Source organism: Myotis nattereri, assembly GCF_964212035.1.
Source record: "Myotis nattereri genome assembly, chromosome: 5".
NCBI classification, from domain to species: domain Eukaryota; kingdom Metazoa; phylum Chordata; class Mammalia; order Chiroptera; family Vespertilionidae; genus Myotis; species Myotis nattereri.
In genome coordinates this window covers 92,276,740-92,348,384 of record NC_138080.1, presented here as the reverse complement: position 1 = coordinate 92,348,384, position 71,645 = coordinate 92,276,740, and the positions used below count along the sequence as shown (strand labels likewise).

The 71,645-nt window shown below is 41.8% G+C and overlaps 3 protein-coding genes across 5 annotated transcripts in view; 2 read left to right on the top strand and 1 right to left on the bottom strand.

Moving 5' to 3' along the window:
- MFAP3 (microfibril associated protein 3) overlaps positions 1–5,842 on the bottom strand; it is a gene marked incomplete at its 5' end in the record, with an annotated part of 9,769 nt that extends 3,927 nt beyond the window's left edge. Inside the window, 2 exons of the mRNA XM_081091891.1 lie at positions 1–2,488; positions 5,545–5,842. The exon at positions 1–2,488 is cut by the window's left edge and continues 3,927 nt beyond it. Coding sequence (XP_080948017.1) covers positions 1,698–2,488; positions 5,545–5,842 — 1,089 coding nt within the window. The 3' untranslated portion in view covers positions 1–1,697. The remainder of the gene's footprint in view (positions 2,489–5,544) is intronic.
- Positions 5,843–12,521: 6,679 nt separating this feature from the next.
- Positions 12,522–13,898, top strand: LOC308519142 (protein SET-like; the record flags this gene model as incomplete). The annotated part of the gene is made up of 1 exon (XM_081091108.1): positions 12,522–13,898. One exon carries the CDS (start codon positions 12,522–12,524, stop codon positions 13,389–13,391), a length of 870 nt encoding a protein of 289 aa, XP_080947234.1. The 3' UTR covers positions 13,392–13,898.
- A 5,014-nt stretch (positions 13,899–18,912) lies between these two features.
- Positions 18,913–48,732, top strand: FAM114A2 (family with sequence similarity 114 member A2). 3 transcript variants are annotated; one of them, XM_081091779.1, is made up of 16 exons: positions 18,913–18,989; positions 22,769–22,994; positions 23,418–23,908; positions 29,641–29,885; positions 30,219–30,318; positions 30,714–30,806; positions 31,899–31,990; positions 33,344–33,478; positions 33,988–34,146; positions 34,714–34,837; positions 38,179–38,258; positions 40,629–40,748; positions 41,487–41,626; positions 43,740–43,812; positions 44,398–44,451; positions 47,061–48,732. In XM_081091779.1, the coding sequence occupies exons 3-16, from the start codon at positions 23,428–23,430 to the stop codon at positions 47,160–47,162; spliced, it is 1,998 nt and encodes a 665-aa protein (XP_080947905.1). In that variant the 5' UTR covers positions 18,913–18,989; positions 22,769–22,994; positions 23,418–23,427; the 3' UTR covers positions 47,163–48,732. The 3 variants fall into 3 exon arrangements, with proteins under 3 accessions (XP_080947905.1, XP_080947907.1, XP_080947906.1); XM_081091781.1 differs by lacking the exons at positions 22,769–22,994; positions 23,418–23,908 and having other exon boundaries at positions 18,917–18,968; XM_081091780.1 differs by lacking the exons at positions 22,769–22,994; positions 23,418–23,908 and having other exon boundaries at positions 18,942–18,989.
- The last annotated feature ends 22,913 nt before the right edge of the window (positions 48,733–71,645 follow it).

Below are 71,645 nucleotides of genomic sequence, written 5' to 3'. Positions count from 1 at the left end.
CATATTCATCCCTAAAGCCATCTGATACAACTGTGCATGGATTCATTCGTGCCCTCCAGAGCAGAGGTATTATTTCCGATAAGCCCAGACAAAGGGAGGCATGAATTCTATCTGGTCACACTTGGGATTTCCTACCTTTCTCCATTTGATACCTTAAGTTAAAATTCAGATAAAACCTCCTCTGAACATTTCCCTCAGGACCCACTAGTTCAATAATGCTTCAATAATCAGAAGCCAAATGAAGAAACGTGAAGTACCAAATGGAGCTCCACTGCCAAGTTCTTAAAATTATGTGACACGAAGCTTCCTATAGCAAGTAAATTATTCTAAAGAGTATTTACAATCCATTATATCAGATCTCAGCCAGACAAGAAATAGTGTCTTAAGTGTTTATTACACACAGTTGAATCAGGTGGCATCACCCGTAATTTTTATTCTTCTGTATGTCTTGATTACTTGTATGTATGTGTATATACATCTATCAATATATGCATATGTATTTAATATATTTAATATAGTAACGTACATCACACACCATTATCTAATCTCATTTCAGGTTAGTACATCCCAGAGAGGCCACAAAAGCAGCCCTAGCTCAATTCTTTATCTGAAGTATACAAAAATAAAAACCTCAACAACAATAAAATATAAACAAAACCAACAAGATAAGGAGGCAGGCATGCGACTGTTAGCACCATATTTAAGACCACAGAGGGCAGGAAGGTTGACAGAGATTTGAAGAGGAATCCAGCTCTGGGTTTCCCCTGGGAATGGGATCCCAAACACAGAACCCTCTTGTTGAGTCCAGTACTTTTAAAAAGGGAAAGCCTGAGAAATTCTCTTAACAGAAGTGTCAAAATCCATGATTTACCAGAGACAGATGATTTGACACTGTTTCTTATTCTAAAAGCACTGAAGACGGTATTCCTTAGAAACAAATCGCTCACTTTGGAGAAATCACTGCCAGCTCAATGACACCTCAGTAAGTTAAAAAGACGTGACATATCCCCCCAAGGGACCACTTTACGCATGGAAAGTAGTTTACTAAGGAGCAGTTAGCTCCCTGATATCTGTGTAACAATACAGGCCTGAGCTACACTGAAAAGATTCAACCTAGCACATGCAATTGCATACTCCACAAGGCAAAACGTCCAAAAAACACCCATACCTTTATGCACTATGGCACTGGTGTAGAAATCTAAACTACAGAATAAAGTCTCAACTTGGTCCTTTCCACAAAAAGGGACTAAAAGTCCAGAGACGGGCTTATTTAGAGATGTGCTAAAGATTTCAGTGGACTAAAGTGATAATGCTAGAAACACATTATTTAATGCAAATCCCTCATCTTACTGGTAGGAAAACCGAGGTCTCAAGATACACGTCAGCCCGAACCACCGGAAGAACGGTGACCAGAAGGGAAGCCATGGAACTCGTAGGGTGGCGCTTTCCCCATCACTTTTCCCTCTCAGGTTCCTTTAAATCGGAATGCCTATCAGCTACTCAAGATTGAGGAACATGACTGAGAAATATCAGATAGGAAAAATGCTGCATTTTTACAAAGATTTTGGCAATACTGTATGTTCTGATGTGCTTAATTTGAACAAGGGGAAAACCCCAGTCGTCTCTTGGTAAAAATGTTATGTCCTGCGTGAAACAGGCTCCCTATTCCAAGAGCAGTTTTTGTAGGTACTGGGAGCTCACAGCTGGTTTTCGTATGGCCCATCTTTGTAGTTAGAGTTGGCCTCTGCAGATCCCATATCGTCAGGTGGGCTGAAATGACTGCTGTCTTGAGAATCTGTACCAATACTTTTGGTTTCTGACTGAAGGTGAACAGAAACCTGAACTGCTATTTCCTGGCCTGGTTCATTCAGAGAACCATCATCTGAATCTCCTCCTGGTGAATTACTCCGTCCCATCTCTGGGTTAATGACATAGATGGCACCTTGAGCGTTCAAGGCAGGTCTCTCTTTAATTCTTTCTCCCAAGTCATCAGGGTCATCCATTCGCACAGCCTCAAACATCTCTTCAACAAATGCCCTGCAGTTTAGAATAAGGGGTGGAAGAGGGACGCTTCGTGCCAGTTCTTCTATGTAACGAGCAAACTCCATGGTCTTAAATTGTGTGACTTTGGCGAGCTCCAGAGTTTTAGCCGAGGTGATGATGGGGATGCGTTTTGCAATCTCAAAGGCCTTCTGAAGTTTCTCGGCCCCTTCGGTTCTGAAGAATTCATTGATAGCCTTTTCGGTCTTACGCAGATGGCTGCTCATCATGCAGAGCCGTGTGACATTCAAGATGAGAGTGATCGTAAAGGCAATCAGACAAACAATCATGTAGTAGACACTCATGTCTCCCGAGGTGAAGATAACACGCAGGGTGACAGAGTAGGAGGCACGAATTGGAGACGTGACGAAACATGTATAGAGCCCACGGTCATCAAAGGCTACGTTGGTGATATTCAGGAAGTTATCAGAAACCAACCATTTTCCACCTAATAACCCAAAAGAAATAAAAACATTACAGCATAAAGAATATTACCACTAAATATGCCAACTGGATTATCAATATTCCTTTTCTTCATGAGAATATTTTAACTCATCTATTAGGTTCTGCTATTTGTTCAAATCAATAAGAAAGGGCAGACTGTTACATCCAGGGTCAGAATTTAAATAGCTTAGAACTTAAAAGGGAATCAAGGTCTTCCTTCCAGACAGTAAAGATTATCATAGCTACCTTTTCACTACTAAACGTCATAAGCCTTTCAGGGAGACAGGTCTATATAATACTTAATGATTAATCTTAAAAAAATGTTTCTATGTATGCAGGTATACCTTGGAGATATTGCAGGTTCCGTTCCAGACCACCTAAATAAAGCGAGTATTAGAATAAAAAAAATCTAATTATTTTGCTGGTGGTCTTACCTTTAATTTGTAAAAAAAAAAAAAGAAAAAGAAAAAAAAAGCAACATATGTGAAGCACAATAAAGCAAAGTACAATGAAATGAAGTGTGCCTGTATGTATATCTACACAATTTCTACCTATACATTTTCATACACTATAAGAATATGCCTCAGAAATATAAAACAATGGTCATTTCTGGGTGATGGGCTATGAATAATTTTGATTTTCTTCTTTTTATTTAACTGCTTATTTTCGATAATGAGCTTATATAAGAGACAATTTAATGAATTTGTTCAATTACTAACTGGCTAATGTGGCATGCCTTCCACATGTGAATTTGTTTTTGTTAGAAAAGATGTGTTAATTATATCTTGACTTTCTGGCAAGAGTAACGGAAGCACAAGCCAAAAGATATGTCTCAGAAGTCAGGGTAAATGAGCAGTTTGCAAAGAATAAAGTTGCCTTTAAGATGCCTGAGCTTCTGTTTTTCACCTAAAACATGTCACTTCTCTTCCATATATGAAGGTGTCTTCATTTAGCAAACACATATACAGAAAAGCAAAGCACACTGACCACCCACCTTGATGCAATGTCCTTTAATAACTTGGCTCTGCCTGCACAATTCTTACATTTGCAGTAAATTCTCAGTGTACTCTGTGTACTTTAATTGTGACAGTCATTCAAAGATGAGATCAAGGGCCTAACCTGGAATGTAGGTGTGAGTCTCAATGACTACAGATGGTGTCCCAGAGGAGGCTGGATGACTGCTTAAGCCTCAACCGAATCCTAATCGTCACGATCTCTTTAATCCCTGAGATTCTATGGTTCTGGATTATTTTAGAGGCACATCAATTAATAAGCACTTTGGATTGTGCCCATGTTTTTTACCATCAAAATTTATCTAAATTCTACAGTTATATTTAGGAGTCATCATTTCACCAATGTAAAAAGAGGAGGAAAGTATGTAGCTATAAATATAGTCATTATTCCTCAAGCTTTTGTCTTATAAACTTGGGCTATGAAAAGGCTAATCCAGGAATCCAAGGTCTGATGAACTACATAGACTCCAATAATCAACTACTGTGCTTTGACCACAATCTAAACTCTCCAGCTCATTTGCTGATAATAGCTCAAGATTTATGAACCTTATACTAGACTGGCATGCTCTTTAAACTCCTCTCACTTGAGAGTCATAAAATTTAATACAATTTCCTAGAGCTGTTGTTGAAAGTATCAATGATAGATGTTAGTTTAATGGTTTTTAAAGTAAAGGCAAAATAGGAAAATAAAACTGCATTTCAATTGGCTGGTCTCAACTTAACCTAAGCTTTGTTTATGCCGTCAGTCAGTACTAATTACATTAATTGAATAATGCAAATCTCAGATGCATTTGGTCAGGATCCAAGAGACCAAAAGAAGTGAGTCTAGGCCAGTGAGTACAAATGTGGAACCCCGAGTCATGTTCAATATATACATTCTGGGCACCACCCTAGAGATTCTGATTAACAGGCCTATATTCTTAAGAAGCTAGTTAAAAATACACTCTTCTTCCTAATAATTCAAACACTTCAATTCTTAGTGGCCAGTTACTCAGTTTGTAGATGGTTAAAATGTTTAGCATATACTTTAGAAGGAAACATCACTGTCTACTTCTGTTTTCTACTCTAATGTGAATAACCAAATATCCTTTATAGTCCAAGGGATTAGACCATCTTTCTAGCAAGAAAGATAAGGGGGCTTTTCCAAAAGTGTACCTTCTGAGGATCCTGGATTTAACCTTTATCCCAATGATTTTTCATGGTGATTTCTTTTTGAGGTGCTTTAACCCATGTGGTCCTCAAAAACATCTTCCTAACAGAACACTAGTTCAGAAAACAGTATTCTGATTAAGATGTGTTTACAGGTCTACAGACAGCAAAATCAAATAAAAACCTGTCAAAAGGTAGAGTTTGGTCACATTTTTGTGTGATTTTTAAGATGGAGATACAAAAATTATAAGAGAAATTTTCCTGTTTTCAAGTAAATTAAGTGTATAGAATAGAAAAAAATGAACTAGGAGGGTGTACAGAGCTCCTCCTCAATGCCCTTGTAATTATCAGAGGCTCTTAAAGTTTTATGCACATATGTATCATCATTCAAAACCAACAACCTTGAATTTCCGCTAACATTTTTAGTAACTCATTTCTGAGCAAATTTTAAAAAAAACTTATGACAAATTTACTTAAGTCCAGTCAAAATTCTTCTTGCTAAATTCACACAGGGCCACCAAACTGTACTATCACACTACAGTCTAGAATGGTCTCCCTGGACCTGTGCAGTGCATAGCCTGAACAGCTGTATGCAGCAGCCCTGATGAAGCTGACCTTCAACAAAAAAAGGAATCAACTCACCAAGAGGCAAGAAATGAGCTCACAGTCATTATATGAACACCTTTTAAATTTATAACTATTCCTTATTTTTTTCTTCTTCTGGTTAGGTAATTATAATTAATTTATTTTTTCTGATAGGTATAATATTCCAGGCCTTTCAAAAGTTTTAACTATTCACCTTACCTTTGAGATTTCTTGTTGAACATGCTATAAAACCAAGAAGAAAGAAGTAACAGGAAATGAGTAACCTTGATTAATTATACCCTGGCATAGTTACCTCTGCCTCTGTCATCCAGATGCTGTCCTTTTGAGTTGTACCAATGGATATCTTCATAGTGGTTGACTGTGAGAAGACACTCGATTGAAACACTAGCTCCCTCTTTGGCTATGATAACATTATCACCTGAGTGGGAGCCTGCTGAGAGTTCCAAGCTTGGGGGAAATGACACATTGAAAGAACTATGATTTGCTCCATTATGTGGGTCCATTTGGTTGAAGTCTCCATCTTCCAAAACAAAAGCAGCCGGTACAGTAACACTCACTACTAAAGTGAATAAACAACAATGTGGCTTCATGGGAAAAGGGGAGACAATCTTATTTAGATTTGGAGAACTGAAAAGTTTCTATACTATAACGAGAGTACAGTGGGTAATTTATTGCTTGGTATTGGAGTTTTCCAGAAAAGTAGTAGATCCAAATGTATTTTGAAGTCTTCAAGGTTAAACATGTGAGTGAAGACCAACCTGAAAGAAAACCAGATATAAAGTTTAAACAACAAAGATGCATAGTGGGGTGAAACTCTATATTTTATAAATGAATAGATGAAAAATGGATTAGAATAACTGGTGCCAACATCAGGGAATGCAATAGAGACACCACCACCTAAAAATCTCACATAGGGATGGTAGAAAGAGCACCAAATTGGGAAATGGCAGACCTACATTCTGGTCCTAGTTTTGCTACCAACTAGCTGTCCGACCTTGGTAAGTAGCTGGGCTTGTTTTCTTATCCGCAAATAAGGGATAAAATATGACAATTTTTAAGAACCCTCCTAGTTGTAAAATGCTATGGTTCTATTTCACTCTGACAAATTCTATGCAACAGTGAGCCACTGAAGGCTAAAATATTTAGCTTAATAGTCTTTCTTTCCAAACTGTACCATTACCATCTATTGTTCTATCAATAATGTAAATCAACTGGTATATCATAATCATAACCATGGTGCTCAAAATTTGAGTAGTTCAAGTACATAGATATATATAAATAATGCAGAGACAGTTGAGATAGTTCTTTTAATATTAGAAAGAAAATTGTACTACTGTATATACATAAATATACATATACTGACTTAGGAGGCTATAGCACCCTTGGGCAAGAATGTTAGACAAAATAATTTCCTTTAATAGTTTCTTCAATATCAAGAGACAAAATATAGTACACATTTAACAGTTTGTAAGCATACCAAATTTCTAGCTCAAAGTCTGTAAAATTAGCGAAGGGAGAAATTGACATTTTAAATGACTAGTTGGTAGAAATGCAAATATAAGCTACAGGGAAAGCTTACCAAACAAATTTGAAAGGAAAGTATAATATCACAACTAATAAGCAAAATGGTATCCCAGTCTAAGAGTGTGTGTGATTATGATCATTGTCCTGGTAACGTGATTCCTCTTTTAAATCATTGACTCCCAAAGAAAAATTTCAACTCTTACTTCTATAAAATATGAGATGAAACCCCTAGCTTTATTTTTTACAAAAGCCCCAAATAATTAGTTTTGGAAATGACATTTCCTCCCACTTTACACTTTCATGATGGCTTCTTGATCATCTATACTAATAAAAGGGCAATATGCTAATTAGACTGGACATCTTCCGGACGTCCTTCTGGATGTCCTTCCTGACAAAGCCGGGGGTGTGGCCGGCCTGCAAACCGCCCACGGCCCCTAGCCCAGGCCAGCCCCGCCCCCCCAGCGGGGATCCCCACCCCGATCAGGGGCGTGGCCAGCCTGCAAACCCCATGGCCCCTTGCCCCAGCCGACCCTGCCCTCCAATGGGGATCCCCCAGCCCGATCCAGGGTCCCATTCAGGGCAGGCTAGCTGGCCCCCCATCTGTGCACCAGGCCTCTAGCCTATATAATAAAAGGAAATATGCAAATTGACTCTAACGGCAGAATGACCAGAATGACCGCTGGACCAGTCACTATTAGGCGCACTGACTACCTCTTGGTCCCTTTCCCCAGCTGGCAGGCTCCGATTGCCTGATGGCCACCCACGGCAGGGGCCGGGCCAGCAAGCGGGCGGGAACAGCCGATCTCTCGTTCCTTTCCCCCGGCTGTCAGGCACTGATCACCCAATGGTGAATGGGGAACTGGAGGTGGGCGGCGGCAGGGGGCGGGTCTGGCTGCAGGCAGCTGGGGAAGATGGCCCTGATCACAGGCCAGGCCTAAGGACTGTACCCACGCACGAATTTTGTGGGCCGGGCCTCTAGTCTATAATAATAAAGGCATAATATGCTAATTAGACCAGATCTCCTTCCGGGCCACCTTTTGGACAAAGTCAGGGACGCAAGGGAACCCCGGGTGGGTCCCAGGTGCCTGCCGGCAGTCAGAGGGAGGCCCGGGTTCCAGGTGTCTGCCAGCTGCCAGAGGGAAGCCTGGGTTCCAGGTGCCAGAGAGAAGCTGGTGCTGGCAGCCGGGGGAAGGAAAGCCTGCTTTTGCACAAATTTCATGCATCGGGCTTCTAGTATAACATAAAAAGAAATGGATCATTGTATTTTGCCATTAAACTCCTCAAAGTCTGAATTATGACACACTGTAAATGTCATTTAATTTTCATTAGCCCTTGAAAGAATGGTTGAATAATGAAAATAATTTTCTGTATCTTTCAAATTTAAGAACACACTATTTAGAATAAAACAAAAAAATTCAGACTTTGTTATAACAGATGGAACACACGTGCTTATTTTCATTTCCTCCCCAAACCCAACTAAAATGACACTAGAGGAAACAGAGCACTTGGGTGCAGGTGTCCCCCACGACTTTGATGAGGTGTTCCTGCGGCTTCATCCAAGCCGGCATTTTCCAAATTTCATGCATGCCTTCTACTGCCATAATTTTTATGCTATATCCGTGTACCAAGTTATTATTTATGTTTTTTCTTTAAATCAATTCATTATTTTACTTCCACACATTTATTTTAGAAGAAAAGTCTGTATCACATCTGTGGATAAAAGTAACTGTACACATAAACACAATAAAAACAAGGCAATGTTATTAACTTTCGGAGATACTGCCATCTGCTGAAGTCTCTGAGCTAGAGGCCTGCTTTCTTTGTAGGGAAAACAAACACAAAAACAAACAAAACAAATAACCCCCATAACTCCACTTTATTCTAATACCACCGCATTTCTTATTGCTGCCATTTCCTTCCTCCCCACCCTGCCCACCACTGAGTTTAGAACCTATTTAGACTAGAGGTATACATTTTTCATGTATTTCAGAAGTACCTACTGTACTATAGACACGGTCTCTGCCTTCATGGAGCTCAGTCTGCTAGAGGGCACAGACACTGACTAAACACACACAAAATATACAAAATGCTGCCCAAGGGAAAGTATAGGGTGCTACAGGAGCAGGCAACACGGGACACTAACCTCATTGCAGAAAGCTTCGCTGAGAAAGTGAGATGTGCAACAGGTCCTGAGGGATAAACAGAATTCGAGAATGGAAGAGAAGTGTTCTAGGTAAAGGGGCAGGGACAGGAAAAAAGCAGACGGAACACTGGTTAGGCGGTGTTCAAGAATTAGAGTGCTGGGTTGGATTCCTGATTCTAGAGGGGAGCAGTCTGGGCCAACAGCAAAGTTGGAGGTGGACTTCGGGAACTGGAGTGTGAGGCTGAAGTGAGTGAAGAAGATAACTTGTTCAAGACGAAAAGGCCACAGAACTGAGAGTCTCAAGAGTAAGGTAGATCATCTGCAGGGATGGTATGTACTCCCCAAATCAAGGCAGCTAGGGTGGAAGACACTGGGAGTGGAAGAAATGGGCTCTCTCCTAGCTCTTGAGATGCAGGAGCTTCTGGGTGATGAACATTCCCCCCAGGAGAGGGGTGGGGCAGGCAGTGTCCTGGCCGTTACTGCTGTGGAGTCCCTTCTTCATGCAGCCTCCCTGAGCCTACTCTCAAAGCCTGGCTCTTCCTCCCACATGGATCCAGTGTATACCCGGATACAGGATGGCTCTTCCTGGACCCCTGTCACCCTCACCACTATACTGCTCCCCTGGCTCTAGCACATGCTGCTCCGTACTGCTAGGCAGTCTACCCCATCTCACCTATGAACACTGTAAGCAGAGAGTCTATATTTTTTATTGCCATACTTCATAACTAGTACATGCTCAATAACTATTTAGTGATGGAGATTAGTTTAAATTTGATGAAGTATGTGATGGATCTTTGTAAATTAAAGAATGTTATGTAACAGAGATCATAAATATTCAAACTGACATGCATTTACTAGCACTTATTATATTCTCTGACACACAAAGACAATGCTAACAATCTTGAAAAAACTTAAAGGCATAATGCCTAAAGGTGTCCCTTGAACTAACCCAAAGTCTTCATTTACTATCTTGTTTTATAAGATGATGGTGGAAATAAAAGATTACCAAGTCCAGAGTTTCCAAACCAGTTTGAATATCACAATCATCTAGAGAACTTGTTAAAAATATAGATTATTGGGTCTCAACCCAGAATAAGAACCCCTGGGTTCAGACCTTGGAACTTATGTTTTTAAATTAGCTCCTGAGTGATTTTGAGGCAGAGGGTCCATGGGCCACTAATATACATCCTTATTTCCTCTACAACAGCCCTGCCTAATTGTGCTCCAGACTGAACACTTCCAATACGAGACAACGATCACTCACATTCCATTTGAATTACGATTACCCTGAAATATCATCATTGCAGGCCTCTGATAAAGGCAGGGTAGCAGAGAAGTTCAAAGTACAGACTCTGGAGCCAGATTTCCTGGATTCTAATCCTGGCTCTAATTTTAACTAGCCTTGTAACTTTTGTTAATGACTTAACCTCTCTCTGCCTCAGTCCCCTCATCTTTAAAATAGGGAAAATAATAGTATGTACTCTCATAGGACTATTGTGAGGTCTGCATGTGAGAGTCTGGCAATAGTAATCACTGAATAAGCTCCAGTTATTATTACTGTTGATAGTCTTTTCAGATACTGTGCTAAAATCTACACCTTATAGCAAAACCATTAGCTAAGATAAATAAGACATTTTTACTCAGAATACCACCAACCATTTAAAAATCTTGGGGGAGGGGGATTCTAGAATTCCATATGTAATTTTAATTTTAAATTTCACATTTTTCTTTTTCTCACTGAAAATAAGTACTTCGCAAAAATATGGATCAAACAGGCATTGCAAACTAACCTTAGACTCCAACCGTAACATGCTAACATTGTTTTTATGTGTCCTGAGTTTGTGTTAGAGAACCTTTGCTGTAATCTACCTAGCCTATGTTGTTTCCCTTTCTTGAATCCTGCCCTCTCATGCCTAGGAGGAAGCCAACCCATTGGCTGACTAATCTAATTATAATCTGTTCTTAGAATTGAGACATCGCGGGTTAGGGCTATTTGAGGAAGAGAAGGAGTATAGGGGGCTAAGGCAGCTAGGTTTGGACCACATACAAAGAGAAGCAGAGAGAAAGGACAATAGGGATGGAGAAGGGAAAGAGAGGTGGCAGAGAGGAAGAGAAAGAGAGACTCACACCCGCTGTTCTGGCTGCTGACAGAGTTCTACTTCCTGGTTCCAATAAGACTGTTTATCTCTCCCCTAAAAAACAAGCATCTTTATTCAACTTTATTCAAAATTAAAACCACAAAAATATAGACTGAATGTGCAAACAAGAAAAGAAAATGCGGGGGGATAAAATGGACACATATGTAATACCCTTTGTAATACTTTAAGCAATAAATTAAAAAAAAAAGAAAAGAAAAGAAAATGGAGAAATAGCTAGAAAGGAGAAAAAAGATTAAGTTCAGCAAGAGTGACTAAACTGTGCTATAGCTCCAGGAAGTCCTCATTATGGATCTGCACCCCGTCTCCTCCTTAGACACTGGCATGTACACAGATGGCCCATGCAGTCAAGGCTTCAGGTTCCCTGTTCTGTATGGACATAGCCAATTGCCCCTACTAGAAATTTAGAGAAACCTATAAGACAGGATCTATAAAATACTATGAACACCCTTAAACTGCTCTTAGGTTAAAGGTGGCAGAAATAACCTGGTACACTAATTTATGCCAGGAGAGTAACAATAGGTTGCACAATATCCTTATAGTCTAGTCAATAAAGACAGGCTCATTCTGGTACTTCATCCTCATACCAGAGGCATCCTGAACACAAAGGACTCCTAGTATGAGCTGCTAGAGACACAACTCATTGGGAGATAAGAGGCTATTAAGCAGTTGAGGGAGAAAACACTGACCAAGGTATATGTTCAAGGTAACAGAAGCAGACAAGAGAGTAAGGGAACAAATCAACCTTGGAATCAGGACTTATCTCTTCAAATTAAGTTTCCTTTTACTTAAGTCAGTGTGAATTGGTTTCTGCTACTTGGAACAAAAACAACATTGACTAAAACCATTCTACTCATTCTGGATTGATTTTAAAACAGCTTAGCTAAATTGGGGGCTGCAAGGGATGCTCAGTTGAACTAGGATATTGTCCAGGGGTGGGCAAACTTTTTGACTGGAGGGCCACAGTGGGTTCTTAAACTGGACCGGAGGGCCGGAACAAAAGCATGGATGGAGTGTTTGTGTGAACTAATATAAATTCAAAGTAAACATCATTACATAAAAGGGTACGGTCTTTTTTTTTTCAATAGTTTTATTCATTTCAAACGGGCTGAATCCGGCCCACGGGCCGTAGTTTGCCCACGGCTGATATTGTCCCAGGCCCTCAGGAATTTACAAACTAGCCTGGAGACAGAAACAGCTGAAAACACACACACACACAGTGAGATGTACTGAAGTATAATTGTGCTATGAATGCAAACAAGAAAGAACTTAATGAACTTTAGAAATACAATTCACTTGTAAGTTTGGGACTTTCCATAATATCATGCCTGCTATTCTCAATGCAGCAGCTAACATTTGCAGGTAAGAAGGAAGAGTTCAGAGTCTCAGCGTGCCTTCCAGCCCCGCCGCTTCCCCGCCATCGGCTCCTCGGACCTCCCGCGCGGCATGGCCCCCAAACGCCCGTCCTCGCTCCCGCAGCAAGCGAAGAAACCCAAAGTGCCTCCAGCCCCAAAGCCGGAGAAGAAGCCGGCCCCTCCGGACGTGCCGAAGGGAGAAAAAGAACAGCAAGAAGCGACTGAACATATTGATGAAGTACAAAATGAAATAGACAGACTTAATGAACAAGCCAGTGAGGAGATTTTGAAAGTAGAACAGAAATGTAACAAACTCCGCCAACCATTTTTTCAAAAGAGGTCAGAATTGATCGCCAAAATCCCAAATTTTTGGGTAACAACATTTGTCAACCATTCACAAGTGTCTGCACTGCTTGGGGAAGAGGATGAAGAGGCGCTGCATTATTTGACAAGAGTTGAAGTGACAGAATTTGAAGATATTAAATCAGGTTACAGAATAGATTTTTATTTTGATGAAAATCCTTACTTCGAAAATAAAGTTCTCTCCAAAGAGTTTCATCTGAACGAGAGTGGTGATCCATCTTCAAAGTCCACTGAAATCAAATGGAAATCTGGAAAGGATTTGACGAAACGTTCAAGTCAAACACAGAATAAAGCCAGCAGGAAGAGACAGCATGAGGAACCAGAAAGCTTCTTTACCTGGTTCACCGACTATTCTGATGCAGGTGCAGATGAGTTGGGTGAAGTCATCAAAGATGACATTTGGCCAAATCCATTACAGTACTACTTGGTTCCTGACATGGATGATGAAGAAGGGGAAGGAGAAGAAGATGATGATGATGATGAAGAAGAGGAAGGGTTGGAAGATATTGATGAAGAAGGGGATGAGGATGAAGGTGAAGAAGATGAAGATGATGATGAGGGGGAAGAAGGAGAGGAAGATGAAGGAGAAGATGACTAATGAACACTGATGGATTCCAACCTTTTTTAATTTTCTCCAGTCCCTGGGAGCAAGTTGCAGTCTTTTTTCTTTTTCTTTTTTCTCCCCCTCTTGTGCTCAGTCGCCCTGTTTTTGAAGTCTCTTTTCTCTCCTTTACACCATGGTTCTCACCTTATTTGGGGGGGATGTACCTTGAGCAGAATACAGTGGGAAAAGAATCTTTGCCCCTTTCTGTTCCAAATTCATTTTTATCCCTTCCTGTCTCAAGAAAAACTTAATGGAATCAACACCACCGTGCTCTGTGGGAAAAAAGAAAAACCTTCTGCTCCCTTAGCTCTGCTGGGAGCTGGAGGTGGCTAGGCCCCTGTGTAGTAGTGCATAGAATTCTAGCTTTTTTTCCTCCTTTCTCTGTATATTGGGCTCAGAGATTACACTGTGTCTCTATGTGAATATGGACAGTTAGCATTTACCAACATGTATCTGTCTACTTTCTCTTGTTTAAAAAAAGAAAAAATTTTTTTTAAAAAAAGGGGGGTTATAGAAGGTCAACAAAGGGTGGGTTTGAGATGTTTGGGTGGGTTAAGTGGGCATTTTGACAACATGGCTTCTCCTTTGGCATGTTTAATTGTGATGTTTAACGGACATCCTTGCAGTCTAAGATGACACTTTTAAAATAAAATTCTCTCCTAATGATGACTTGAGCCCTGCCACTCGATGGGAGAATCAGCAGAACCTGTAGGATCTTATTTGGAATTGACATTTCTCTATTGTAATTTTGTTCTGTTTATTTTTAAATTTTCTTTTTGTTTCACTGGAAAGGAAAGATAATGCTCAGTTTTAAACGTTAAAAGTGTACAAGTTGCTTTGTTACAATAAAACTAAATGTGTACACACACACACACACAAAAAAAAAAAGAAGGAAGAGTTCAAAAAGGAAAATCAGAGTGCCATCTTCCTGTAAAAAGTTAAAAAGGGATAAGTTATGCATGTGCATGAAGATTTTTACTACCTTGCTTCAGCATGAATAAGAAAAACAGAAAAGTGTAATACTCAAGTTTATTCCAATGCATTTTTCATGTTTTAGGTGTAGTAAAATGTAAGTTTTTCTAAGCTCATGAATAATCAGAAATGCAGATGATTTTACCCTACAGAACCATTCTGAATATTGATTATATCATTAAAAAAGAAAAGTGCCTAAACTGTCATCCCTAACAGATTGCCTTGTTGCTGTTCTTGCCAACTTCTATGAAATATTTGCATTCGGTTCCAGTTCTCAACAGAAGTAAATAAAGAAGTAATGTGGCTGATTTCCGTTCTCGTGGCTCAATAGTAAGTTGGCTGAGGAAACTGCTGTTTGCAGAAGTAGTTCTGAGATAACTCAAAGGGAGGAAAACACTGATGCCCAGATGGTACTGGCTTTTGCTCTAAATACACTGGGATATTAATGCTTCTTTCTCCATAATGAAATGTGTTCTAGGCAGTATTTACAGCTCACTCACTCTTCTCTGCCCACACTGTTACACTTGAAAAATAAAGAAGTCCCTAACCTTGGCACACAGATGGTCAAAGTGGCATTCTGAATTGGCAAAGAGGAGAAAAAGCAAATGAAGATCCAATTTTGTTAGCATATTGTCAGCACTCCTCTATCCTTTGCAAAGAACAAACATAAAGCGGTTTTGCTTATAGTGAAGCATTATAATAATAATCTTTCTCAAAAAGAAATCACCATTTTGAGGGACATTTTCTAAAAAAAAAGCCCCTATCCTCCCAAGAGTATCTTGGAGCCATCACATACCTCCAACTGGCATTTGGGCACTCAGCTCAAACTTCAACATATTTTCTGGCACACTGAGAAATACCTTCTGCATTTATTGGAGCTTTGTTTTAGACCCAGGATTATTTGTTAAACTTAAGACTCTTACCCTTTTTGCCACAAGCACCGGCTGAAGCTACTGGATGCAAATGGAAAAAACACTGACGTAATAAATTTGATTTATGATCTCCTTATTCATTTCTTTTCCTCTACAGTCTGAGCCCCCCCCACCCCCACCTCCCACTTCAGTATCTCAAACTCAGCATAACTAAAACAGAACTCCTCACTCTCACCCACAGATCTACCTGTTCAACATATACATAGCTTGAATGATAGCTAAACAATACAATTCTTCCAGTTTTGCAAGATCAAAGTTACAGGATCATCATGGCTTGGTGGTTAGGAGCACTGGAGTTAAGGGTGCCTGATCCTACCCCTGGACGAAGCTGTGTGTTTGAGAGGCCTTAATTTTCACATCTATTGAATCAGGTTATCAACAGTAACCACCTCACAGGGTAATTGTGAGCTACCCTATGAGGTGAACTAATGTGGGTACATTACAAATACATGCTATTGTTGTTATTATTCCACCTCCTAGGTGTTTTCAATTAAGACCTGTGTCCCTAACCTTAGGTCATAGTCCTTTTACCTTCCCTGGATAACACATTATACCAACTATACCCATTTGATACCTCAAACACTGTTCCTCTCAGAATTGGTCCTAAATACAAAACTAAAAAAGTCAAGGCAATCTCAAAATCCATTGGTGATTTCCGATTACCCATGAGATAAGCTTCAAATTCTAGTGTAGCATCCATAATTCTCCAGAAATAGTCAGGTGGCAGAACAGAGGTAGCTAGACAGAACCCAGCAGTGCCTGCATGTGCAGTAATTGCTTGCCAAAAGAATAAATGGATGTAGAAGTCAAGGCAGGTCTTCAGTTACATCTGTCACTAATTAGCTATGATTTCTAGTGGTCTTAGTTTCCTTACCTAGAGGTTATCATTATCATTCCTTTATCTGCTTAAGTCCTAAAATCTCCCCAGCTTTCCTGTCATGGCTTAGCCTTAACTACACTTGTTTTACTCTCTGTCATTGCCAAATAACTTGTCTAAAGTTCTGGTTCCAGTTGTTTTGTTTGTTTGAAACTTCCTGCCCCTCCACACCAATATCTTCTTGTGGAAATCTGACCCTCCTTACAATAGCCAGCTAAAATTTTACCTTATTCAAGAAGTCTTTTAACCTAAACTCTCACTTCTACTCTCTTAATTTTAGATGGATTTCTTTCGGTGTCAGTCCCCTAGCTCACTAGAGTACAGTACCTGATCCTAAGACTTATCACTTTCCTTCTATCAGTTGTCTGTCCAGAAAACTGTAAGCTTACAGATGACAGTTAAGAACCTTAGTCATTGGCATAGTATTGGATTCAACATTTTGAATTTAGACACTCATCAACTTGCTAGTCAGAAAGGTACTTGCTACAAATTTCTCGCTGACTTTTCAGTCTCAGGCTCTGAAAACTGCTAATGGAGAGACTTGAAGAAATGAATACACAGGTGTTGCTTTTAAAAAAATTTTAGTGGGCAGAACACCCTAGAATTGGACCTATAACTGTTTTTCTCCAACTGAAATTCTTGGACCACTTACATAAAGTTAATCTGTAGTGTTTGTTAAAGATGCAGATGTTTTAGCTCCACTCAGACTTACTAATTTAACATCTATAAAGGTGAGGCCTGAGCATCAGCATTTTAATGACTTTCAAATCAAGTTCATATTTCTTTTGATTGTCATAACAAAATTATAATTTGGTGATTTTCAAAGTGTGGTACAGAAACCTGCAAAGTCTTAGGGGGTTGTCCCTAAGACTTTTTAAACATGATTTTTCAAAATAATTTTCATAATAATACTAGGACATTATTTGCCTTTTCCACTTTCATTCTCACATAATATGGTACAATTTTTCAGAGGCTACACGATTAGTGATAATCATAAGACAATGAATACAGGAGATGTGAGAATCTAGCTGTCTTCTATTAAGCCAGATATTAAAAAGACTTGTAGAAATGTGAAACAATGCCATTCTTTTCAAATATTTTGGAAAATATTTTTCATAGAAATGCTATTTAAATTAACATACGAGTTTGTAATTTTAAATAACTTTTTTGAAAGTTGTTTTGATATAAAAAAATGGTAGATATTGCTAGCTATAACCCACACAAACAAAAACTCTTTGACGTTCTCAGTAAGTTTTAAAAGTATAAAGGGAGCCCAAGACCAAACAGTTTGACACCTTTTTGCTATATTTACTACCAATAGCGTTTTAAAGTTTACAACACAGTTAAGGAGCTTACTGAGATTCCATAGTTAAATCCCAAATTCTATGCATTTTCCAGTACAACAGAAAAATCAGAGGAAATAACCTATTTTACACTTATACAGGGTTTTGTTTTTTAAATAGGAATTTTTAACAAGCTCCCAGAAGATACTGATGCACTTAAATTTAGAGAACCATCATGAAAAGCAAAGAAAACTATCTAAAGGGTTTTAGGAAGTGAAAATATATATATATATATATATATATATAATGATTCTTAAGGCATTAAATGGAGTGAAAGACTTGGGTTCTGAAGAGGCCAAGTCCCTTCACCAGCTGGGACTAGTTTTCCACGGCTGTACAATGAGGCTGTCTCTAATGCCTTTCTTTCTGCTGTCCGTCTGGGTTCCATGCATTCACACTGCTGGGAGATGCATCTTTCTGATGAGAGGTCAGTTGTAAACTTAAAGTAAGAAATTTGAGCATTTCATTTCTTTGCATAGAAACCTTCAATTGTTTTCCATTGCTTTCCAAATAAAAGTCAAAATGCTTGTCCTACAAGATTTGGCCTGTTTAATCTCTGGCAGCATCTTCCTCTTTTCTGCTTCAGTCACAGTGGCCTCCCCCCCCCCCCCTTTTCTGGACCTTTCGAAGTTTGCCCCCACCAGAAGGCCTTTGCACTTGCTCTTTCTTCTGCCTCTAATGCTGTTCTCCAGACCTTTATAAGGCTTATTCCTCACTCCTTTCCGTCACGTTGTCCTGCTCAATTTTCTTGAAAGCACTCACTACCCACTTAAAGAGGTGTGATTTTTGAATTTTTATTTAAAAACCTTTTTCAATTAGTTTACATTTGCTATTATTTTGTATTCGTTTCAGGTGTACAGCATAGTGATTAGACAATCACACACTTTACAAAGTGTGCTGTCCCCTGCCCCCCTTTTTCCAGTACCACCTGCCACCACACATAGTTATTACAATATTACTATGCTCCCTAACTTCACATCCCCATGACTGTTCTGTAACTACCAATCTGTCCTTCTGAAACCTTTTATCACCCAGTCCCTCAAAGCCCCCTCCCGTTTCCTGTTCGGCTTCCACACTAAAATGTCAACTGCTTGAGGGTGGGTGTGTCTGTCCCTAGCGCCCGGGCAGTGCCTGGTGTGTTGTTGTCGTTCAGCAAACGTACAACGGCCGAACTCCTGCAGTTCAGGCCACGCCTTCAAAACAAACCCGACGGATACAGTCTACGCCAACCCTCAGGCTCGAACCCAAGCCTAGGTTACCCCAGCAGCGCCCCTCTACTCTTCCCCGCAGCGACCCCCACCGAGACCTCACTCACCGGAGCTGCACCGAGCCCTGTTCCGGCTGGAACGGCTTGACCCGGAAGAGTTCTCGGGAAGGCGAGGCTGCCTCCGGGCTGAAGGAGTACTTCCGGGTTGGTAGGAGCGGCTCGTCGGCATCTGTGGCGGCGGTGAGGGTGGCAGCCGGCCGGGTACGGGGCTTCCCGGGAGGAGGCTGGTCGGGTGCGGGGTCCCGGAGCCGGACCGCGCGGCCCTTGTCCCTGGGGTCGGGGGCGGGTCGGGGGCGGGGGGAGGCGGTCTGCGGCCGGGCGGCGGCCACCTCGCGGCTGGACGCGGAAGCGCTGTGGTCATTGAAGCAATATGTTTGTGGGAGGAAAATTCGTCGTGGACGAATTGGTCAACTTAGCGCTTGCGTTTCCGCTAGATATCCTTTCGGAGATCTTGTTTGTGGGAGGAAGTGCGAGCGCACGTCTGTCCGTCTAGACAGCCTGTTAGTAACGATGGCAGTGGTGTAAACAACCAGCACAAGTACTAGCGGCGGATGTTCCCCACGACCGGTTATGGGCCCGTCTCTGTTCCAAGACCCTCGCACACACCGTGTCATTTGATCTTTATGGGCTCCCTGTCCAGTGGGTATTCCCAGCAGCATTTGCAGTCGAGGAAACGAGACGCGGACGGGTGAACTCGCGTTCTCAGGATCGCTGCAGTACGGAGCTGGAAGAAAGTGCCCCAACTCCAGAGCCCGTGCTCTTAGTTACTAAGCCAAACCTTCCATTTTGGTAACTGTGGCTGGAAGTTCTCCAAGATAATGCTGAGAAAAGTGTATATATATATATATATATATATATATATATATATATATATATATTATACATTTTTACTTTCAAAATATATGACTCAGCCATTCAGTTTTGCTTGTAATGTCCCAGTCCTTTGAGTCTTTCTCCTCCAATTAAGCAAATAGAACAAATAGAACACTTACTACAGAATACTTGGATAACTGACAAAAACATGTACAGCCAGCACCACAAAAACTTCTCTTCCCACCTAGCTCAAATACCATTGAACCTTTGATATACACTAGAAAGAGTAGCGATAGCCAGTGTTTAGTAGTTTAGAGTATGTCCTTCCAGTCTTTTGCAAAATTATATAGATTATGTAGTGCGTATGCTGTGTGTAGTGTGTATACTATATGTACTATGCATAGTTCGCTGTGTTTGAAATATATATTAGTTACTATGCGTTGTAATTTGGAGAGAGCATAAGGAGAGTTAAAAGATAGTTTAAAAAGTGCATACTCAACTACATGGAACATTAATTGAATTTTATGCAAGAACTGTGTAGTCATTCCATTTGACCCTTGGAGTAAGTGGGGCGCAGAAATTGTATCCTTATTTGTCAATGTCCAGAGCTTGGTAACTAGTAGGTACTTAACAAGTGTTTGCAAGTAAATGAATGAATGAATATTTCAAACTTGGTTTGTATGTCTATGGGTAGTTGTATCTAGGTTGGCTTTTTTTCTATGTGTTTTGGGAATGCATAATGTATGTATCTATAATAATAAAAGAGTAATATGCTAATTAAGACTGAACAGCCTTTTGGATGAAGCCAGGGCTGCAAGGGAAGCCTGGATCCCAGGTGCCAGAGGGAAGCCGGTCTGACAGCTGGGGGAAGGAAGGCCTACTCTTGCATGAATTTCGTGCATCGGACCTTTAGTATAATATAACCATATTATCTAGGCTCCATGGTGTATAAATCTACCTTTCTAGCCTATGTTTTCCTACCTTCTCCCTGCTATGTGTACTACTGCATATTTCATACTGTCACACCTCGGGCCTTTGAGCTTTCCCATGTTTTGTTTCCATACCCTTGAATTCTTTCCTTGGCATCTTCATCTGTCAAAATGCTAAGTGCCCTTTGAAGCAGATGTTGCAAGCTCAGATACCTATAGGGCAGGGGTGGACAACCTTTTTGTGAGTGCGTGCCAAAACCAGCAAAATCTCTGACTCAAAATTCTTCTGCGTGCCAACCCTAATTTTTTGAGAACATGTTACGCCTACTTGATATCTCTTAAGGTGTACGTATGTGAAGAACCTTGAAGAAATAATAAAATTCATTTGAGCGACAAAAACACAGTATATGATGATGAAAAATACATTTAATGTATACGTGTACACTGATAGTCCGACAGAAAACTTTATGACTACATTTGATATTATCAGTGGGACTTTTGCTGCTGCATCACCGATGACAGAGATTTTACATCAGGTTTATATTTCGTGACCTTCAGAGATATGCACAAGCTACTACTTTCATCTGTCAGGCTACTCCTATTACGAGACTTAACAAAATTCATCACTGAGAACAAAGATTCACAAGCGTATGTGGATGAAAACATGGAGAGTAATGCTGTTGCAAAGTTTTTTAAACAGAAAAAATTTTCTGGAATGGCATTCCAAGTCCTCAATAGTTTGTTTTCGACACTTCTCTCTGGTACTCCTGTCTCTAATCGCGTTTTTTTCAATGTTTTCCAAGTCAACTCTAAGGTCAATAAATTTCTACTTCCAAATTGAGCTACTCTGAAATTCAATCAACTGCATTTCAAAGTCAGCCATGTCTATCCATGAAAACATTTGTAAGTTTAGTTCCTCCAGTTTCATGCTGTCTGGAAACCTCATGAATTTTGCTATCTCTTCCGATTCTCTGAATTTCGCAAATCTTGAGAAGAACTGCTCAGTAGTTGACTCGATGATGTTTAAAAACAGCTTTTGAAGGCTTTGACGGTCTGTCCTGTCATCTTTTGGGAGGTTTATGATGTGTCTCTTGAGTTTGGGAAATACCTAAATCTCTCACCGTCCACATCCCTCTTAAAGACTTGCAGTTTCTTTTCAAAAGCCTTTATGTAACCAAACATAACATCAAGTGTCTTGCCAGTTCCTTGTAATTTAACATTTAAGTCATTCAAATGTTCACAAAAATTGTAAATGGAAGATTATAAGAGAGGGTTTCAGGTGCCAGCAAAAGTTACTGGCGTGCCATGTTTGGCACATGTGCCACAGGTTGCCTACCTCTGCTATTGGGGTTAATCAGGTCACATAAACAGTCAGATTGAATTGAGTGAAAATTGTGGAGAACTAGAGAACAGGACCCTGTCTAAAATATCCCAGCAACTGTTTGCTGTAAGCTAGTTATTACCAGGTCGAATGTGGGCCCAGTGTTGCAAGATCTTTTGATTTGACAAGGGAAGTTAGAAATCTATTTGTATACAAACTTTGGGTTTTAAATGTTAGCAGTTAATACTAACAATTGTTTAAACAGTCTGCAAGCCAAGTACAAACATTTGTGGGCTGTATTTGGCAATCAAAAATCCCAGTTTGTGGCCAGTATTCTATGTCTATTTCATATGTTATCCATGAATGTTATTCTCCATTTCTAGCAGACTTTCTCTCTGTTCTTTTAGTATAGTGCTCCTTTCAAGCCGTCTTTTTTTAAAAAAAAACATATTTTTATTGATTTCAGAGAGAGGAAGGGTGAAGGAGAGATAGGCTGAAACATGAATGATGAGAGAATATCATTGATTGGCTGCCTCCTGCACACCCCCTACTGGGGATCGAGCCCGGCATGTGCCCTTGACTGGAATCGGACCTGGGACCCCTCAGTCCGCAGACCAACGCGCTATCCATTGAGCCAAACTTGCTAGAGCAGCGGTGGGCAACCCCCTGGCATGCGTGCCAAATATGGCACGCCAGTAACTTTTGCTGGCATGCGAAACCTTCTCTTATAATCTTCCATTTACAATTTTTTTCTTAATATTGACTTCTTTATTTTTCAGATAAATTCAGTGTAGGTGCATCTTAGATAAATAAATAATTTTACATAACAAGTTATCTTAAAGACCATAGACATGGAGTAAGAAGAGAGGGGAAGAGCAATTTCTATACCTCTGCCTTAACTCTCCCTGCCTTCCTAGATCCAACCAGTGTTTTGGTTTCAGCCTCAGACGCAACAGGTTTTCGTTGACAAGACAACCGCCTCACCTCCTTACTCAAAATTTCACTCTATAAAAATGAAACCTCTCTCTCGCTTTGCCCACCGGTACTAACGAAAGGGGAGTAAATTTCTATGTTTCTCTCGATGCACGCTACAGCAGTAACCCGGTGATGTCATCATCACACCGTATCCGTCTGCGCTGAAAAGTAAGTTACATAATTACCATACTCCTATTACATTATGCTGTATTTGTCTATGTTTTCTTCTTTATTCTGTTATTTTCCTTAGAAAATATTTTTACTCTGTCACATTTTTGTTATCCATAAACCAAATCTTATAAATAAAAGTAATAATAACTGATATGCATACAATGTATTATGATTTATAAATAAAGGTTCTACATTTTGTGATTTTTTACATGCTTTATCTTTACTGTTCCCTGCGTTGCGCCCATCTTACCATTTTTGTAGGGATAGCAAACTATTTTTCTCTCTATTTACTTTAATTAAAAAAGTAATAGCAGTACAGTAGTTTGATCAAGCTAATTAATCACTTACTGACATTTTACTTTTCTTCTTTCACCTTTTTCACGTGTACCATCATCTCATGTATTTTTTCTGTCCTTCTAGATTGTGCAGAATGTCAGGACCACCAGCTAAGAAACGATGTCGTTCAGCTGAAGAGGATGTTAGAAAATTTCAAAAATACTGGACAGAAAAGTTTGGTGTGATTAAGAAAGACAACAAAGCCTTATGTATTTTCTGTTCTGAAACTATTGTTTGCAGAACATCTTCTGTTAAAAGGCATTTTGAAAGTGTTCATAAGAACATAAGCAATAAAACCGAAGAGGAACAAAGAGAATTAATTTCTCGGGAACTCAGCAAAACAAAAAAACAGGCTGATAATTTTATGAACTTCATCTCAGGCAGGCCCAGTTTCAACTTAGTTGCTGCTAGTTTTGAAGTTTCAAAAGTCATTGCCCAACATGGAAAACCACTCAGTGATGGAGAGTATATTAAAGAAGCTTGGCTAGAGTGTGCACCTTTCCTTTTTGACGATTTCTCAGAAAAAGAAAAGATTATTCAGCGCATTAAAGATTTGTCCATGAGCAGGAAAACAGGTAAGGATAGGATACTTAAGTTGGCAAGTAATACTGCTGAACAATTAACAAAAGATTTGTCTTCATGTCAGTTTTTTTCTATTTGTATTGATGAAAGTACAGACATTACATCGTCATCTAGGCTGGCCATTTTTTCTCGACTTTGTAAAGGTGATGAAATATGTGAAGAGATGGTTGCCCTTCTAACTCTACCTGAGCATACTACTGGGGCTGAAATATGTAAAGCAGTTATGAACGAATTCTCTTCGTGACAAATTGACATTTCAAAAGTAGTGTCCGTCACCACTGATGGTGCTCCTTGCATGACTGGTGAGAAGGCAGGTTTTGTAAATCTGTTTGCGAAAGAAGTTGGTCATACACTGATAGGTTTTCATTGCATCATACATCAGGAGGTTTTATGTGCAAAAGCTGGCCTGAGGGAACTGCAGGAAGTGATGCAAACAGTTACCAAAGTTGTTAATTACATTTCTGCTCAGGCTTTAAATAAAAGACAATTTCAAGTTTTACTGAATGAGGTAGAATCTGTGTATAAAGGACTGAAAATGTACAACAGTGTTCGATGACTTAGCCGAGGTTTGGTTCGGAAACGTTTCGTTGAATGCTTAAATGAGATAATGCTCTTCTTGAATAACCAACATGTTTCTTACCAAGAATTGTCTGACGCCACGTGGGTTTCTAAACTGATGTTCTTTGCAGATTTTTGTGAACATTTGAATGACTTAAATGTTAAATTACAAGGAACTGGCAAGACACTTGATATTATGTTTGGTTACATAAAGGCTTTTGAAAAGAAACTGCAAGTCTTTAAGAGGGATGTGGACGGTGAGAGATTTAGGTATTTCCCAAACTCAAGAGACACATCATAAACCTCCCAAAAGATGACAGGACAGACCGTCAAAGCCTTCAAAAGCTGTTTTTAAACATCATCGAGTCAACTACTGAGCAGTTCTTCTCAAGATTTGCGAAATTCAGAGAATCGGAAGAGATAGCAAAATTCATGAGGTTTCCAGACAGCATGAAACTGGAGGAACTAAACTTACAAATGTTTTCATGGATAGACATGGCTGACTTTGAAATGCAGTTGATTGAATTTCAGAGTAGCTCAATTTGGAAGTAGAAATTTATTGACCTTAGAGTTGACTTGGAAAACATTGAAAAAAACGCGATTAGAGACAGGAGTACCAGAGAGAAGTGTCGAAAACAAACTATTGAGGACTTGGAATGCCATTCCAGAAAATTTTTTCTGTTTAAAAAACTTTGCAACAGCATTACTCTCCATGTTTTCATCCACATACGCTTGTGAATCTTTGTTCTCAGTGATGAATTTTGTTAAGTCTCGTAATAGGAGTAGCCTGACGGATGAAAGTAGTAGCTTGTGCATATCTCTGAAGGTCACGAAATATAAACCTGATGTAAAATCTCTGTCATCGGTGATGCAGCAGCAAAAGTCCCACTGATAATATCAAATGTAGTCATAAAGTTTTCTGTCGGACTATCAGTGTACACGTATACATTAAATGTATTTTTCATCATCATATACTGTGTTTTTGTCGCTCAAATGAATTTTATTATTTCTTCAAGGTTCTTCACATACGTACACCTTAAGAGATATCAAGTAGGCGTAACATGTTCTCAAAAAATTAGGGTTGGCACGCAGAAGAATTTTGAGTCAGAGATTTTGCTGGTTTTGGCGTGCACTCACAAAAAGGTTGCCCACCCCTGGGCTAGGGCCTTCCAAGCTTTCTTAATTGTTAACATGGGCTCTCTTTTCTAGTACATTAGGAACATTTTTATGGTATGGATTGGGTCTGTACTTAGTATATATTGGTACAAAATCTGTGCTTGTACATACCTAAGGTCTCATTGTGTGTGTGTGTGTGTGTGTGTGTGTATATGTATGTTAGTATGTATGTGTATATTGGATACATTTGTATCTTCCCTGGTGATATTTGGCTATCCTGTAAACTAGCAGCATCTGCTTGTTGTGAAAACACTAATATCTTGGTTTTAATTGCCAAAGAGCTTTACTTTTGGAAGGAATTTAATTGGTTAACATTGCCATTTAGTAGTTGGTCTGTTGTAAATACTACCTGATGGCTTGGATTTCATAATCTCTCTGAAAATGTACGGTAGGAATGATTAATGACTAACATTTTTAAAAATTACAGTCAGTAAAAGGAAAAGTTGATAAATTAGCCCTCATTGAAATGAAAAAGTTTTGCTTTTAAAGAGGATGAAGAGATAAGCTACAAATGGGATAAAATAGTTGCATACCACATATCTGACAAAAGACTTGAATCCAGAATATAAAAGGAGCTCTCAAAACCCAACAGTAAAAGAAAAGAAATCCAATTAGAAAATGAGCAAAAAATACAAATAGGTATTTCACTGAATAGGATATATAGATGGCAAATGAGCACATGAAAAGATGTTCAATACTATTATTGATTGCAGTGGTTCTCAACGTTCTGACCCTTTAAATACAGTTCCTCATATTGTGACCCAACCATAAAATTATTTTCGTTGCTATTTCATATTTTCGTTGCTACTTCATATTTTTGTTGCTACTTGTAATGTTGCTACTGTTATGAATCATAATGTAAATATCTCATATGCAGGATGGTCTTAGGCGACCCCTGTGAAAGGATCCTTCGACTGCCAAAGGGGTCGCGACCCACAGGTTGAGAACTGCTGGATTAGAGGACTGCAACTTAAAGTATCACACACCTATCAGAATGGCTCAAATAAAAAAATAATACTAGCCAATGCTGGTAAGAGTGCAGAGAAACATAGTCACTCATACATTGCTGGTGGGAATGCTATTTTGGAAAAGAGTATGACAGTTTTTCTTTTTTCTTTTCTTTTATTAAATATTTATTCTTCAGATTATTACATTTGTTTTTCTTTTTTTCCCCCCATAGCTCCCCTCCACCCAGTTCCCACCCCACCCTCTGCCCTTACCCCCCCACTGTCCTCATCCATAGGTGCACGATTTTTGTCCAGTCTCTTCCCGCATCTCCCACACTCCTTTCCCCCCCAAGAATAGTGAGTCCATTCCCTTTCTATGTCCCTGATTCTATTATAATCACCAGTTCATTCTGTTCATCAGATTATTTATTCACTTGATTCTTAGATTCACTTGTTGATAGATGCATATTTGTTGTTCATAATTAGTATCTTTACCTTTTTCTTCTTCCTCTTCTTAAAGGATACCTTTCAGCATTTCATATAATACTGGTTAGGTGGTGATGAACTCCTTTAGCTTTTCCTTATCTGTGGAGCTCTTTATCTGACCTTCAATTCTGAATGATAGCTTTGCTGGATAAAGTAATCTTGGTTGTAAGTTCTTGGCATTCATCACTTTGAATATTTCTTGCCACTCCCTCTGGCCTGCAAAGTTTCTGTTGAGAAATCAGCTGACAGTCGTATGGGTATTCCCTTGTAGGTAACTGAGTTTCTTTCTCTTGCTGCTTTTAAGATTCTCTCTGTCTTTTGCTCTTGGCATTTTAATTATGATGTGTCTTGGTGTGGTCCTCTTTGGATTCCTTTTGTTTGGGGTTCTCTGCACTTCCTGGACTTGTAAGTCTATTTCTTTCACCAGGTAGGGGAAGTTTTCTGTCATTATTTCTTCAAATAGGTTTTCAATATCTTGCTCTCTCTCATCTTCTGGCACCCCTATAATTCTGATGTTGGTACGCTTGAAGCTGTCCCAGAGGCTCCTTACACTATCTTCGTATTTTCGGATTCTTTTTTCATTTTGCTTTTCTGGTTGGGTGTTTTTTGCTTCTTCGCATTTCAAATCTTTGCCTTGATTCTTGCGCTCCTCTGGTCTGCTGTTGGGAGTCTGCATAATATTCGTTATTTCAATCCGTGTATGCTTAATTTCTAGTTGGTCCTTTATCACAACCTCGAGAGTCTCATTAGATTTCTTGAGGATCTCAATAACTTTATTGGCGGCTTCTAGACAGTTCTTGAGAGACCTTAAAAGTGTGGTTCTGAACTCAATATCCTCCATTGACAGTTTTGTCCTGTTTCTTTGTCTCCGCATTTTTTATGCTTTCTTGGTGCACCCTCTAGTGGTCTTTGTGCGCAGTCTTGTTGTAGTTAAGCCTTGATTGTTGTAGTTAATACTAGGGGGATTTGACCTCCAGGCCAACTGGCTGTGAGAATCAGCTGTGTCTGCAGTGGGAAAACTTCTGTCCTCTAGGGAGGTGCTAATCTAGCCTTTGCCTAAGGCTATCTGGCAAATGGGGTCTGCGCAGGGCTTGGGCAGGGCGGGTCCCACCGGATCAACAGAGCGGGTGGAGGGAGCAGTAATGGCTGTTCTCAGCCCCATCCCCAGAGGCTCTGCCTCTCAGAGTCCCAGCAACCGCTGAAAACCTCGGAGAGAAAGCTGCCCTCGCGTTCCGACCGATGCCAGATAGTCCCACTTCTCCCATTTGAGTCTGGGTCCCTAGAGACTCGCCCAGAACTGGAGCTCAGAACTGAGACTCCCTCCCGATTGAAAACAATAACCGCGCCCTCAGCTACCAGCCCGCTCTGCACGTACCTCCGCACCTTTGTATTTTCCGCACTGCGCCTCATCTGAGTCTCGTATGCTGTTCTCTTTCCTTCTAGTTGAAGAATTTCCCCTCAGCCAGCCTTCCTGTGGTTCTGGGCGATGTCCGTTCCGTCTTTTAGTTGTATTTTTGAAGTGGTTGTTCGAGGCAGCTAACTCCGGTGTTTACCTATGCCGCCATCTTGGTTTTTCCTCTGTTTTTCTTTTTTAAAAAATATATTTTTATTTCAGAGAGGAAGGAAGAGGGAGAGAGAGATAGAAACATCTATGATGAGAGAGAATCATCGATTGGCTGCCTCCCGCATGCCCCCCACTGGGGACCGAGCCTGCAACCCCAGCATGTGCCCTTGACTGGAATTGAACCAGGTACCCTTTAGTCTGCAGGCTGATGCCCTATTCACTGAGCTAAACCAGCTAAGGTGACAGTTTCTTATAAAATGAAATAAGTACCAATGGTTGTACTTTTGGACATTTATTCTAGAGAAATGAAAGCTTATGTTCCCATAAAAAATTGCACATGACTGCTCATAGTTCTATTTGTAATAGCCTCAAACTGCAAACAACAGGTAAATGGTGAAACAAACTGAGATACTTCCTTACTAATGAATACTACTTGGCAATAAAAAGGAGAAATTATTGATACACACAACAACTTGGATGAGTCTTGAGGGTCTTATGCTAGTGAAAAAAGTTGATCTCAAAAGCTTACATAGTCTGTGATTGCATTTAAATCACATCTTGAAATGACAAAATTATGGAGATGAACAGATAATTGGTTGCTATGAGATGAGAAGAGGATAGGATGTGGCTATAAAAGAATAACCCAAGTGATCCTTGTGATCGAACTTTTCTGTATCCTGACTTGGTGATGGTCACAGAAATCTATACATGTGATAAATTTTTATAGAACTAATTACACATGCACAAATGAGTGCATATAAAACTGGTGAATTCTGAGTAAAGTCAGTTGATTGTTTCTATCAATATCCTGGTTGTGATATTATACTACAGTTATACTAATTGTTACCATTGGGGGAAACTGAATGAGGTTTCTTTGTATTATTTCTTACCTGCATGTGAGTCTATGATAATCTCAAAATAAAAGGTTGAAACAAATAATTTATACCTGAAAAACCTGCATAATTAATTTGTTCTTGGGTTTTTATTTTACCAGGCAATGATCTAATCATGTCAGATAAAGATGATATTGAGACTCCAGTGATAACTGAAGCAACCCCCATCCCTGAAGATGAGAACTCCGAGCCAGCCAAGAATTCTGAGTCTGTTGACCAAAGTGTCAAGCCAGAGAGTAAACCAGAACCTGTAGTTTCTACTCGGAAAAGACCAGAGTCCAAACCTTCCAGTGACCATGAGACTTCAGAAGTTCTTCCTGTTCAGGCATCACAGGCTGCAGGCAAAGTAGAGTATCTATTAAAAATTGAGGTTAAAAAATGTTAGGGTTAAAAATAATTTATAATCATTGCCAGGTTAGAATTGCACCTGTTTCCTTTTAGAAGCATAAAACATCATTTCTCAGGTTTACAAATGCCTTTATGAGTAGTTGTCTTTGCTGCGTGGTGCTCACATGCAGGTTACGTAAATCTCTGTCAGTCAAACAATACATTTCTTTAGCCAAATAATGTGTATCCCTTTGCCCATACTTGTGGCTACAAATTAGATGCCTTGTCTTATTTTCCTCTAATTTTTAAAATTTTCTTTTGTTTTTGTTTTTCTGGCTACTGGGAAAATTAGGAGACTGTTTCCAAAGATGAACCTCAGACTGGATGGGGCTACTGGGGCAGCTGGGGCAAGTCCTTACTTTCTTCGGCCTCAGCTACAGTGGCCACAGTAGGTAAGGCCATCAGTTATTTTTATTAATTTTTATGTGTATTTTGCTGAAGATCTGGGTTAAAAGTGATTTGTTAGTAAATTTTATGTTTACTTTATAGTTTGGGGATGCATTAATAATGATGGGCTGATTTACACAGCCACTAGAGTTTACAGCATTTCCTGCTTAGAAGGTTGATGTTTAGGATTTGTTAATATAAAACTATTCTTTGGTGATAATGAATCATTTTTTTCTATTTCCATAAGGATGCATTCCCAAAGATTATGTAAGATCCAAATAACATGTTCTGTAGCTGTATGAAATTAAAAATGTATGGATTTAATTTTTGGTTTGTTCAGTTTTGGTGACTAATAGCAAGTAATATTTAAAAATAAAAATGTTATCATTTTTGTCATTAGGACAAGGTATTTCAAATGTCATTGAGAAGGCAGAGACTTCCCTTGGAATCCCTAGTCCCAGTGATATTTCAAATGAGGTCCAGTATGCAGCAGGTCAGTATATGGAAACAGTAAGACATAGAATTATGGATCAACATGGAATGGTTGAGCTCATTTTTCAGTAGAAAATTATTGAGCCTCTGATATTCAGGGTATGATGGGACTGGTGAGAAAGGCAATTTGGAGTCTTTGGCTGACGGAGGTCTGTGTCTTTTCACCACTCATGTGTCTCTTCACTTCACTTCATCTATGCAATGGGATGGTGTTTTATATCTTAGGACTTTTATAAATCTTAAATAAACAAGTTCTTGAACACAGAATGTGAAAATTGCCCATCATATTGCACAATTAATAAAAGTCCAATAAGAGTTAGCTGATTTTGAAACTATCATGGAATGAAAAAATATTTTAATGTGTTACTTTTGGGGGTGTATATTTTTGTGCTTGGATTTTTAAGATGTGGGGGTCTTTTTTTTTTTTTTAAAAAAAGTATTGATTTCAGAGAGAGGAAGGGAGAGGGAGAGAGGGATAGAAACTTCAGTGAGAGAGAATTATTGATCGGATGCCTCCTGTATGCGCCTAATGGGGATTGAGCCTGCAACCTGGGCATGTGCCCTGACCAGGAATCAAACCGTGACCTGGTTCATGGGTCGACACTCAACCACTGAGCAACACCAGCCAGGCAAGTTTACTCTTTTTAGGTAGATAGTTTTATATGTTTTGACAAGCATGCAATCTTGTTTACACTGTTTACACAGTCCATTGTGATTATACAGATAGAGGATATGTTCTGTATCTATATAGGAAATCAAGATAAAATAATATTTTCATCATTTCCCCCAAAGTCTCCTAATGCATGTACCTACTCTCAGCTCTTGACAACCACTGATCTCTTTCTAACTCTATAGTTTATTTTGTCCAGAAGATCCCGTAAATGGGATCATATAGTAGTAGATTGAATTTTATTTTTGAAATTAAATGAAAATAAAAAAGCTATTTTACCTTTCATTTTAAAATAGGCAAATAGTTTAATAAAACAAAAAGACTAATACCTTTCATGTGGGAAGTAGGGTCTAATTTTTTAAAAATTCACATAGATGCTAACAAAGCAAAACCATTTATGGACCACTTCTCTACCTCCTGTAGGAGAAAGAAATGCCAAAGAGGATGAAAACTCCTCCCCGGTGACTGGAGCGTTTGGTGTATTCTCGACTATCTCTACTGCTGTTCAGAGCACAGTGAGTATAAGGTGGCCTGCTTCCTTCCAAGATTACAATGGATTCTTGTCTCTTTCTCCCTCATCCTTGAAAAGCCATAGGAACTAATTGGCATTCCAAATTACTTTGATCTTAAGGATAGAGTGACAGGTACTTGAAAATTCGCTTTAGAGGAGTAGAGGTGGGAGCAGAAGGTTAAATGTAACAGAGAGGAAGTATACGTTACATTTTATGGAATAGGAATTCTTAGTTTGGTAGCCCTAGAAAACTATGCTGTACAAAAATATTTGCTCATAATTGCATCTTTTAGGCAAAAGAGAAATATATGATGGATACTTGTAAGACTATATGATTAGAAACACTTTTTAAAAAGATTTTTTTTATTGATTCTTAGAGGAGAGAAAGGAAAAGGGAGAGACAGAAAAAGAAACATCGATGTGAGAGGGATACATCAATAGGCTCTCTCCTGCATGCCCCCTGTCAGGATCAGACCCTTAACCTGGACATGTGCCCTGACTGGGAATCGAACCAGTAACCTTTTGGTGTATGGGATGACACCCAACCAACTGCCCCACACTGGCCAGGGATAGAAACATTAGAGCTTAATATCTTTTCTATGTGAATATGGATAGCTAATATTCTTTAATTTTAACTTTTATTGAAGTATAACACATATACAGAAAAATGAAGGCCTAAGTGTTCAGTTTGAATTTTCACAGCGTGAACACATTCAGACTAAGAAACAACATGATGGCACCTCACATGTCCCCCCTGTCTGTTTCCCAGTCATCTGTGCCTCCTGCTCTTGCCTACCAAGATAATCACAATCCTGACTTCTACCATCCTAGATAAATTTTGCCTGCTCTTAAACTTTATATAAGTGGAATCATACAGAATGTACTCTGTTGTATCTGGCTTCTTTCACTCAACATTATGTTTGTATGATTTATCCATGGTGAAGTGTGTGTAGAATATTATATTTTCTTTGCTGTGTTTCATTGTGTGACTCTGTCACATTTATTCATTCCACAGTTTGGTGAATATTGGGGTAGTTCCTAGTTTTTAGCTTTTACAAAAAGGCTGCTGTGAGCATTGTTGTATGTCTTTTGATGAAACTCTGTACAAATTTCTATTAAGTATGTGACCATATGTGGAATTGCTGGATCATAGGGTAGTCATGTTCATAGGTTCAGCTGTAGTAGATAATTAGTTTCCCAAAGTGGTTATACCAGTTTATATTCGCACAAGCGGTGTGTGATTGTTCCCGTTGCTCTGCATTCTTGCCAATGCTTGGTATACACCACTATTTTATATAGTCAAACAGGCAGGTGTCTTTTTCAGTATTATTATAATGAGGTTGCATGTGTTTCCTAGGGAAAGACGGTTATCAGTGGGGGTTTGGATGCCTTAGAATTCATTGGGAAAAAGACAATGGATGTAATAGCAGAAGGGGATCCTGGATTTAAAAGAACCAAGGGACTGATGCACCGGAATTCTACACTGTCTCAGGTACTGCCTCTACCTCTTTGTTTCCTGTTTCTTTGTTGATCTGTATATTTTTGCCTGTGGTAACTTGGGACATTGCTAGCATTTCCTTTTGAATAATTTTTAATGATTTGTAAAATTAAGGCATTTTTGTGTGTATAGTGGGGGCTGGGGAGTGGGGAGGGGGAGGTTAAGAGGGAAGGGAGAGCTCTAATGCTTAGAAAACTTCCCAGTTCTTTTTTTCTCCTCTTTCCTTTCTGCAGGGGCCTCCTGTCAGTGCAGTGTAAGATGCCAAGTCCTTTCAGAGTTGTTTATTAGATTAATGTTTAAACTACTTTCAGAGAAACACCTGGTTCCTTGGGTGTTATTTACCCTGTCTGGAATCGAATTATGTGTGATCATTTTCCCCTGCTGTTGCTGAGCCTGTCAGAGTTGAATCACAGTGCCAAGAAAGAAAGAGCGGTGCTCTATACTGTTACCCATCTCACCCTTGAGCTCTCATTACTTGCAATGTAATGCCTCTATCTCTTCAGGTTTTACGAGAGGCGAAGGAGAAGGAAGAGCAGTGGACCACAAATGAGGTTACCATAGAAACAGACAGGAAAACTCATTACGGGGTATTCTTTGATGAATTTCAAGGCCTTTCACATCTAGAAGCTCTGGAGATGCTTTCCCGAGAAAGTGAAGTAAAGGTAATTCTAAGCCAAAAATTTCATCTGGAATAGTCTCCAAGCAAAGGAATGATGCATAGTTCCTTTTCTTTTTGTACAGTTGGAGGGTGAAATGTGTTTCAGATGGAGGCTTGAGACTCTGAGAATACCAGGCCAGAACAGATTAAAAACTAATGTTTGAACTAATTGCTGGAAATAGAATAAGCCAAGTGTTATTTTTCTAAATTTAAACAAAAAAGAGAGATTAACAAAGAAGTCTTAATAGCGCATTTGCTATTTTTCTTCACCTTGGTCTTTTTTTTTTAAATTTCTTTGGCTTAAACTGCCAATTTGGATACAATTACCTGTTAGCCTTTAATTCAAGACTGCTTCATTTCCAGACATTTCTGTCTTATATTATTTTTGGAAGTATTCATTTTACCTTTCTGTGATGACCAGTCTGTTGTGTTAAGGTTCTTAAGGAATAGATTGTGTTGGCTGGTGAGCTCAAAATTTTGATTTTAATTAGGTCTATAGACTCTTCTCTATTTGAGAATGTTTTTCTTTTCCTTTTATACTTCCACAACTTATTATATTATATTGATTCAGGTGAAATCTATTCTTAATTCTCTAAGTGGAGAAGAATTAGAGACTCTAAAATTTGAATTGGAGCAGCTGAAAGAAGCATTTTCCCTACCAGAGTTCTCTGAGGAAGAGGAAGAAGATAAAAAAGGTAATATGAAAACGTAGCATCTGAGCAGGAAGGATATGGTGTGTTATTTTTTTCTTCTACCCGTTTGCCACAGATCAGGACTCCGCAAAGATAGCAGTGGAGTGCTGCACGCCCTCCTTCCTAACAACCCTCCCCATTTGGTTGAGATTGCAGCACTGACCTTGGTATTTAATTATATCTCAATGGAGTTGGTAAAAAAACACACACAAAAAAACGTGGTGGTAACAGAGGGGAGAGAAAACCACAGAAACTGGTTCTGGTGATATTGGTCATTTTTGTTTTCTATCAATATCCTTAGCCCTCTCCTCTACCTTACACAACTGATCCTTCCGCTTTGGAAGAAGACTTCCTGCTTGGGGAATGTTGCCCTTTCTCCTGAGTCCCTCCAAAGCACTAGCTGTCTCCTTGCCGGGGTCCAACCCCAGCAGGTCCAGGGGTCCCCAAAGGTGTGGACGGAGTCGGCGAAGAAGGAAGGACACGGAGACAGTGTTCAGTTGATCAGCAGCCTAGCCAGGATCTCCAGCCAGGATCTCCAGCCTAGTTCTGGTCTCGATCTCCAGAGAGGTTCTGCTCTGGATCTCCTGCCAGGGTCTGTGTCCATGGTCTCTTGCTAGGTTCTCCAGCCAGGTTCTCCAGGTTCTCCAGCCAGGTTCTGTCCAGGTTCTCCAGCCAGGTTCAGTCACCAGGTTCTAGTCAGGTTCTCTTGCCAATTTCTGTAGTCAGGTTCAGTCCAGGATCTTTTGCTATGTTCTCTCGCTAGGTTCTGTCTCTAGGTTCTGAGGCCAGTTTCTGTCCAGGATCTTTTGCCATGTTCTCTCCAGCGAAGTTCTTCTGTCTCTAGAGAACGTTCTGTGTAGGTTCTGTGCCAATTTCTGTCTCTCTCTGTTCTGTCTTCTTACATCTGTATTTATACCAGTTGATTCCAATCCTATCAATCTCTATTTCAAAGGTTAGGGCGTTTCTTATCTCCATTCCAGGGAGTAAAGATTATGTAGCTTAAGCATGATTGTTCGTAGTTAAAGTGATTAATTACCCGCCTGGCACTTAGTTAAGAGGTTTTATTCCCTCCCTAACTTCAGGGGAAAATCCCTACCTGGGGAAACAACCTTTCTCAGAGACCTTGGTTAAAACACATAGTGCCTAGAAGGTGAGCAAACATATTAAGAACAGTATGCCATATATGCCAGGTCCCTTGAAACAGCAAGCATGGACCAGCTCCCGGCATCTCCTTCCCATCCTTACACATGTTTATTCTAATGCAACAACTCCTTTTTATACTCAGGTCTGTGGGGAGTACATGACAGTGATCTCCAAACACTTTTTGATCAACTCTTAGCAATAAGAGTTTTTTTGAGCACTTAGACCTAATATATCCATATTTGAATATTTGTAAATTATGCTTAGGAACTACTATAATAATATATTATTTACATTCTAAAGTATACCCTAAAATAGAATTTTAAACATGAATGAGATAAATGTGTATAAGTTAAAAGTTCCACCTTTTCTATTGGATTATTTTGTGAACCGCTTGGGGTGCATGCACCCCAATATGGATTCACCTACATAAATTTGAGCTTTAACTGAAAAAACGAAATACCTGTGTAAGAGTCAGGTTTTAGATTTTTAGACAGTAAGATATGATTAGGAGTTGTTTTTATGAGTTATATTATTTACAGTTGTATCATTTAATGAGAGCAGCTTTTCCTAAAACCATATTATACCTGGGATCACTAAAGCATTTGAATTCTCTTTCTTGAATGATAAGAAAAGGACAAAAGAATAGCAGATGGAGAGAGAAAAGCCAAGATAGAATTTTTTTCCTAAGAATTTTGGAGAAAAAGCTGCTATGAAGCAATAATAATTTGCTCTGATGAAACATGAAATGCTGTCTACGAAAGACTCATACAGATTGTTGGTGCCAGAAGACTTCTGTGTACAAGAGTTGTCTCTGCATTCTGTGGTACAGAGAGGCCTTGTGGTGGGCTTCCAAGGGGATAGTGGGTAGGATTTAGATGAGTAGAGAGGAAAAGAGCATTTTCTGCCATTTGTTTATATGTGTTGATTGCTTTTTGATCTTCGCCCACCTGTTTGCATGTATGTTTCTCAAGTATGAGTATTTCATGTTCCCTATCATCTCCTGCCTGGCTCTTCCCAAAGCTTCCTTACCATCCTTGTAGCATTCTGGAATCCCTTTTCCTCTTCCTTTCTTTTTGTCCACCATTAATTTTTACCCAGATCCTGGATTATTGCCTTAGCCTTCCTGCCTGCCTTCCTGTTCCCTTTTCAATTCACACCGCCCTCCCTCAGGAGCCAAAGTGATTTTTCTAAAATTTAAATTGGACATATCTGTCTCTGTTTAAGTTTGAACACCTCACCATGGTTTATTAGACCCTGTATTACCTGAATCCTGCTTACCTTCCTAGCTTCATTTTATCCCTCTTCTTTCATATATACACACACACACACACACACACGCACGTATACATATACATATGCGCATATATATATATGTGTATACACACACACGCGCATATATATATATATATATATATATATATATATATATATTCATTTCAGAGAGGGAGACAGAGATAAAAACATCAATGATGAGAGAAAATCATTGATCGGCTGCCTCCTGCACGTCCCCACTGGGGATTGAGCCCACAACCTGGTCATGTGTCCTGTCCAGGAATGGAACTGTGACCTCCTGGCTCATAGGTCAATGCTCAACCACTGAACCACGCTGGCGGGGCTTTTTTCCCTTATATTAAGACACTCTCAACACATTAAACTTCTTACTTTGCTTTCTTCACCCTGGATCTTTGTACTTGTTTCCTCTGCCTGAAACTCCTCCCATTCTTCTGACTAACTTGCACTCATTTTTTTTTGGTCCCAACTTAAAAATTCCACTTCCTTGGAGACGCAGCATAGTACCTGCCTAGGATTCTTCCTTCACTGGTTCTCCATTTATACTTCTGGGATGTAACAAAAAGAGCACAGGATTTGGGCTGGGAGTAGAAAAGCCAAGGTTTGACTCCTAATTTGTTATTTAATTTATGGGAAATAAATTAACCTCTTCAAGCTCTAGTTTTTTCATTTCTAAAATAGGACAATGACACTATTTTTATAAACCCATTGAAATAATTCATTGACATACTTAACAGGATTCTGTAAGCACAAGCACCATGCTCATTGTTACTGTGACTACTATGCTGCTGCTGCTATTTCCATTCCTTTTCTTGTCCTCCTCGTGCCCCTCCCCCCCCCCAACCCCCTTCCCGTCCCTGTGATCCTCACTCGTCTGTCTGTAGTGCTTTACATGGGACTTTTCTTTTTAGGGGATGAAGAGTTTACCAAAGAGGTAACAGAGCTATTTTCCCAGCTGCATGTCTCCTCCAAACCAGAGAAACTTGCCAAGGTAAGTGACTACTTCTTGGTGGTTTTTTTTTTTTTTTTTTTTTAACTTATTTGGATTTAGTGGATAAAGAGGATAAGATTGTAAGTTCCTGGCAAGCATGCCACCAAAATCGAGGGTATATTCTGAGTTCCACGCCTTTTGCCTGCCTCTTGCTTTCACAGGTTAACATGCTGGACTTGCATTTGCATCTCCTCCCCTTGCCCTGGAACACACACATCTGCGATCCTTACCTGTTGTCATTTGGAATGCTTTGATTGTCTGAAAGCTTAAATGAGGTCACAGAGTTGGTCAGCCAAAGTCGGCAGTGCTCACCAGCCTTCATGACACCAAGGGGCTAGCCTTTAGTGAGGTTTTAACTGTCCACAGGGCTCTGAATGTTTCAGAGGTAGTGGGATGTGGCCGCTGCCCTTAGGAAGCTGGAGGTTGCCATTTCCTAGAACCCAGTGACTAAGATAATGACAATTTAGTTTGTGTAAATGTGAGAGTCCATGGCCTAGGCAGTGATACTTGAGCTGTCTTTACATATCTGGAACATGGAGAGACTAGTCAAAGTTCAGAGTGGGTAGGGAGGGCCGGTTTCCATAGTAGTACCCGCATGGCATATATGTCAGAGTCAGCTCATGGGACACTATTCACTGGGTCTTGGGCTGCTTGCTGCTTCTTCACCCTCCTTTCCCAACCTCCAGAAACATTTCAGGACCAGTTAGCAGCAGGTACACATTGCTTCCAGGTCAGGGAGAGCTGATAGTCCCATGTATTGATCCTTAAAGGGACTTCTTAAAATCATTTGAAAGAGCGTGAACTGGTGATGGAGAACCAGCGAAGAGAAGAGGAATGGTCAGCTCTGGGCTCAGGTAGATCACTGGTAGCATTATGGAAGATGGATTTAAGATGAGCTAGATCAGAAGCGGGGAGACCAATCAGAGTGCTATAGCCACAAAGTGGATCTGAAATCAAGAGGTGGTAATACAAAGAGGAGGGACTGATTGGAGAAATAGGGTAGAATCAGACCATCTTGATGATTGATTGGGAAGGAAAGATTCTAAGATGGCTCACGTATTTTGGCTTGGGTGACTGATATATCGTTGTTCCTCTAAAGCTCTGGGGAGTAAGAGGATTAAAATTTTTGGGAGAGAAAGGCAATTCAAATTTTGTACCTATTGTATATGATATGCCTGTAGAATATCCTGATTCAAATGTCCAGCAGGCAGTTGGAATATGTTGTTTTCAAGAGCAGTCAGTGGTGGAAAATAAGGATTTAGGAGTCAGCAGTAGGTAGAGAGTAGTTAAAAATCACTGCAATAGGGTGAGCGGAGGTGAGAGAGAGGGGGGTGGTGAGATGAGAGCCAAGGTCAGGTAGTGATGTTTGAGGGGCTGCCAAAGGAGGTCAAGGAGACATGTTGATGGGGGGGGGGGGGAACGGGGGACCAGATGATAGTGTATTACAAAAGTTAAAGAAAATCAGAAATATCCCAAATGGCCATTATCAGAATTGGTGAATTGTGGTATATGTATGAAATGAAATACTACACAGCAATAAATAAGAATGAACTGCTGATACACACAGCAACTATGTGGATAAATCAAGTAACAGGCAGTATGTTTTGCATAAGAAACTGGACACAAATTAGAACATACTTATGATCCCATTTATATGCATTTTAAGAGCAGGTAAAATTAAGTTATAGTGAGGCAGAAGAGTGGTTACTTTTGGATAGGGGTAGGGTGACTCCTTTTGAGCAGTATTGACTCGGAAAGGGTAGTGGGGACCAGCAAGGGTGATGGGAATGTCCTTTTTTGTTTTTCAAATATTTTTTATTTTTAAAAATTATTATTTTTTAAAAATATATATTTTTATTGATTTCAGAGAGGAAGAGAGAGGGAGAGAAATATCAATGATGTGAGAATCATTGATCAGCTGCCTCCTGCACGCCCCCTATTGGGGATGGAGCCCACAATCCGGGCATGTGCCCTTGACTGGAATCGAACCCAACACCCTTCAGGCCAGTGCTCTATCCACTGAGCCAAACCGGCTAGGGCTGATGGGAATGTTCTTTATCTTGACCTGGGTCCCAGATACATAGGCATATGTTCATGTAAACATTTCTTGAGCTGTGCTCTGAAGATTTGTGCACTTTGCTGTGTGTAAGTTATCTCATTTTTTAAAAAGCCCAAGGATGAAAGAATTCAAGAAGGCATGAGTGGACAGCAGTGTTAAGTGGTGTAGAGAGCCCTAGTAAGTTAGGTACTGAAAAACTAGGTGTTATGTTCGGATGAGAACAAAAGCATCAACTTCCATGATGCTAACATGTTCCTGGTCAGTGCTCAGTACCTTGGTAAGCTGAATTAAATTGTTCAATTCTTATTTAGGCAAGAAATACAGCCTATGAATGGATCAGGACATCTCTGGAGAAGCCATTAGAAGAGAAGGAAGGAGAAAAACAGTTGGAAGGAGAAAAAACTGAGCAAATAAATAAAAATTCAATAGAGGTAACCAAAGCAAATAAAGTTTTCTTCTTTTGGTTTTTTTGTTTGTTTGTTTTGTTTTTTAAGGATTTAAGATGTGGGGGTATTGCAGTCAGGGACCTAAGCTTTTTGTATTTTGTTGTGCTTTTTTTAAAAAAATATATTTTATTGATTTTTTACAGAGAGGAGGGTAGAGGGATAGAGTTAGAAACATCAATGAGAGAGAAACATCTATCAGCAGCCTCCTGCACACTCCCTACTGGGGATGTGCCTGCAACCAAGATACATGTCCTTGACTGGAATCGAACCTGGGACCCTTCAGTTCACAGGCTGATGCTCTATCCACTGAGCCAAACCGGTTAGGGCTTTTGTTGCACTCTTATCCGTAATTTCTACCTTGTGTTTTGTGTTTCAAGATTGTAACATCTTAGTTCCAGACTATAGGACAGAAAAGAGTGAAGAAAGAGATAAAGGGTACATGTGTGGTGTCATGAGGGTTTCCAGAAGCTGCCACCAGACGCTTTATCTAAATCTTTTGTTGAAAACGTAGTCACATGGTCACGTCTAACTTCAGGGCAGCCTCTGTTTTTGCAGCAGTGAGTCCAGCTGTAAAGTTATATTACTACTATGTAAGAAGAGGTTTCAAGGTATTGAATCCTCCTTCAGTGTGAGAGAAGTAAGGTGATGTCATTTCCTCTGAGATTAAAAAACACACCTGTGCTTTGTTTTTTTTCCCCATTTTTTTTGTTTTTTTTCATCCAGGATATCCATGCATTTGCAATCCGGAGCCTAGCTGAAATGACTGCCTGCTCAATTGAATTGTTTCACAAAACAGCAGCTCTGGTTCTACATGGCCGGAAGCAGGAAGTGACAGCTATAGAAAGAAGCAGAACCCTTTCCCAGTAAGTGTAATAAGTATCTTTATAAGTGATACATATTACTGAAAGAGTTTTCTGGGCTTATTTCCAAAGTTTTAAAAGCTTTGAGCAAGATACTATTCACACTGTACCATTCACATATTTCAGGTTTTGTTCATTTTGGGTTTTAGTGAGTTGTATAGCCAAGTGTGATGTTTCTTTTTCACTGCCATAAAACTACATTATAATTCTGCCTTTTTATTAACTACTTTATACTCTGAAAACTCAGATTATTAGTCCTACTAGGAATAGAATTTTACATATATAAAAACAGAAAATAGTTCTAAGAATCTCAATTCTGGATAATTAAGTTATTGAGTGCTAATTATATGTCAGGCATCATGCTAATGGATTTACATGTGTCATTTTTAATTTTTACAATAACCCTAAATAATTGTTCCAGCTTTAAAAGTGAAGAAACAGACTCAAGAGATGTTAAATAATCTACCCAGGTTATTTTTGTTGTTTTGTTTTGTTAATCCTCTCCTGAGGATATTTTTTCCCATTGATTTTTAGAGAGAGTGAAAGGGAGGAATGGATCAAGGCCGGGAGAGAGAGAGAAACATTGATATGAGGGAGACACATTGACTGGTTGCCTCCTGCATTTGACCTTTTTTCACTGATCTTGAACAAAAACTTCAAAAATAATAGAATGTAGATAGTCACAAGAGGAAAAAATGACCTATTTGTAAATATGGAAATCTCTTAATTAAACAATGAGAATTTTCATGGGAAAAAAATGTGTGTGAGACTGTGCAGTATGCTAGGATTGGGAGGGGCCCTTGATATTCTCCAGACCTCTTCTTCACCTGTGGTTTGATGCCCCTCTATCATAGGGGGGGCCTGGATTTATCTTGCACATTCTTAGGATGGGGGACTCGGAATCCCACGCCAGCCTGTCTGTGGAAAAATGGCTATTTCTACTGCTTGGAATGCTCTTTCAGTCGTGACTCACTCCCTCACAGAATTCAGGTTTCCACTCAAATGCTGTTTCCTTTACCACCCAATCTAAAATAGTACCTTCTCCTATTTTCTAATCCTTTACTTGCTTTATTTTCTTAGCTCATATCACCATTTAGTGTATATGGTGTGTGTATGTATACATATGTTTATATATATACTAGAGGCCCAGTGAATGAAATTCGTGCACTGGGGGTGGAGATAGAGGGACCTCAGCCCAGCCTGCACCCTCTCACAGTCCGGGACCCCTCGGCGGACATCCCTCTTGCAGTCCAGGACCCCTCGCTCCTTACTGCCCCCCTGCTCGCAGCTCCTTACTGCTCGGCTCGCTGCTCCTTAGGGCTTCCAGGGAGGCGGGAGAGACTCCCGCCACCTCTGCTGTGCCCGTGACTTCTGGCTGAGCGGTGCTCCCTCTGTGGGAGTGCACTGACCACCAGGGGGCAGCTCCTGCTTTGAACGTCTGCCTTCTGGTGGTCAGTGCACATCATAGCAATCAGTTGTTCTGCTGTTCCATCAGTTTGCATATTAGGGTTTTATTTTATAGGACAAAAATGAATATATGGATGTGCTTATGTATCTGTGTATATAAATATACATATACATATATACCTACGTATACACACATCTGTCCATCTGTATATCATATATAGTCTCCCCCCTTAATAAGCAAGTAAGTTAGAATCCATGAAAACTGTGGCTTTGCTTGTTTACTGATATATCCCCAGGGCTTAGAACCTAGCACAAAGAAGACTTTAAAAAATATTTGTTGAATAAATGAATGTGTATGAATTTTAACTATATTTCTAAATGGAAGTATTGTTGCCTTAAAATGTATTTTTCGTTATTTCCTTTGATTTTCCTAGAAAGTATATTGCTTTCTAGAGGATTTTGTAGAAAAATGTTTTTCCAAGGAGGGAACCTTCTCTTGCTGTAGCATGGATGCCTATTCGAATGGGTCCCCAAATGCATAGGGTAGCTGACAGGCATACTTCCTCCCTTTAAAAGCTTCCTTCTTTCACATTTAGTACCAGGAGTGATTTGTTCTCTTCTGACAGTTGTTAAATATAGCTTATTAAAAGAAAGAGTGAAGTAAAAACAAAAGAAGGAACCATCCTGACTTTTCTCCCTTCTTCTCTAGGATGACGGTTGTGTTGTGTAAAGAGTTATCCTCTTTGTCGAAAGAGTTTACCACCTACCTAACAACTGCTGGGGTAAGAATTCATGCCTCTTGTTGGGCTGATGTCTGTTTTGTTTTGTTTTGAAAATAGCTTTATTTAAGTTTAGTTTACATACCATAACATTTGGTTTCATAGTATATTATAGAGTTGTGCAACCATCACAGTAATCTAATTTTTGACCACTTTCATTATGTCCCAGAAAACCTCATACTATTAACAGTCATTTCTTTTCCTCTATACTCTTATATCCCTGAGCAACACTAATCTACTTTCTGTCTATAGATTTGCCCATTATGGAAATTTAATACAAATGGGATCATACAATCTGTAGTATTTCATGTCTGGTTTCTTCCACTTAGCATAATGTTTTTGAGATTCATCCACATTGTAGGAGTAGACTGTAGCTAGCCAGTAGGAGAGTTGTAGTTAAAGCTAAAGTTTAAAGCACTTCCAAATATGACATTTTGCTCTCTCTCAGTCCAGGTTTTTTCTATGCTTACATTTATGTTTGGGTGTTTGTGTATGTGTATGTTGTATGTTTCAAAGTGGGATCATACCATGTTTATTGTTTTTTTTTTAATCTGCTGTGTGTATTTAACTCTGTATCCTTTATTCTAGGTCAAAGAAAAGGCAGATGTCCTTAATCCATTAATTACTGCAGTATTTCTAGAGGTTAGTAGTAATTCTTTTTAAGTCTCTAACTTTTAGGCATTTTGTATTAATTAACTCTTCTTAAGTTTTTATTTTTTGGCTTTTTTTTTTTTTACAAGGTTGGTAATTTAGCTGTATCAATGCATATATGACCCCACAGGTGTATATCTGATGCACATTCCCTGTTTATTAATTACAAAATATAAAAAAGCTGCTGGATAAAGTGCACAGGAAGTTGGAAGCTGTCATTACTTAGTACTATCCTTTGGCAGTTAATGGACAATTTTCAGTAACAAAATATCCCTGGAAACCAGCAGATAAACAGGAAGGGTTGGAAATTAAAAGCAGGCAAGCAATTGCTTCTTAAAGGACTAATACTTAAGCAGAGATTTGTTAAAAACAACACACAACATTTTGTCATTTCCTTATCAGGAAATTTGCTTTGTTTTGTCATGTTTATATAATCCTTATTCCATTAGATTTAAGGAGGTGGGTTGTTTAAATCCATGAAAACGGGAGGTATAAGAGGATCTCATCATGGAATATTGCTCCCATGAGTGATGCTTTCTGGATTCCATGTTTTAAGAACTCTCTCTTGTAAATTTTGTGAACAATTGGATATTTGATAATCTGTTAAAATGTTTATGAAAATCTGGAGAGGAGAAAATATATTTGATAATTTGTTAGGCTTTTAATATGAATTGAAAAAGATTTTTTGTTTTTTGCTCCTGGACTGTTACTCCTTTAGTTTTGAATTCTTTAAAGTCACCACCATTGAAATGCCTTTAATTCCTTAACTGCACAATTTTCCTTGAAAAGTCAGGGAAATTATTCTGATCACTTAAACAGTTGTTTTTAAAAAAGTAAGTTTGTGATTTAGTAGATGGCAACAATGTTTAGTGCCGGGGTCCAACCCCAGCGGGTCCAGGGGTCCCCAAAGGTGTGGACGGAGTAGGCGAAGAAGGAAGGACACGGAGACAGCGTTCAGTTGATCAGCAGCCTAGCCAGGATCTCTAGCCAAGTTCTGGTCTTGATCTCCAGAGAGGTTCTGCTTAGGATCTCCAGCCAGGTTCTGTGTCCATGTTGTCTTGCTAGGATCTCCAGGTTCTCCAGCCAGGTTCTGTAGCCAAGTTCCCTCGCTAGGTTCTCCAGCCAGGTTCTGTAGCCAAGTTCCCTCGCTAGGTTCTCCAGCCAGGTTCTGTCCAGGTTCTCCAGCCAGGTTCAGTCACCAGGTTCTAGTCAGGTCCTCTTGCCAATTTCTGTAGTCAGGTTCAGTCCAGGATCTTTTGCCATGTTCTCTCGCTAGGCTCTGTCTCTAGGTTCTGAGGCCAGTTTCTGTCCAGGATCTTTTGCCATGTTCTCTCCAGCGAAGTTCTTCTGTCTCTAGAGAATGTTCTGTGTAGGTTCTGTGCCTAGGTTCTGTCTCTCTCTCTGTGTCTTGCTGTCTTGTTACATCTGTATTTATACCAGTTGATTCCAATCCTATCAATCTCTATTCCAAAGGTTAGGGCGTTTCTTATCTCCATTCCAGGGAGTAAAGATTATGTAGCTTAAGCATGATTATTCGTAGTTAAAGTGATTAATTACCCGCCTGGCACTTAGTTAAGGGATTTTATTCCCTCCCTAACTTCAGGGGAAAATCCCTACTTGGGGAAACAACTTTTCTCAGAGACCTTGGTTAAAACACATAGTGCCAAGAAGGTGAGCAAACATATTAAGAACAGTATGCCATATATGCCAGGTTCCTTGAAACAGCAAGGATGGACCGGCTCCCGGCAGTTTAGGTGAGGTAAATTTGCATGCTAGGAGCCCAATCCTGTCCTGGATCGTCCCTGATTTGCTGATGACCCTATCTATACCCGGCAATCTCATCTATATTTACAAAATGAGAGATTTCATTAGATAGTCACTGAGGTCTCTTTTGGCTGGAAAGTTCAGTATCAAATGTCACACTGAAGTTTAAATAGGAGTGCTTGCCATTGGTAAATCCAAAATAGGTAAACTCACTTGATACAGGTTCCCTGTTGCTATTTTAAGTTGGTTGTTCTTGCTTACAGATTTGAAACACTTGTCCTGGAAATTACACATTTTATCTTAATGTAACGAACTCTCTGTTGTTATTCTTCTGGAAGGTTAGAACATGTCAGATAGAAATTTATCTATACAGTAATCATCTTTAAAAGCAGTATCCCTTGTTTACTTTTGTGAGCACCTATTACGTATTCACTAATTGTGTTGAGTCCCTGGAAGAGTTATCACAATGGACTGGAAATCTTATTGGTGTAAGATTCATAGCCTTCTGAAATCCTCTTTGAGTAACTGACCAAAATGCTTTGAATGCCAAATTTGAGCGGGATGCCAAAGAATGCCTATTATTTTTGCTGTGCAAGTTGGGCAAAAGATGCTGACATTCTTTGTTGCTGCTTTCATATCTTCTTAAGAGCTAGATCATTCCTTCCCCTGTAACTTTACCAAAATGGTCAAGTCTGCCCTTATTTGTCAGGCTACAGATTCAATTAGATTTATATAAATTATAGTCTTTTGTTGTTGTTGTTGTCTTATGGTATATTTTCTCTTTTAAGTGACTGTGATATTTTATTTTTCTTTTCCTTTTTTTTCAATCCTGACAGGCATCAAATAGTGCTTCCTATATTCAGGATGCCTTTCAGCTACTCTTACCTGTGCTGGAGATGTCGCTCATTGAAAACAAGACCGAATTACCGGAGGCATGAATTGCAGGGCCAGAGGCTTTTGTCAGAACATCGAAGAACAGAGAAGATTGACCTGAGACTTGTGATGGCCAAGAAATGCCACTCTATTCTGGGTACCCTTGCAGCAGTGAAGGAGAAGGGCTATTTTAGTATATAAACATTCAGGCAGGATAGCAGTTTTATAGGAAGTTTGTTGCCTTCACTGCTTGGCTGAAGTATTCAGGTTCTCACACTGCTCTTCCCAGTTGTTATAATTAATAAATTATTTGAAAAGAAACTTTTAAAAGAAAGTTCAAAAATAATAGCTCTAGATAAAGGTTAGTGGGATACTCAGGTAAAAATATTGGTATTTTCTTTGATGGTGCAAAACACTAACAGTTTTTTCATGGATATAATTGGCTGTTAAGAGAAAAAGTACTTAATTTCGTATTCTAGGATTAATGTGCTTGATCTATGAATGCCATGCACTTTCTTCTTTCTTTAATAAAATCTATGGCTTTAAGAAGCTGCATATATATAAACTCTTATAATGATTACCCTTTATTACATAAATTCTTGGAATTGGTTAGAAACTTTTATATGCTTTTTAATTCTCAGCAGATAGTTGGCATCGAGGAGAAACTTATAGAATATACTTGTAGCCACACGAGTTAACTATCGCAATGTGTCGTTTGGCTTCAAATTGCTCTCCCACAATTGCTCTCTCACTCCAAGATGACAAGTTTTAAGTTGTTGACCTCTACTCAACTGGATTCAAGATCAATAAGTGCCATTTAGAGAAACAATTCCATGTTTGTAGATATTCTGAATCTCTCCAGATGTTTTTCATGCATATCCCATATGCAGGATAAATTTGGTAAGAGCCAGCTCCAAAGGAGTGTGAAGTGCTTATAGTAATGGGTTTTTTGTTGATTGACTGTTGTTGAAGTGGATTGTGGAATCCCATAGTAATGATGTTCATTATCACAGGATTTAACCTGTTAGTCATGGTATATTTTTTCTTATCCTTTTTGTTTTAATGTATTCTTTAGCATGTTTATAAATACAACTTTATCCTTTAGATCTTGAGCCTTATTTTTGTTCCCTTTGACTGTTTAAGAGACTGAAAGGCTATTGTCTTCCTAAAAATTATTTTGGAATTCACTCTTTTTAAAAAAGTTCTTCAACCTTATGGTTTTTAATGATTTAGGTAGCTTTTGTGAGTTCTGCCACTCTTCTCCTAAAACCTTTAAATAGAATGTAATAATTTTTTTCAATTGATCCTTTTGTCTAAATGTGAGCCCCAATAGCTTTCTCAGACCCCAAAAATAGCAAAGTCATAACATAGATCAGTGTCAAGACTGTTTCTATATAATTGCCTTATTTGAAGTAAGGGGCTATTTCTAAGCAAGGAGGAAAATAAATAGATTTGGCTAAATAGGTACACCAATAACACTAGAATGTAGCTCTGCTTATATTCTGTTCTAAAGTGATCAGAAAAAATTTTAAATATTACTTTTTATAGACAAATTTTATCTTTCCCAAAGTGACAAATTTTGAATTTTCAGAAACAGTTTTCTTGTGGTTAATAAAGTTGGTGTTCCAGCTCTGATTTATTGCCTCAAGTTCTGTTGCTGTGTCTGAACCTGGATCCCTTGAGCAAGGTACTCCTTGAGGAGGGTTTAGAACTGGTCACAGTGACTACTACCTGTTCAGACTTTTGTAAATTGAAGTTTGTAGCTTTTACTCTTTGATCTAGAAACATGTCTAAGGTTTTTCTTTCAAGAAGAGGGTTATAGATGTGGAGGGCAGAACAGTAACTCTCTGTATGTGTCTATTCAGATTGGAGTCCTGAATTTGACCAGTTTTAGATTGGACCAAATGTGACACACTGCCTCTTTTCTTTCTCCCTCATTTCTCTCATCAGCTTCCCCCCATCCACCAGAAATGACAAAAGGACCAATTCTGAATAACACCTGAAATATATTGAAGAAAAAGTTATTTGATTCAGTAGAGAGAGAGAAGTAAGAGCATAAACATTCATTCGTAGGTGAATAGGTAAATTTAGGGGACATCTTGGAACCTATTGGATTATGGTGATGGTTTTGGATGGTACATGCTTCATTATTCTGTTTGAGGTTGGTACACAGTGTAGTTTCTTGATGATATCTACTCTTTTGGTGCTCTTCCCTTTAAATTTTCTGGGGTTTAAGATTTACCATTATGTCCTAATATGTGCTACTCCCTTTCCAGTTAACAACTCGATAGGTAATATGTTCAGTTATTATTGGAGTAAATGTTTCTCTTCCTACTATTGAGGTCTTTAAAGGCTATGATTAAAAGAGACTTCATTAATGTGATCTAAAAGAAATAGAAACTTCCATGAACTAATTCCTGGCCTTTCCTTTATACAATACATTGGAAACAGATTGGACAAGCTATATTTTCCTTACTTTTTTTTTTTTTTTAGACATAGATACCCAGATTGACAGGACTCTGAAATATACAATAATAATTCATATAGGTGTTTCCACAAATCCAGAATTAGTGCTAATGCACAAATGTGAAGTTATTAGTCCCACAGTCAGGACATAAGACCTTGTGGTTCCTCCACCTGAATGAAGACCTCCTTTTTGTACTTGTTTTTTTTTATCTAAGGACCTGATTGAGGGAGAGATGTTTTATAGGTAGTTGCTATTGATGTCATCATTTGAGAAAGACATTTTTCTATATTTTTTAGATGCTGAATTTTAAAGGTGAGAATATTCTTCATGTTGGAAAAAACCAGAATAAAATTATACCCACAGTGGGCACTCAGTAGGCATGATATTTCATGAATGTCAAAGATTGGAATCCCATATTATGCCTTAACAACATAATATGGTACTTATGTTCATAAAAAACTTGAAGCATTTGAGAAATGAAGTTCTAAAAATAGACCTGTTAATTATCATGTCATCAGATCTCTGGCTAATATATGAGGAGAATTTTGAAAACTTCCTCACTAGTGCCACTTTCCAACTGCACCCTGATATTCCTCAAGCAATGGTCCACTGGTCCCTCCCTCTTTTACTTGTAGCCCTTGTTATTACATTCTTTCTTATTATTTCATCATTTGGCCAAATCCCAAAGTCCCTTCATGTCTACCAGTAATTATCGCTTCCCCAATCAACTCTTAAGGAAAAAAAAAATCAGAATATTCTCTGAAACTCATTTGTCCTATAAGCTAAAGACAGAGGAAGACTACAGTGACTGATCATTCAACCTTGCACATCAGTGTTGCCTTTTCTAGACCTTTAAGTTTCTGACTAGCCTGCTTTTGTAAAGGGCATATCCAGAGGCTTCATATTGCATGAAATTATCATCTGTTTCTGCTTGTCAGCCCCCCATGTAGCTCTGTCTGTACACACTGGCATTGTTGTGCTCTTAAACTGGTTCTAAAGAGGAAGTCATTGTCCCAACTTGATTGTGATTGCACCAGCGTGCTTAGTTTTTTTTAAAACATATTTTTAAGTAGGAACGGGGGTAGTTTGTGGCAGAGTTTCGACCAGCCAGTCTCACCTGGGTAACTGGCGCACTGACCATGGCGATTTCAGCCAGACCTGCTTAGGCCTGAATCATCTACATAATGATTGTATTTGTTTATGTCAGAATTGAAGGATTTCTCTTAACTATTTAGCCCAACTGGATCTTCCTTGACCTTTTCCCATGTATCATTGAGAGCAATAAGAACTGCATAGTTAGCGTGTATGTTGAAGCAAAAGTTTCCAAATTAGAACAAGATTCTTACACATTGACAGCATCAGTAAATCAGCAAACACGTAAGTCCTCTTTTTTGTTCTTTTTTCTTTTTTTTTTTTTGCTTGCCCCGAGTTTCCAGCTTCTGGCATAGAGTCTGGCACATGGTAGGAAATATGTGTTGGCTGATTGAAAGAAGGAAGAAAGAGAGAGGGAGGAGTAGGGGGAAGGGTGGCTTAGTGTTTTCCTACTAGTAGAGAATATAGAACTGGAAGGGACTCGCAGGCATATAAGGTTGAAACCCTCATTTCACAGTGAGGGACATAGACCTCATGAGAGCAAGTGACTCTCCTGAAGTCACAAAGCTGATAGGAGGCTCTGAGGGGGGATGTGACTGCAGGTCTGGATTCCTGGTCCGGTCTCTCTTTGTTACACCAGCGCCTGTTACAGCAGGATTCTGCACACACTTACTGAGAGGCTGCTCCCAGATATGGGCTGGGGGACAAAGTGCAGAACGTGTGGCCTCTGTCCTATAAACCCTCGCGGGTGCCACTCTGAGCAGTTCCTGCCCTGTAGACGCAAAGCCCTCTGGAAAAGGAAGGGAGGCAGCTTCTCTGTTGTAATGAATAGTGGCTGAGTTGCATGGGCTTGTCCCCAGAATGGTTGTGATTGTTGGGGCAGTCAACATTGCAAATGCTCACAGATGCACCCAACAAAACCCACAAATTGTTACTTTTGCTTTGGTGGCTTGTGTCTTAAGTGGCCAATTTCTGCTGTATATAGAACCACAGAATGATCTATCGCTCATCAACCACCAATTGTTAAGAGGGCACTAACGTGTGGAACAGCTTTAATACGAGGCACCATGGAATCCACCTTTCTCTGTAAATCTTCTCAACTGCTCTGTGATGCAGGCAGTGACACCCCAGTTTACGGACCTGAACGATGGTGTAGATGTTACGAGCAAAGACAGACTCAAAATTGAACTCAGTTCCCTCATTTTCCAGCCCAATGATCATGAGCAAGTGACTTAATCCCTTATATTGCAGTTTTGTCATCTGTAAAATCGGCCTCATAATACTATATTATGAAGTCATTGATAGGATTAAAAAGACTAACCTGTGTAAACTGTTTAGAATAATAGCAAAATCAGGTAATGTTTAGTGAACACTGTTCCAGGCACAGTTTTGAATAATTCGATCCTCATCATGAGATAGAAACTATGAGCATCCCATTTATAGATGGAAAAACTGAGGGATAGTGAGGTTAAATAATGTGCCTGAGGTCACATACCCAACAAGGGGTAGAGTCAGGATCCAAACCCAGGCAGTTTGGTACCAGAGTTTCAGTTTTTTACCATTACATTACACTGCTGCTATAAGCTATCAGTAAAGAAATTGAAATGGCCCTAACTGGTTTGGCTCAGTGGATAGAGCGTCAGCCTGCAGACAAAAGGTACCAGGTTCGATTCCGGTGAAGGGCATGTACCTTGGTTGTGGGCACATCCCCAGTAGGAGGTGTGCAGGAGACAGCTGATCGATGTTTCTCTCTCATTGATGTTTCTGGTTCTTTATCCCTCTCCCTTCCTCTCTGTAAAAAACCAATAAAATATATTAAAAGAAAAAAGAAAAAAAGAAATCGAAATGACTTAGCTACTTTATTATGATGATTATGAAACAGATTTAGAGAGTTAAGTGACTTGCTGAGATTTCACAACTATAAATGGCAGAGCCCCTGCAATGTGAGCCCAGGTTGCCTGACTCCCAAGCTTATGTTTGTTATATTTTATTTCTTTTAGGGGAAGCTTGGAGGTGCCTGTCTGGTGATAAATAACTGTAGGGGAACATCTGGGCAGACTATCCAAAGTCATTAGGAGTTGGCATATAAAGGACGTGTGGTGACAAGTCACGTTTGCAACAGCAGGAACAAAGAGCTCAGTGAAGTAAGAGCATCTGCATTACTCAGTGGTCAGTAGGAGAGAGGAATACCTGAATGTTTATAGCTTTAGTTGTAAAGGCCCCAAACTGGAAACTATGCAGATGTCCTTCAAACGTGAATGATTAAACAAACTGCTACATACATGCCATGCATGACTCAGCAATTAGAAGGAGAAAACTATTGATACAAGAACTTGGATGAGTCTCAAGGGACTTATGCTGAGTGAAAAAGGTCCAGTTCCTAAATATATATAGTTCCATTTATATAAGAGTGAAATGACAAAATCATAGAAATGCAATACTGCCAGAGGTTAGGAATGGGGCTGGTGGAGGAGGTAGGTAGGTGTGGTTTTATAAGGGCAATTGGAGAGATCTGTGTGGTGATGGAGTACCTTGGCTGTGGTGGTGGCTACACAGACCTACTTACGATAAAGTACACATACATACACACACGTGAGTGCAAGGAAAACTGCGCACTCTGAGATAGTGGATTGTATTGCTGTCAATATTCTGGTTGTGAAATTTTAGTTTTGTAATGTGTTACTATTGGGGGAAATTGGGTAAAGGGTACATAGGATCTCTCTGTTTCTTATATTTGCATGTGAATTTACAAAGATCTCAATAACGATTTCTATTTTTAAAAAAGGTAGGAGGGGGACTTTGGGATAAGGGAGCCAAAGAGTCAAGAAACTGCCCACTTTCTGGATTTAACAAACATCTAGGGATCCTGTGATTGTCCCTAGACAGGCACTCAGAAGCAGGAAAGGTGGAAAGTGTAGCTCTATCTGGCTCCTCTTACTAAGGTACTTTGGTAGCAGCTTCCAAAGTAGGGTGGAGTTTGAGAATGTTTCCTGGGTGACTCTGATCCATCATTCTTCATTGAAATCCACCAATTTAGTGGAAGTTTCTGTTTCCAGCACCACTAAAGCCACAGGGGAAGGAAGTGTTACAAATCCCATAAAGTGTGAGGTAGTGGAACAGATTCTCTGCTTGTTTTCACAACCACGGCACTGACTTCTTGATTCTCAGCCATGAAAAGAGGAGATTGGGCCAAGGGGTTTGGATTCTCCATGGCGCCAATGGATGCTGAACCAATTAGCTAATTCTGAGCTGAACTTAACAGGGAGCGGTAAAGAAATAATTCAAGAACTGCCAATCTTGCCCTACAGGGAAAAAGATAAGCCTGGGCAGATTAATGATTTTCCACCCTTCAAAGGGACATGACTGAACTTAGAACTTTCTGTTATAGCCTGATTGAATGTGAAAACTAAGCCCTTTCTCTCCAACAGAGTGGGTCTCTAAAGAGTCCTGTTGGTTGAATGCATATTATAACCTGTCTCTTTTGATTACCTAAAATGCAGGCAGTGGGAAGATAACATGTCTGTGTGCCCACTGGGAAAAACACTTGGTGCCGTTAAGAAACTAGGAAGAAACCAGGATAGGATGCACTGAAGGCCAAAGTAGAAGGGAGATCCCAAGAGCCAATGTGAGAGGGGAGAATACAAATAGCACCCCCCACTGTGGGCTCTGCCTTCTCCAACCAGGTGAGAGGCTGACCCTGGTGTGAGTCACAACGGCCTTGCCTGTGGTTGAAGGGCACCAGGTCTACAGCTCTGGCGTGGCTCCCCTCATGCAGTTACCTCCCTGCCTGCAGTGCAGTAAGACCACAGGCTCTGGGGGCACATTGACCAGGGTTTAAATTCTGCCTAAGCTATTTCCAGCTGTTACCTTGGGCCGTGTCCCTTCCAAGCCCAACTTCCTCGCCTGTGGAATGGAATAATATGAGCACATTCCTTATAGGGATGTTTTGGACTTACTCAGGGTTGGCTACTTAATTTTCAGGATTCAGTGCAAAATGAGAGTGTGGGATCCTTGTTCAAAAAGCAAGAATAAAGTTCTGTATCTTGCTCCGTGGTCCCTTTCTTTGCCTGTCCTGGTGGGTTTTATTCCTGTTGAAAGCTGTGCTACCTCAGGCACAGGGACCCTCACAGGTGCCTGGGGCCCCACCTGAGACAAAGTGAACAGAGCCATGGGTGAGCTGAGGCTTCAAGCCCCAGCACATGTTTCATTGTCACATCTGACTTTGCTTATAGGAACTAAATTCAAAGATAAAATTATTAAGCATTTCAAGTTGGTGACTACAGAACATTAAACCCCCAAGTTTAGGCCCTCCCAAGCATACACCTTGTGTGATTGTAACGCTCACAGGCCCATGAAGCTGGCCTGGAATATGCTTTTGGCTATTAGCATAGACTCCGGCCCATGGCCAGGACTCAGTAATGGTCAGTGGAGAGGCCCACTTTACTCACTGATCACCTTAGGAACCCCATAGCTCAAGCCTCATTTGAGCTTTGGCTCATAGGAGAGTCAGGGAAGGTGTTATTACTACCTAAGTACAAATGGGGAAACTGAGGCCCAGAGAGGGGATAAGACGTGGCTATGTTCACCCTGTAGTTAGTGATAGAAGTGAACAGTGATCTCTAGACTCTCTGTGCCAAGCGTCTCAAGTTCAGTGTCCCCTCTGGGCTTCATAATCTGAGGATTATGAGTGGCATCATCTCACGCAACTTCCATTGGGGACCAGCCTGCCCCTACATAGGTTTCCAAACCCTGGCTCAATGCCGGAAAGCTTTTCCTACCAAGGACCTCCCCACAGTATTTTTTTCTTTCATATGCATATTCATCCAAAATGTAATCATATGCAATGTAGTTTTATCTTTGCTTTTTACATTGCCAAACATTATAAGAATTTTTGTGGCTCATTAAATATTTTTAACTCTATTTATAACAGTTTCATAATACCCTATTTTAGGGAAGCTCCATAATTTATTTGACGGATCCCATATCGTTAGACACTTAGGCTTTTTCCAATTATCTTTCAATTACTGAAAACTACATGCTCTAAATGGGATAAATGTACCTGGCTCATGGGTCATTGTGAGGATTTAATTAATTAATGCAAGAAGAGTATTTAGGAAATGAAACAAGTACTATGTATGTGTTAGCAAATATTCTGTTGGCTCTATTATTTTGATAATGCTATAGTGGATACCATTTTATACACATCTTTGAGTATATAAGTGATTATTTCTGGAAGTTGCATCACTGGGTTTGCGGAGAGAGCATTGTTCAGGCTGGCACAAAGTGTGTCCACTGTTTATGGAAGATGTGCCCTGCAGCTGACAGGGAGACCAAGGGGGTTGAAGGGTGTGGGGTGAGGGCTGGATCGAACCCTAGGCTCTGGCTAAAAACATTTGTCATAATCTGACTGTGATGTTTGAGGACGTTTGGACAACAGTTTTTCCATTCTAGGGCTGAAAACCAAAAGGGGCGAGAGTAGTAAATCTGTGGAGAGAGCCCCAGAAAGCATTTGCTAGCCCAGTACAGATGGCAGTTTGCCCTCAGCTCCAGATCGGTTCTCTTCCTTGGTTCCTGCTATGACTAAGGAATTGGGCCTTGGATGCAAGGGAGTTGAGATGAAACTGGATGGGACCACTGAGTCTTACGTGGCCAGGGACTTACGATAATAGGCTGTGACTTCAGGTGAGTATTGGGTAGAGGAGCAGGGAGACCTAATCGGACTAATAGCTGCCTTTGTTGTCTGCCCCCAAGTATCTCCTCTGTCAACTGTGTTTCATCATGGAGTAATTAAAAGTAATTTGTCTTTAGGATGCCCCTAATATACCCAAATACTCAAATATGTTTTTTATAGCATGATAGAACCAAAGAATTGCAGAGATGAAAGGGAATAAAAGTCCATACAGTATTCTTCTAGAGCCGAAATCTCAAACATTCATTTGTGAGTCAGAATCCTACCTCAGAATCACCTGGGGCTTTTGAAAAGGTTAACTCCTGGGCACACACTCAGAGTTTGATTCAATGGATCCTGAGTGGGCCCCAGGAATCTGTTTAAGAACACTCTCCCCCCTACCCTCATGTCATTCATGCTGATGCAGGCTACACATTGAAGAAGGCTGTTCTATTATATCCCTAGCAGGTTGCCTCTAGTGTCACCTCTGGTGTTGGGAAGCCCACCCCTCCAGGAGACTGCCTATTCCATTTTAGAAGAGCTCTGACTACAACAGCGTTTCTCAACCTGTGGGTCGCGACCCCTTTGGCGGTCGAACGACCCTTTCACAGGGGTCGCCTAAGACCATCCTGCATATCAGATATTTACATTACGATTCATAACAGTAGCAACATTACAGTTATGAAGTAGCAACGAAAATAATTTTACCGTTGGGGGTCACCACAACATGAGGAATTGTATTTAAAGGGCTAGAACAGGGGTGGGCAAACTTTTTGACTCGAGGGCCACAATGGGTTCTTAAACTGGACCGGAGGGCCGGAACAAAAGCATGGATGGAGTGTTTGTGTGAACTAATATAAATTCAAAGTAAACATCATTACATAAAAGGGTACGGTCTTTTTTTTCAATAGTTTTATTCATTTCAAATGGGCGGGATCCGGCCCGCGGGCCGTAGTTTGCCCACGGCTGGGCTAGAAGGTTGAGAACCACTGGACTACAAGAAAGTTCTGCTTTATGTGGAGCTGGGACCTGGCACTTTATAAATTTCACCTGTTCCTAAATCTATCCACTGAGGCCGTGCAGAGAAAGTCCAATCCCTCTGGCTTCGATGGGCAGGAGGGATCATGAAGAAAGGAAGGGGAGGCCCCAGTGGCCTTTGCTCTTGCTCAGAAACAAAGTGTTCAGGGCTCTGGGTCCCTGGAACCTGTGCTTCCTGGACTGGAAGGACCCTCCCTTTAGGCTTCTGGGCTCTTTGAGGCCAAGGCCTTGCTGAGGGAGACAGAAGAGGAAACAAGGAGGGTCTGCAACCGGGTCTCTCTCTCCTTTTGTTCGGAGATAAATGATGTTTTAGGGTCTAAGGAGACTCTGTGAGCACTGACTTCCTAGGGTTCTTCAGAAAGTCACCTGTCTGGGCCTCTGTTTCTTCATCTGTCCAATGGGTTAACAATATGGACCTCACATGCCTAATGAGAGGTTCACAAGCTGGCGTTGTAAACGGTAACGTGCCCGGATGCCAGCTGCTGTTCTGTTTGTTCTCAGATTGGTGTGCACAGAAGATAGCTCAGTCAAGCTGGATTCTGTCCTAAAGTGTGAATTACTACTTAGATGGAAATTTTTTCTTCAGGCCATGCCCTTCAGGGGGCTGTAACTTGGGGCATGGTGGGAGAAGGAGCCAGCTCAGCAGGAAACTCTCCCCCAGAGTCACCAGAGGCCTGATTAGGATTTACAGGCAAGAAAATGTTTATCAGGAAGTTTGGGGCCACAGACTAACAATACTGGGGTCAGAGGCCATGCCAGCTGTGAGCAGAAATGGCCACTCACATCTGTGAGTTGTTCAAGTTCACGTGGACGAGCTTATGCGTGTCATGTGCACATACATCACATTTGGTCACTCACTTAGTACATATACCAGGCACCCCACATCCCTTCCTGCAGCCCACCATGTGCAGACTCCAGGTCTTTTCTGGGGGGAAGTGCTTAACTGTAGGGCCACCACTCAATGTTGATGGGGGAGCAGGAAGGTTTCCTCAACCATAGTCATGCCCTACTTGATTGGGGAAGGGCCATGGATGACAGCAATCCAAGATTCCACCCCTACCATGGCATCAATGTCCTTGTGGGTTTTTGGAGATGTCACTTTCCTTCCCTGGACCTCAGTTTCTCTATCTGTAAAACAGGTCCATAGTTCCTTCCAAAATTACGCCTGAAAATGGCAATGGGGCTTAAATGGAATAATAGATGTGAAAGTGCTTTGAGAAAGCTGAAAAACTGCACATTCAATAGGAGGAGGGGAAAGGAGAGAGGTGGACATGAGATGAAGCAGACACTGACAACTTCAGGTCACACCAGCAAACCAGCTTCTCACCTGAGCCTGTTTTTTCCCCACCACTGCCTCCAGGGTTTGGCAAAAATAATGACAAAGGGAAGGAGCAGCAGAAAGAGAAAGGATGCTGAAGAGTAGGCCATGTGAGCATGAGGAGCAGCAGAAGAAAAGTAGAGCAGATGGTGAGGCTCCTGTATCCTGGCTGGGTCAGAACAGTCGGGAAACAAGGTGGCCACCAGCCCATGTGGAGCCTCTCTCGGGTAACCGTGCTGTCCAGGTTTGAGCTGCTTCTGGCAGGTGGATGTCCTGGGATGAAGAGGAGGTGGCTCTGCTCAGGGTTAAGAGGATAAAGCTGTTAGCTAAACTATGAAGTTGTTGGCTAACTGTAAAGTAATTCATTACGTTATGAATGGATGCACCAGTGTTAAATGGCCACATGAATGGATTCAATCCCCACCTACATAAATTACTGAATGGGACTCTGAGGCCTGGGAAAAGGGACTGTGGGACTCTCAGGGCAATGGTGAGTTAGAGGAGCAGAGCTCCTGCGCAGCCTCACCTTAGCTGATTAGGGGAGGAGCCAGCTCCATCTAAGGGTCCTTTGTCCAATCAGCAGCATCCCCACTCCCCACCCCCCTCCCCCCCAACCTTCTCCTTTACCCCTGGAAACTCACCTTCCAAACAGACTTGTCTTTGAAGCTTGTGAGGCAGCAGATGGATGGATACAGCTGCCTTCTGCCTTGGGCAGCTCTTGAAGTTGTCAAGTAAGAACACTTAGATGCCACCCCCATTGTTCTCTGGTTGCTTCTTCTTCCCCTTGTAGCCTCTTGGTGCCCAGAGGCTTTCTCCCTCCTACCTTCTGCAGGTTCTCTGGAAAAAATCTGATATCCACCATTTATAGTTCAAAGTTATGGCCTTTGAGAAACTAGAGTCAGAATTTGGACTAAAACCTGTGTCTGTTCATTAGTCTGCTGCCCCAGGTTGTGTTTCTTACCCATCCCTGCTGCTCAGCACACCTACCGGTAACGGCTCATCTTCTTTATGGCACCCTAGGCATATTCCACACCTAGCTGAGGCTCTGAAAGAGAAGGGAGGCCCTCTAAGGGCAGTGAGGGCACCAGACGCCATGGGAGAACCTGGCCAAGCACCCGGACCCCCACATTCGTGTTGTGTCTTCCTAGCAGGAGGACAAAGGCAGCGCGAATGGCAGCAGCAGCAGCAGCAGTGATGAGGAGACTGCACAAGTGCTAGTAGGAGGCTCCAGCCTGTGGGCTTGGACTCCCAGCACACCGAAATGCCAGGGAAACTGAGTCCTGAGGGGAAGAGACTTGCCAGAGGTCACCCCAAGAGTCAGAGCAGAGTTGATCCCAGGGCTACTAAATCCCAGTGAAGAAATGATCTCTTGCCCTAACCGGTTTGGCTCAGTGGATAGAGTGTCAGCCTGCGGACTTGAGGGTCCCGGGTTCAATTCCGGTCAAGGGCATGTACCTTGGTTGCGGGCACATCCCCAGTGGGGAGTGTACAGGAGGCAGCTGATCGATGTTTCTAACTCCCTATCCCTCTCCCTTCCTCTCTGTAAAAAAATCAATAAAATATATTTTTTTTAAAAAAAATAAATGATCTCTTAGGGGAGCTCTGGCTGAAGGGCTGCTGTCACCCCAGGGTGTCTGGAGGGAGTGCCCAGTGTCGGACACATGTCAGAGCAGAGCCAGACCTCAGACCAGAGTCTCCTCCACTGCCCTCAGCAGACCGAGCTCCTAGCCTCGAGCTGGAGGAGAAAGTACCATCTCTGCAGAAGGAAGCTCTGGGTCTCTGGAGAAATGGGTACTTGCGAAGCAGACACCACAGAACCTGTGCTGGAAGCCAGGGATTGGAGTGGCTGTGGAAGGCTGAGTCCTCGGCTGGAACCTGAGAAATCTGCAGGCCAGAGAGGCATGGAGGGATGAGGGTGTTTCGCCTGGAGTGGAGAGGGCATTGGAAACAGCAGGGAAGGGCAACTGAATTCTGGAGGAATTCCAGGTGTGAGGGACTAGAGCAGTGATGGCGAACCTTTTGAGCTCGGCGTGTCAGCATTTTGAGAAACCCTAACTTAACTCTGGTGCCGTGTCACATATAGAAATTTTTTGATATTTGCAACCATAGTAAAACAAAGACTTATATTTTTGATATTTATTTTATATATTTAAATGCCATTTAACAAAGAAAAATCAACCAAAAAAAATGAGTTCGCGTGTCACCTCTGACACGCGTGTCATAGGTTCACCATCACTGGAGTAGAGTCTGAGGTCAGAAGCTGAGACCACCATGACCTCCCTGGAGTATCCCAGGTGCTTTGGCCCTGCAGCCCCTGCCACTTCCCTTCTGCCTTGTCTCCTTGGCAAGGTTTGAGGTTTCTTCTTGTCACACAGAACCAGATGACCACCAAGAAAAAGAAGAAATGCTTCAGTTAATTGCAGGAATCAGCTGACATGGGAGCCCAGGAGAAAGGGCAGTCAGGGGAGGGGGAGTGCAGGAGGAATGTCAGAGTGAAATTACTACTTACACTTGTCAAACTTACCGTGTTCATCTTTGCTTATCATTTCATTTAGGTCATTTTGACACAGTGTCCTAGCTACAGCAAAACCTTAATATTTATCCAGCCCCTGTTATACCACAGTCACAGTGCTCAGAGCTGTTATCAATTGTTCCTTGTAACCCCCACACAACCGTATAGGTCTGTGGTATCATCATGCTAAACTGCAGGTGAGGAACAGGTCTGAAGAGTATAAGAGGCTTGCCCAAAGTCATCATGGCTGTGGGGTGGTGGGTGGGTATGTGTTTGACCAATATTGCCTGTCCACAGAGGAAACACATGGGAGCTATAACTAGGTCAGGGCATCTTGGAACTAACTCAGCTTGACCAGAATCCCGAGGCATCGCAAGTGGAGAGTGGGGTAGGATACTTGCTGGCTCCAGGGGCAGGAGATGGGGGCTGGGTCCAAGCCTTGCCACTGAGCAAAGAGAGACCTTGAGCATCTCTCTCACTGCCTTTGTGGTTCATGTTCTGCACCTGTAGCTCTGGAAATGAAAACCCACAAGGTAAAACTGGTTCGTTTCCAGGGTGTTTGGTTCCATCTTCTGGTCAGTTCTGTTTACTGCACTGAGCACTTGAGACCCCGGAAGGGAATTATTTCAGTCTCTTCCTCAAGCTGCTTCTCTGGGCCTCAATCATTGAAACCAGAGGCCGCGGATGTAATGTTCAGAGAAGGGAAGGGGGCACTATGGCAAACGACAGCTCCCCTGCCCCTCCCATTACCTCCCCGGGATTTAATGGCTGGATTCTAGGTAAACAGGAGTGATTCCAACATCCTCTCTTGAACTTGTCCTCACTCACCTTCCATAAGTAAGTAGGTTCTGGACCAGAGAAGTGAGTTCCACCTTAGCCTCTGCCGGGAGGCCCCAGAATCGGAAGCCAGAAGGCTAGGTTAATGGCCACCTTGGGTCCTCTCAGCGCTGGGAGATAAAGTGCTGCCTCCTCATTGATGCTTTTCTAATTACTCCAGTTCTCCACGTATGTCTGTATGTCTGTCCTACTGAGGAGCAGGCAGAGAAAGATGGCCTGCAGAAAGAAACAGAGCAGATGTGGGAGTCTCTGAAAGAGAGACAGAGATAATGAAAGAGAAGAAGAGACAGAGACAGCTGCTGCCCTGGCACTCAGTATTTTTCCAATTTCTCCCAAGGTTCACCTGGCCTCCCTGCCCTTGCCTTCCCCGAAATACCCATGAATCTTCCCCCAACCACCTTTACACCTGAGCAAGCTTCGTGGTGGATTTCTGCCTCTTGCAAAGATAGCATTTCCAACCAACCCTGCCTGGGAAGGGAATGGGGAGGGGCTGGAGCACTCACAGATCCATCCTGTAAGCACATGTTGCAAGCTGGGAAAGCAAATGCTCCATTCTGCTCAACAGACCCTCCGTCACTTCTCATTACCTCCAGGACCGGGAGATGATTCTGTTCCTTGCAAAACATCAAGAGGGCCGCCGGCTCCCAGTGGTTGGCTGGTCTCTTGTCAGTGGCAGTCTTCCTGGGAGCAGACTTCCTGCCCATCCAGAGCAGAGGTAATGAGGCTCAGCCTGAGCTCACTGGAACCCCAGGCTGCTGGTCAACTGATGCTCTTCCCTTCCTGGGACTGACCCTGCTGTCCTCCCTGCTCAGGCCAAGCCCCCTCCTCCAGGGAGCCTTCCCAATAACCCTGCAGCATACATGAGCCCATCCCTTTCTAAACTTTCTTAGTGCCTATCGTCTTTGTCCTTTAGTGCATCTTGCTCCATAATGATGTCAAAGAACTATTATATAAGTTATAAGCCCATCACACCTTGTGAGTGGAAAATAATAAGAGCTATTCATAATATAGAATGCTATTTGGATGCTGTGAATTTTCCAGGTGCTGTTCTAAGCACTTGTTATCTAGTAACTCATTAGATTCTCATGACCATTTACAGAACAGAAACCTGGGGCACAGAAAAGTCACTTGCTCAAGGTCACATCTATAGTCAGTGATGGAGGGTAAAGGAGATTTCATGGCAGATTCCTTCCCTTTCCCACTTTGCTGCCCAGTACCTGAAGGTCCACTATTGGAACTTTCTCCTTTTATCTTAAGGCTACAATTCCTATAATACAGTTTATTGGGAGAGGAGAGCTGAGGAAGAGTAAAAGGAAGGCCTCCCAGACCTTCATAAGTGGCCTACTTGAGAGCCAGAACATTCCCATTTTCTAAGTGCTATTCAGTGGAATGCTGCTTCCTTGGGACTTTAAATAGGTTTTACTTAAAAAAAAATAATTAAATGTGGGAGGTACTAGTGGAACTGCTGTCTTGTGGCATGACTCTCAGAGCCTTACCATGCTGGGAGAAATGTGTCCTAGTCGCTAAAACAAATGAACCAGGAGGTCAATTCTTACAGGTCACCTCTCAACTTAGACTTTTACGGAAACCTCCTTAAGAAAAGCTGCCTGAACCCACTGGATAACCAAGCCACTGCTGCCCACAATTACTGTGTTTGCATACTTCCTGTGGACACATACTGGCTGCCCGTTGTTTGCATTTGGTGGCTTGCCTGTCAAGTGGTTTCTCAGGTCAACAAGATGGATTGACCCAGACCACCTGCATTTTCCTTTCTCCGTGACTTCAGGATGCCCTGTCACTAAGCAGTTGCCTCTGCAGCCTCAGGACCATGGAGCAGGGGGCTCTTCTTGCCCTGGGTCAGTGGTTCTCAACCTTCCTAATGCCGCGACCCTTTAATACAGTTCCTCATGTTGTGGTGACCCCCAACCATAAAATTATTTTCGCTGCTACTTCATAACTGTAATTTTGCTACTGTTATGTATTATAATGTAAATATCTGATATGCAGGATGTATTTTCATTGTTACAAATTGAACATAATTAAAGAATAGTGATTAATCACAAAAACAATATGTAATTATATATGTGTTTCCCGATGGTCTTAGGCGACCCCTGTGAAAGGGTTGTTTGACCCTCAAAGGGGTCGCGACCCACAGGTTGAGAACCGCTGCCCTAGGTCCTTGCTTGAATTTGCTGTCTAACTCACTCATGCATTGCTTTAGAAAACGTATTTAGCATCTCCAAGGTGCTAGGCCCAGAAGGGGTCCCCGAGGCAATCAGAACCTGCCCTTGGCCTGCGGTCTGTTTGGATGGATGGGAGAGACACACCGGGAGGGGGGCGAGACAATGGGTTGTGGGACAGGAGAGAAGGGAGAGCACTTCCAGGTGGGGGTGGTGGGATTCTGGGAGACCATCCAGGGAAGGTGCCCCCAGAGCTGGGCCTGGAAGGTGGTAAGAGGTGACAGGTAGAGCTTGTTGTCAGGAGGACAGAATTCTTGGGGGCAGCAGCAGCAGGTTAGCCCCTGATAGGTGTCCTGACTCCCTTCCCACCTTCCGGACTGTGGAAAGTGGTAGAGCCCAAAGCAGCTGCTGAGAGGGGACTCTTGGGCCAGGGTGTGCCCACCCCTTTGATCCTAGAGTGAGAAGTGCTGGCCTGTGGTCTGTCCTTCATGCCTAACCCTCAGTAAGCTTGGGGGGAGGAAGCATTTATGTCTGGGATTCCAGGGAGTAGGGGCCGCGTTTGTCTTTTCACTGTGCCCCCAACACCTGCAGAGGGTCCCACAGACCTTCCCTGAGTGAGGGGACAGACATCCACTCCCTCCTCTGAGTCCTTTCTCCCCACTCTGCCCTGTTTATCAGGAGCCTGGTTTCAGCACCTTCCCCTGAATCTGCTGAAGTGAGCCACTGCAGAAACAGCCTCATTGCCCCATGGAGCTCTGGAAGAGCAAAAACACTGTAAGGTTCACAAACGGATTTTCACAGAAGCAAGAGTCCTGGGACGTCAGAGTCCAATGAGCATCGAGAAGATGTGTTGATATTCAGAGTAGTGGCCCAGTGGCTGTGAGAGTGGGCGGGGCCAGGAGCGCAGGGAGCCTTCTGTATAAATATATAAATAAATATATTTCCAGGTAACATCATAAATAATATATCAACCGTGAACGTATGAGGAAGCACACAGAAATCCAGCTTCAGGTCCCAGTCCCACCACAGACACTGATTCTTTCTGCATAGACTAGTAATCCTATCTAATGAAAAAGATCATTGTATTAAGTGTGACAAGTCTTGTCAAAATCCCAAACAAGTAAACAGCTACAAGTTGTAGCTGTTGCCACACAAGGAAGGTGACCACACCATGGCCTTCTGGCCCCTGGGCCCCTGGACCACAGACTCTTGGGGTTTTAGTTCCCTTGTTGCTTCCACATCCTTTTCTATGTTCCTTTGAAACCTGATGCCCTATAACACGCCCCCCCCCCACACACCCCCCCTCTTCACACTGCATCCCAGCATTCCCCCGAGCCTTTCTCTTCAGTATGGCAGCCTTTCCGATAACCTCAAGGGTATGGTGGCTGTGATCTGAGACTTGGTTTTCACATCAGCAAGTTGGGGGTACTGTTGGTTTTTGCCCCAAAGGGAGGGTTGGAGGATAAATGAGAGGATGTATATAATGTCTATGCACACAATACATGTAATAGAGGTAATGCATTTCACAGCACATTGCCCGGCACTACACAGAATGGCTGGCGTTTCTGACCCCGGTGCCCTGCTCCACACCCGGCTGATGTTATTTCTCAATGGGCGGATTAGTGCAGGCTTCTGGGAGCTGGTGGGAATTGAGCTGGCGTCGGAGAACTGGAGCATTTTCACCAATATGCAGGTGTGGGTATGAGATGGGATGGGGAGAAGTTTGGAGCAGAAAACACGTGGGAAGTCTGGAGGTGTGCTTTGGGGACAGAGAGGAGGCTGTCTTAGCTCGAGCTGCTGGTTCACTGAGGGAACCAGAGGGAGAGCAACCTGAAAGCATAGGGTGGGGCTCTGGAATCATAAAAGGCTGAGTTGGAGTCAGAGGGAGGGGGCGGGGGTCACCGGCCCAAACTCTTGTCTGTAGTGGGAATAAAAATGTGAGACTTGGGAAGGTAGGGGAGGGTGGGGGTACGGGGGAGAGAACCAAAGGACTTGTATGCAAGCATATAGGCCTAACGAATGGACACAGACAATGGGTGGGGGTGGGGGGTGAGGGCATGAGTGTGTGTGTGTGTGGGGGGGGGGGGGAGGTTAGCGGGAGTAATGGGGGGATAAGGACACATATGTCATATGTAATTCCTTAATCGATAAAGAAATTGACAAAAAATGCGAGAATTGGTGGTAATAAGAGGACCTGGTCTGAGGCTCAAGGCTGCTGTGTGTTCTTGGGTAAGTTACCTGTCGTCTCTGATCTGGGGTTTCTTCCTCTGAGTGATGGACATAATACGGTAGTCTCTCCCCTTATCGGCGGCTTTGTTTTAACACACGGCCAACCTCCAACTTCAGTCCAAAAATATTAAATAGGAAATTCCAAAAATAAACAATTCCTAAGTTTTAAAAAGCGGGCTGTTCTGAGCAGCCTGATGAAATCTCACGCCATCTCGCGAGAACCACCCCTTCGCCCAGCGTCTCGGCGTTAGCGGCCGCCCGCGACCACCCGTCAGGCTGCCGCCATTTTCCTGAGGAGCTGGGCGCTCGGTGCTGGCGCTCGGCCCTCCTCCCTCGGCCTCGTGCGAGTCCCCGGGCGGGAGGACGGGTGCGAGGAGAAGCCTGACGGGCTCCCATCGGGTGAAAAGGTGAGTTCAGTACCTGCCATGTTTTGTGAGAGACCCCATTCCCATAACTTCCATTACAGTGTGTTGTTATAATACAGCGGGGCCTTGACTTACGCGTGTTCCGACTAACGAGTTTTTCGAGATACGAGCGGTCTCTCAGCCGATTTTTTTGCTTTGAGTTGCGAGCTAAAATTCGGGTTACGAGCCAGCTTCAGCTACCCACCACTAGCTGGCGCAGCGAACGTCACAGTGGACCCCACAACATCAGCCCAGCATCACCTGTCTCACTCTAAGATTTGACATAGGAGTAATTTGAGTTACGAGCTCCTTCACGGAACGAATTAAACTCGTAAGTCAAGGCCCCACTGTAGTTCGATTTTAGTATTAGTTATTGTGAACAATTTATAAACTAAAATTTATAAACTAAATGTTGTCACTGGTGTGTGTGTGTGTGTGTGTGTAGGAAAAACAGTCTATAAAGGGCTGGGTGCTGCTGGTGGCTTCGGACGCCATGGGCCGCGTCTCCGTGGTCGGGGGAGACTTGCCCGGCCGCCGCCCCACACAGGCCCGGGTGTGCGGCTGATCTGGAATGAAAGTAACTGGAGAACGACCTGAGCCCCTCAGGCCCTGAAAGCAGGAGACCGGGCTCCCTGTACCGGGAGGAGACGCCTGAGGCAGAGACAGGGCTCAGGGCGGAGGAAGCTGTAAACACACCTGCCGCTTCCTCGCTCCTCTGCTCCCCGAGCTCCCGCCTCTTCGTCTTGTCAGCTCTTCACACCTTTGTTTCTTTGTCCAAAAGGTGTGCATGCTGCCTGCTTGGATCACTTTTTTTGAGTCTCATATTTTTAATGGGGCTCTCATACGAAATTAAATCTGTTTTTCTCCTGTTGATCTGTCTTTCATCAGCTAAGTTGTTAGACCAGCCGAAGCGCCCGGGAGGGAGGAAGGGAGACGTTTTCCTCCCAGCGCCGCTCTGTCATTGGCAGGAGGTCAATGGGCTGAGGAGTCACCAAGCCATGCTGGGCAAGGGACCCTTCTCGTCTTGGGCCTTGATTTTCCTGTCTGAGGAATGGAGATCCTGCCCTTTTCCAGGTGCAGGAAGGCTGTGGGCCTGGCCAGGATGCAGCCCCAGAGGGGAGAGGTGGGGGGCCCGGGAGGCCCTGCGGAGTGGAGGGGCTGCTGCTTTGGGCACAACCAGGACGCCTACCCGCCCTCCCTCAACCCCCGGCGTCTCAGCAGGGACCAGCCTATTGCGGGAGCTGCCGGGGGTCCCATAGCCGGCATTCTCTCTCCTTCCGTTTTCCTTGCTGGGACAGGTTACATAGCTCACGGGTGACGAGCTCCTGCTGGTGTTGAGGGCTGGGCTCACTGCCCTGCCCATTCAGGCCCTGGACAGTCTGGCCATTGCTGGAGGGGCCCCGTTCCTGCTCTGCCCCAGCGTCTGTATTTTTTGGCAAGTGCTTAGGCATGATGACACACAGCAGAGCTCGAGGACCCCTCACCTTCTAAACCCCAGGGGTGTGGTGTTTAGGAGGGGTCCAGGGGGAAGAGTAACCTTTTATTGAGTCCTCTACTGTGTCAGGCACTTAAAATGGGTCATCCCTCGAGAAGGAGACATTATTATTCCAATTTTATAGATGAGAAAGCTGAGGGCTGGGGAGGTTAAGCAGTTTATCCAGAGTTGAAAAACTGGGATTTGAATTCGGGTCCCACAGCTCCACAGCACAAATCCCTTCCGCCTAACTTTCCCAATGAAATCATCCTCACACCTTCTCACCCCTATGTCTAAGACTCACCCCATCTTTCCCCCCTGGAATTAAAGGTGTGTTCCAGATCCCCCAGCCTGAGGGAAAGGTCTTTTCTTGCAAAGCTTCTCTCCTGCCAGCAGGTGGCAGTGCTGGACTAGATTATGTGGGTAGGGAGCCGGAGCTGCTTACTGGAGGACTATATATAATCTTTTGTTTTCCTGGTTTTACAGCATCTTTTCCTCCCACTCTAGGCATCCTAGGCTGTTAGATTTACATTTGCTGAGCTGGTGCTTTTTAGTTCCTCAGCATTGTCCAGGTCGGACACCCCAGGAATTCCAAATCCCCTAGAGCCATCATCTGATTAGAAGCTAGCTGTAACTATAGTTTATCTTCGCCAAGTGTATGCTTGGCACCCTTAAGTGCTTTCTATGCATTACCTTGGTTCATTGTTCATTCTCTCTACCCACAAAACCTCTCTGGGTTAGGTGCTATCATTCCACCCATATGCTCAGAAGGGAAAGCTGTGTTCCGGGAGGCTGCCACTTGGTGGAGGTCAAGGCGCTGGTTAAGTGGCAGAGCAGGGCTTGGACCTAGAAGTTTCTGGCCTCAGAGCTGTGCACGTAGCCATTATGCTCTCATTTCTATAGTTGGGGAAACCGATGCTTGGAGAAGGAAGGGATGTATTCCTGGGATTTAGTGGTAGTGCTGGGATGAGAATCTAGGTCTTCTCAAAATTCTGGGCCTTCCCTAACTCCTGACCTCATGAAGCTATAGAACAGGGAGTCTTCGGGGGCGGATCCCCAATCCCTACCTTTTCCAGGCAGGTGCTGTGCCCAGAGCCAGGCTGAGGTGGCTGGCAGTATGGAATTGTGGATCAGGGAACTTATCAGTCCTGTCACCATATGTCCCCAGCAGCTAGCATGGCCGAGTACACAATCGGTGCTCACTGTTTATGGAGGGAATGGGTAGCCCTCCTCTGACTATCTTCTCAGGCCCTCTTCTCTTGCTGCCCTACCAAGTGGGTGTTCTGTATTCTTGGAGTCCTCTAGCTCTGCTGGGAGCACGCATTTGGTTTCTCAGCACAGGCTGTCTCCTTGTTCTTCAGTTTCCCAGATCAATCGGTCCTTATCTGTCCTGCCCCCACTCCAGATGGAAGGACCCTGGGGGACACTCTCTTCTGTTCCTGTGTGTACCTCACGGTGTCTAGCACAAGGATGAACATAAAATAAACTGCAGATGAAAATAACAGTCTACTGTTCTATCCAAGCAGTGCAGTCACTGTTGCAAAATAGAAAATAAGCCAAAGGAAGAAAATTAAAATCACCCCCTTGATAATAGCATCCCTTTCTTCAATGGTATTTTAATGGAACTGAATTTCCCCCTTTCTCTTTTTATTATGCAAGAAATATATACCTATCATACAAATGTAAAATACACAGATAAGCAAAAACATTTTAGCTCACTAGAAATACCATTTCATAAGCCTGTCCACAATCCCATTAACAATGACCATGATAATAACCATCTCTATATATGTTGAGGGCCTGCTATATACTAGCTGCCTTACATAATTTTAAAAGAACTTCATTGAGGTATAATTTACATATGCTAAAATCCACCCATTTTACTAGTAATTAATGAATCATTGTAATGCAAATATTTTTAAAAATCCTCACCAAGGATATGTTTTTTTAAACAAAATCCAACAACTTTTATTGTTTAAATTATTACATGTCTCCACCCCATTAACCTCTCCCCTGGCACTCTCACCCCCGAGGGCAAGCCCCCACCGCCCCAGTGTCTATGTCCATTGGTCATGCTAATATGCATGCATACAAGTCCTTTGGTTGATCTCCAACCCGCCCCCCCCCCCCCCCACCTTCTCCCTGAGGTTGGACGGTCTACTCAGTGCCACCTTGTCTCTGGACCCATTTTTGTTCATCAGTTTATGTTGATCGTTATATCCCACATATGAGTGAGATCATGTGATATTTATCTTTTTCCAACTGGCTTAACATAATGCTCTCTGCCAGGAGCCGGTCCATCCTTGCTGTTTCAAAGGACCTGGCATATATGGCATACTGTTCTTAAAATGTTTGCTCACCTTCTTGGCACTATGTGTTTTAACCAAGGTCTCCTCTCTGAGAAAGGTGGTTTCCCCAGGTAGGGATTTTCCCCTGAAGTTAGGGAGGGAATAAAACCTCTTAACTAAGTGCCAGGTGGGTAATTAATCACTTTAACTACGAACAATCATGCTTAAGCTACATAATCTTTACTCCCTGGAATGGAGATAAGAAACGCCCTAACCTTTGAAATAGAGATTGATAGGATTGGAATCAACTGGTATAAATACAGATGTAAGAAGACAGAACCTGAGAGAGACAGAAATTGGCACAGAACCTACACAGAACGTTCTCTAGAGACAGAAGAACTTCGCTGGAGAGAACATGGCAAAAGATCCTGGACAGAAACTGGCCTCAGAACCTAGAGACAGAACCTAGTGAGAGAACATAGCAAAAGATCCTGGACTGAACCTGACTACAGAAATTGGCAAGAGAACCTGACTAGAACCTGGTGACTGAACCTGGCTGGAGAACCTGGACAGAACCTGGCTGGAGAACCTAGCGAGGGAACATGGCTACAGAACCTGGCTGGAGAACCTGGAGAACCTGGCTGGAGAACCTAGCAAGAGACCATGGACACAGACCCTGGCAGGAGATCCAGAGCAGAACCTCTCTGGAGATCGAGACCAGAACTTGGCTGGAGATCCTGGCTAGGCTGCTGATCAACTGAACGCTGTCTCCGTGTCATTCCTTCTTCGCCGACTCCGTCCACACCTTTGGGGACCCCTGGACCTGCTGGGGCAGGACCCCGGCAGCTCTCCAGTTACATCCATGCTGTTGCAAATGGTAAAAGTTCCTTATTTTTTTTTTTAGCAGCATAGTATTCCATTGTGTAGATATACCACAGTTTTTTAATCCACTGATCTGCTGATGGGCACTTAGGCTGTTTCCAGATCTTAGCTATTGTAAATTGTGCTGCTATGAACATAGGGGTGCATATATCTTTCCTG

Excerpts from the sequence above, each read along its gene's own strand:
- FAM114A2 (XM_081091779.1), top strand. The coding sequence starts at position 23,428 with ATGTCAGGACCACCAGCTAAGAAACGATGTCGTTCAGCTGAAGAGGAT. Across the intron at positions 31,991-33,343 it reads CTACTGCTGTTCAGAGCACA|GGAAAGACGGTTATCAGTGG; the intron begins GTGAGTATAAGG and ends TGTGTTTCCTAG. Across the intron at positions 40,749-41,486 it reads TAAATAAAAATTCAATAGAG|GATATCCATGCATTTGCAAT; the intron begins GTAACCAAAGCA and ends TTTTTCATCCAG.